The sequence below is a fragment of the Macaca nemestrina genome, chromosome 12 (genome assembly GCF_043159975.1).
Source record: "Macaca nemestrina isolate mMacNem1 chromosome 12, mMacNem.hap1, whole genome shotgun sequence".
Taxonomy (NCBI): domain Eukaryota; kingdom Metazoa; phylum Chordata; class Mammalia; order Primates; family Cercopithecidae; genus Macaca; species Macaca nemestrina.
Window position 1 is genome coordinate 5,684,233 of NC_092136.1, and position 70,531 is coordinate 5,754,763.

Sequence of the window (70,531 nt, forward strand, 5' to 3'; positions counted from 1 at the left end):
TGGTGGGGACGGGAGGAGCCTGTGGCATTGGCATGGCACAGAATTGAGAACCCAGAAATGAACCCCTCCATTTATGCTCAAACAATATTTAACAAGATGCCAAGGCAATTCCATGAAGAAACAGGAGTCTTTCAACAATTGCTGGGACAACTGGAGATCCGCATGCAATAACAAACCAGCTAACCCAACCAACCTTTGGCCCTTGCCTTATACCAACACATACATGAAAATGAACTCAAGACGATCACAGACCTGAACATAAGAACTAAATCTGTACAATGTCTAAAAGAAAACATAGGAAAAACCTCTGTGATCTTAATTTAGGTAAAGAGATGTTAGACATGACACCAAAAGTACAGCCATAAAAGAAAAAAAAATCGATAAACTGGACTTTATAAAATTAAAACTTTTGCACTTCCAAAGATAATATTAAGGAAATGAAAACAGAATCCAAAGACTGGGAGATAATATTTGCATATCATACATCTGATTAAAGACTTCTATCCAGGCTATATAAGTATTTTGTTTTTGTTTTTGTTTTTGAGACAGGGTCTCCCTCTGTTGCCCAGGCTGGAGTGCAGTGGCATGATCTGGGCTCACTACAACCTGTGCCTCCCAGGTTCAAGCGATTCTCCTGCCTCAGCCTCCTGAGTAGCTGGGATTACAGGTGTGCACCACCACACCCAGCTAATTTTTGTATTTTTAGTAGAGACGGGGTTTCACCATGTTGGCCAGGATGGTCTCGATCTCTTGACCTCGTGATCTGCCCGCCTTGGCCTCCCAAAGTGCTGAGATTACAGGCATGAGCCACCATGCCCGGCCTAAAGATATCTTACATCTCAATAATAGGACATTTCAACTTATCTTAAAAATGAGCAAAAGATTTGAATAGAAATTTCACCAAAGGGCCAGGCACGGTAACTCACGCCTATAATCCCAGTATTTTGGGAGGCTGAGGCAGAAGGATGGCTTAAGCCCGGGAGTTCAAGACCAACCTGGGCAAAAAAGCAAGACTCTGTCTCTACGAAAATATATATAATAATAAAAGAGGCCAGGTGTGGTGGCTCACACCTGTAATCCCAGCACTTTGGGAGGCCAAGGTGGGCAAACTGCTTGAGCCCAGGAGTTTGAGATCAGCCTGGGCAACATGGCAAAACCTCATCTTTATTAAAAAAAAAAAAAAAAATTAGCCAGGTGTGGTGGCATGCGCCTGTAAGCTACTCGGGGAGGCTGAGGTTGGAGGATCCCTTGAGCCCGGGAGGTCGAGATTGTAGTGAGCTCTGTTTGCACCACTGCACTCCAGCCTGAGCTACAAAGACAGGCAAGAAAGAAAGAAGAAAAGAAAGAAAAGAAAAGAGAGAGAGAGAAAGAAAGAGAGAGAGAGAAGGAAGGAAGGAAGGAAGGAAGGAAGGAAGGAAGGAAGGAAGGAAGGAAGGAAGGAAGGAAGGAAGGAAGGAAGGAAGGAAGGAAGGAAGGAAGGAGAAAGAGAGAGAGAGAGAAAGAAAAAAGAAAAAAAAATTTACCAAAGGAGATACTGAAATGTCCCATAAGCACATGAGAAAGGTGCTCAGCATCCTTAGTCTTTAAGAAAATACAAATTAAAAATACAGTCAGATCATAGTATATACCCACTAACATGGCGGTAATAGTAATCATAATCAGACAATACCAAATGTCGGCAAGAACAGAGACACTGGAACCCGCATACACAGCTGGTAGGAATGTAAAATGGTATAACCTCTCTGGAAAAGCTTGGTAGTTTCTTAAATAAATAAACTAACTTATTATCATATGACCCAGCAATTCCACTTCTAAGAATCTACCCAAGAAAAATGAAAATGCATGTTTTCACGGAAGGACTTGAACAATGAATATTCATAGCAGCCTCATGGGTCACAACAGCCAAAAAGCAGAGGCACTCTGAATATCCAGTAGATGAATGGATACACTAAATGGGTATATCCATACGGCCGGTCATTGTTTGACGATAAAAAGGGCTGAAACACTGATACATGCCACCACACGGGCGAACCTCAAAAGCATCAGGTGAAGTAAAAGAACTCGGATGCAAGGGGCTGGATACAGATGTTCCTCCACTTATGACGGGAATCCACAAAAATCCATGGGGAACTGAAAATATTGCAAATTGAAAATGCTTTCAAGACACCTGACCTCCTGGGCCTCATAGCTTAGCCTAGCCTACCCTACACATGCTCAGAACACTTACTGAGCACACTCATCTAACACAGAACCTATTTAAGACAGTGTTGAATTTCTCACGTCATTTACTGAATACTATACTGAGCGTGAACACAGCATGGCGGTTTCTACTGAATGCGTATCAGCCTTTGCACCATTGTAAAGTCAAAAAATCATCATGTCAAAACCACTGGGAGTTAGGGACAGTCTATATTTATATGAAGTTTCCAGAAAAGGTGAATTTATAGGGACAGAAAGCTGATTGGTGACTGCTTGGGCCTGAGGGTAGGAGCAGAGATTAACTGCAGACCAGCACCCAGCAGTAGGGACGGGTGGGGTTGGGTGGCCCAGCCCCATGTTTACTAACATCATCGAATCTAAATAGTATGCTTACAACGAGTGCATTCTATGGCATGACAATTACACCTGGATAAAGCTGCACAACAGAATAGCTCATTGGCAGCTGAGGGCCGGGGAGATCGTGAGCTGTGGCTTCAGTGGAGAAGGCCAGAAGTGAGGGAGCGAAGTAATTCATATCCCGGGGTAACAAAGAACTGGCCCCAGTCTGCCCACCCACACGAGAGGCTGCTTCCCCACTCCGCTTTTCCTGCAAGCAAAGAAGTTTCCAGACCAAATAAGGCTGCAGCTTTTGCTATGCTCCCAGCAGTGACCGCAATTCCTTTTAAGTGCCAGGGTTATAACGTGGGCCTAAAACCTCCCAAAGCAGTGCGGTGCCCATCAGCCCACTCCGGGATCCCTCTGGGCAGCTCCAAAGAAACCAAGGTAAACAGAGCAGGCCTGCCCAAGGCCCGCCTTTGGCCCACTCAGCACAGGGCGGGGGCGAGCTGTGTTGGGTGCAAGGAAGCCAGGCAGAGCTGCACCGGGGGACCCGCGACCTCCACCAGCAGCCAACCGGCGGGCTCGTGGGGCCTGGGCGCTCTCACCTCTGTCTCTGGTAGGAAAGGCCATTTGCTGCACCCCTTCTACGGGCGGCACGTGCGTCTCGTTCCTCTCCACTGCTGCTTTGCCAGATGACGAGGACGGCAGCACATTTATTAGGCGCCAGGCGCCGTGCCCAAGGCCTTGTGTGTTTGATCATTTCATCTTCACAGCTGCCCTGAGACAGGTCGTTACTTCCCCATTTTACAGAGGAGGAAACTGAGGCCCCAAGGCATGCAGCACATCCCAAGTAAACTCAGGAGCAAAGCCCAAGGCAGGCAGGGGCTCCCGCCTGTGCCCACTGCCCTGCCTGGCACCCCCAGAAAGGAGCACACGGCAGGGCTGCCTCAGGGGAGCTGCACAGGTGGAGGTGGGCAGTTCCCCTTGGAAGGGAGTCCTCCTCTGGGTGGTTCCGGCCCGGCTGGGCTACAGCCTGCAGCTACCGTCAGCAAGACCGTACTCCGCTGGCCAGGGAGACGTTTGGCTCGGGATATTTTTTTCTTTTTTTGGGTTACCCTGTCCAGGCCAAACTGTAGGGTACTTTTCAAACAACCAGCTACAAATATTTTCCTAACAAGGTCTCTCTGGGATGAAAAATGGAAACTTTTTGTTTTGCAACCTTGGGTTCTGGCATTTGAACAATGCATCACCAAGGGCTGTGGTGGTCAGCGGTGGAGGGGAGAAGGCTCTATGTGGGGGGCTGGGGGGCATAGCCAGGGAGACCACGAACCCGGACCCAGGCCCTGCAAAGGCGTGATGCTGCACACCTCATTCCTTCCACTTCTCAGCACAGCTGGCGCGGCAGCAACTGTTTCCGTCCCACCTCACAGATGACAAACAGGCTCAGTGAGGGGAGGCAACTTGCTGAGGCCACACCTCAGGGGATGGTGGTGCTGGCTGGCGTTCAGACTCAGGTCCCTCCAATTCCAGAGGCTTCCACCCCGCACCCACCCCACCCACCACTGGCGCTGGCTGCCTTCCTCTACTTCAAGCTCCTCCTGGTGGGACGGTCCACAGAACACCTGGATAAAGGTACAGGCCTTCTCTAACGAGTGGGGCAACACTAATTCCGCACTGCCTCCATGCTGGGAGGGTATACCCGATAAGATATACAGATGTGGGCATGACTGGGTCAGCAAAGATTCTTTGGCAGCAAGTGACAAAAACCCAAGGCAGATTTCTTCAGCTAAAAAAGAGAATTTACTAGTTCAGGACACCAGGAAGAATGGGGTGGAGGTCAGGCACGGCTACATCTAGGTGGTCTAACACTGTCACCAGGTCACTCTTCCACCCCCATTTTTGGATCTGTTTCTCTTTGGCCTCCTTCTTACCTGCAGACAGGCAACCTAGGAGGCAGGGAATGCGGCTGTCGGCTGTCTCCCACAGAAAGAGCCAACATCTTTCGGCATCCGTGTCAACCCCGGGGCAGGAGTCTGATCAGCTGTTTGGATTCTGGGAAGTCAGGGAGCTTAAGCAGGCACCCCCACCCCCACCCCCGCCCCCACAGGAAGAACACCTGTCCCGGTGTGCTGTGTCAACCGAGATGCTTCCAATGATGCCCTCATCCCCCATAAGCATCATTACACGCACGCCTCCCACAGCCACGGGTCCTCTAGGAGCGTGAGAACTGCAGCCTCCTGTGCGCGGTGCTCAGCCTGCCTGCAGGAGCGGCACTCTACGCTTCCGGAAGCAACCAGATGAACTCTACCACACTTGATACGAAATGCAGTAGAGTCCTGGTCCCCTTCCCAAACAATTCAGTCCAAAAGCCACTTGACGGGAGCAGGCAAGGCAGGCGTCCAGGACGGGGGGAGGAGGAGGGGCCCTAGTGGCCCAGGGTGGGGCATCAGTCCGGGTAGGAGGGGAGAGTGGCCCAGGACCAGCAAGAACAGGGCAGTCGAAGCATGCAGGCCTGGCTTGAGGACACACTAGCCGAATGCACTGCATAAGTGGCCTCTGGGGGACAGTCACCCTAGGTGCAGGTCGGGGAAGCTCAACCTCACTCAGAACCATCGGGGACATAAAAGGACATGAATGGGATTTACAGAAAGAGGAGCCTGCACTGGAAGAATCTGCCGCAGGGAGGTCAGAGGGAGACGGGGCTTGAGAGACGCGGCAGGGAGGGCACAGCAGCCGAGCAAAACAGGCAAAGGGTGCGCCCCTTAGACCCGCAGCAGACACACTGGGACAACATTTTCATTTAATGTTTGAATAATTTATATCCCTCTGAAACAAAACCCTGAGGCTAAGGTACATCGTCTGAGGTTCTCTTAAATAGAAGAGTTGGTACAGGGCACCGGGGAAGGCCGGGAGGCTCTGGATCCGTAAGTGCTGATGGTGCTGAGGCTGTGGGACAGCCGGCTCACCTGGTCTCCATGGCGAGGCGCAGCAAGGAGGGGCTGGCACAGGCCAGGCGCCCTTATAAGCCAGAGAGGTGCACAGGCCAGAAACAGGTGACCCCCAGACTCACAGGAGCCCTGTGGTGAGGGGGCGGGGACGCTGCAATCACCAGGAACGGCGGACGGAAGGAAAGTGGCCCCAGCCTCTGGCTGCACGGGGACGTGGGGACGTGCAAGCCAAACGCTGCTCCCTGCTCCCCGCCTGAGCGCCATTCGCAGAGTCTTATTTCCTGTTTCCTCTCAGCACCCTCATCCTAATGGGCTGAGCTGGCAAGTACCAGACACTGGAGGAGTGACTTCAATAGTTTGAGGCCCTGGATATTCTCCAAGGGACTGGAACCTTCCCCAGGATCCAGATGCTGGGATGTGGGTTCTGATGGGGAGTGAGGGGAAGGGATGGGGAGTGAGGGGAAGGGATGGGGAGTGAGGGGAAGGGATGGGGAGTGAGGGGAAGGGATGGGGAGTGAGGGGAAGGGACGGGGAGTGAGGGGAAGGGACGTGCATTTCCTGAGCCCCACCTGCACGAGCACTGCTGTCCCCCAGGTGCTTTTCTCCACATTTTGACATTGGAAAAGCTCATCCCAGGGTCCAAAAACCCAAGCTTCCCCCACAGGCCCCTCCGCTCCTCCTCCCTGGTGTAGGTAGAGCATGGTCTGGTGGCGCCCTGGGCTGGCATGGAGAGAGCTCCACAGGGCCTGCGAGGATGTGTCCGGTCACGTCCCCCTCTCCTTCCTCCGGCTGGTCCTCTGGTTGCTGAGCTCGCTCAGCTTCTTATCCAGCCTCCTCTGCAGCTGGGCCCTCTTGGCTGGGTCCAGGGATCTATCCTTGGTCCCGCTGCCGGCATAGAGGATCCCTTCCCGGCTGATTCTCTGCCGGGCATGGGCGCGAGCCCTCTCACCACAGCCATGGATCTGGGGAGGACACAAGCATCAGTGCTGAGCTCACCGGGACAAGGAGACAGACCCTGCAGCTCTGCCCATCAAAGAGGTGGGGGGCCACAGGCTCCCCAACAGAGAAGACCACTCCTCCTGCCATGTCAATCCTTCACCCTGCAGGCTGCTTGGTGGGAGGGCAGCAGGGTGGTCTGTACCCTGGTGTGGCGGGAGCTCCCGAGTGTGCACACAGGAAATGGCACCACCCTGACTGACCACACAGTCCCTGCAGCCACTTCCCGCTGCCTCCCAGCCTCCGCCTACCTAATCCACACTGCAGCCAAGACCAGTGACATCACAGCCCTGCTGACACCCTCCAGGGTACCCCACTGCCTTCAGATCAGGCCTGACGCCTCCAGGCAGCTTGCCAGGCCTTGCCCAGCCGCGACTCCAGCCATCCTGCCTTACACGCTACTCCCAACTCCCTGACTGTGCCTGAGGCCTTATGCATTTATGCATGTTATAAGAGTGGATAGCCTGCTTGCCTACCCGCCATTGGCCCTGTTCTCCCCAGCCCAGATCCTACCTTCTGGACCACAGGTCTCAGCCCCAGTGTCACTTCCTCCAGGAAGCCCACCCTGACTGCTACATCTGGGTGGGTGTCCCTGCTGCCATCTTGGCCCTGGGTTTCCTTCTTTGGAGCACTCAATACCTGGTACTGTATACTGGTCACTTACTGAGATCCCCCACCAGGCCCAGCATCCTCCAGGGTAGACAAGGCTGGTTCAGACCTCAGCTTCCCACAGGAGCCCACACCTGGTCCCGGGGGTTCTCATCGACCCAGGCTCAGAATGAACGACACAGCAGCCAGGCCATGGCCAGCTCAGACCACAGGCTGGAGGCTTTGCCTCCCACCTCCCCTATGCCAAACAGACCAGATTAGACCACTGGCAGAACCCAGGGACACTGGGACAAAATTCCCTCTGCCGAGAATTCCCAATAACGTGGCTGCAGCTCAGCAAATAAGGCATTTTGTTTGCTTATGCCCTGATGTGCTCAAAACAGACCATGAGTCAGTGTCTGATTTCTGTTTCCGAAGGTATCTGGAGCTCGTTAATGAGCTAATTGTTCCAACTGGAACAAGTCTGCCCAGGGTCTGCTTCCTGGAGACGCACCCCACCACCCCTCCCCACTGTCTGAATCCAGGAGCGGAGGCTGACATACCTCGGGCAGGTGGTGGCTGAGGCAGTAGCGGCGGCTGCAGAGCTGGCAGAACTGGCCCAGGGCTGTGACGCTGGCTGTGCACTTGGCAAAGCCACAGGTGTTATCAGCCTTAATGGCAGCAGAAACCAGGGCCTCAAAGTCCTCCTCTGTGGGCAGATCTATGGCCGGATGTCCTGAAGAAGACCCATGTCACTCAGGCAAACGGAAAGACAACAATGCCACACCTGGCCCCTCGTTTAAGGTTTCAAAAGCAATTCACGGCTGCGCACAGTGGCTCACACCTGTAACCCCAGCATTTTGGGAGGCCGAGGTAGGAGGACTGCTTGAGGCCAGGAGTTCAAAACCAGCCTGGGCAACATAGAGACATAGTGAGACCCCGTCTCTATTAATTCCAAAAAAAAATTAAAAAGCAGCTCACGTGTCTTCCCTCTGCCACCCTGTGGGTGCCTGGGGGCAAGGGTGGCACCAGTCCTGTCCTCCGGCACAAAGCGCGGTATACAGTAGCTGCTCAGGAAGGGTTTGGAGTGAATTCCTCTGGAGCCCCAGGCTCTGGGAGGCCCCTTTCAAAGCCATGCATGTGCTAGTGGAGCTTCGCTTCAGGAATTCAATGAATCAATGCGAGCTGGAACTCCTGCATGGTCGTGCTGAGGAAAATGGCGGCAGCAGGAGTTCCCCAAGACCGACCAGGTCTACAAGGTCGGCCAGCGTATGCCTGGTCAACTCCCAGTGCATGCCTGGCCAGTTCCTGTGGGGTGGGCACAATGCAGGATGCGGCAAACGGAGCAGTGCCCACCCAGGGACTCCGCACGGCCAATGGGCAAGAATGGTTTTACGCTCAGCCAGCTCCTGTGGTTCTGAGCATTTTGCCCAGGACGACTTCCAGGCAAAGTGCACCCCGTCACTGTGCAAGACTCCCACCCTCCAGGACCACCGTGGCATGGGAGCCCGTGACTGCTCCGTTCCCAAGGGGCTCCAGGGAGCCGTCCACGTCTGCTCTTCCAGGCCCCGCCCGCTGCCGTAAACATGCTCTGAGCGCTGCCTACTTGCCGAGTCCCACACAGGCTCCGGGACAAGAAGGTGCCTGTGACCTGATCGCCGACCTAGGGGAGCCCAGACGGAGCTGGGAGTGGCATGACTGAAAATAAAGCTAAAATGACACAAGCATGGTGCCACCCGGAGGAAGCCCTTCCTTCTGTTGATGGTGGCAGGCGGGTTCCAAGTGGGGCCAGCACCCCAGTGAGGGGACACTGCCCCATGTTCTTGTTAGTTGACTTACCTTTGGTTTCTTTTTTCTTTTTCTTGTCTGGAAGTTTCTGCTGCCCTGAGGCCTGCTGCTCCTTGCTGGCGGGCTGCCCCTGCGCACTCCTGACCCTCTGCAGTCTCAGATCAGGCTGGTCTGGGCCACACTGCTCTCTGGGAGGCTGCTCCGTCCGCGCAGGGCTGGGGGGCACTGGCTGGAGAGGGGCTGGGCCACCGGTCCCTGCTGGGGGTCCCGGGGCTGCTGGGGGTCGCGGGGCCGGCGGGGCCCTCTTGCTCACGGTGATGAACCTCCCCTTCCCTTCCCCGGAACTGTCGTGCCTCAGCCCGAGCTCCTCGGCTATCTGGTGCACCCGCAGCCTGTCGTGGGAATTGAGGGAAGGCGGAAACTCCAACTGCGTCTTATCACTGGCCATGAACTCTGCGATCATGGCCCGGAAGTGGTCCACGCCGTCTTGGCTCTCCACTCCCTCCAGGCTGCCTCTGTTGAGGCTGGGCTGAGATGGGGCTTCAGCAGCCAGAGACTTTCCAGCCGGCTTCTTCCGGCCTTGTCTGGCAGCTGCTGCAGACTCCCGGCCTCCCTCCTGCCGCTGGCTTCCAGTCCTGGTGGATGTAGCAGGGCCCTGGGGCTTTGTGGCAGCATGGCTGGGACCCTGGGAGCTCTCATGGGAATAGTTTTCTGGGACAATATCATCAAGATACTCAAAAGCTGTGCGTACTTCCCCATGCTGTGTGAAATACTCCACCAGGGTCTTCAAAAATGCATGGTTGTTGACAGTACGGGAGTCACAGATGACCGCCACATGGCGCCGGGCGCGGGTGACAGCCACGTTGATCCTCCGGTCCTCAGCAAGAAAACCAACTTCACCTACAAAAGGCCAGAGGGGAGTGAAAAGCAGGTTTCAGACTAAGAAACAGAGTCAGGCTCCTATGCTCTTATCAGTAACCACCACCAAAAGTGTGGTCCCCTGCACGTGGCCCACCATCTACACAGCTGCCCAGCCACGCATGGCACCGTGATACCACATCTCCCCTGGCATCTGGCTGCCACAGCTGACTGAGTGGGGCTCTGGGGAACCCGACTGGGTTCTGTCGCTCCTTTCCTTCCATCTAAGCCCAGCCTCAGGGACTGTCTGGGGTGTGGCTGCAGGTGGCACCCGGGAGAAAGCACAAGAAACCTTCCAGCACCTTCCCCGCTTTCCCCCATGGCTTCTAGGCAGGCCTCATCTGCTTTCTGCCTTCTGAGAACGTCTCACAAAGCCCATTCACTAAACCTGCTTCTGGGAACAACTCTCGTCCCGAATGGAAAGCCCACAAACCACAGCAGCACAGAACCACAGCCACGACCACTACGCCCCGCGGCTCTGTGCACAGAGGCTAAAGGCCAGCTCTGGGCTGGAGGGGCTCCACCTCCTCAGCAGGGTGAACCGGTCATTCCCAGTCCACCCAGCGCCCCCAGCTGCCACCCCAGCCACCTGCTCCCTGACAGCACACTCACGCCTCTGAGCCTCCGCAGACTCTCTTGCCTATGCTTTGCCTGATGTGAGCTTACTGAGGACAGAAGCTGCACCGTGAGTACACTGGCAGAAACCAGTGTGGCACCCAGCAGACACCTAATACGCCCCTGAATTAATAAATTCACTTCTGTGCTGTCCCCAAAGGACTCTGGCGAGGGCTCCATACCTTTCCTGTTGGACCTGACGAAGGACAGTATCACGGCCTCCTTCTCTCGGCCTTGGAAGCCATCGACGGACTTGATTTCAAGCTCAGGGTGCCTGTGCGCGAGGCTCTGTCTGAGCAGGTCCACCTGAAACAGCAGCCAGGCTGTGGCTTCCTCACCCCCATGCCAGCTCGGCAAGACCCTGCCCTTCAGCTCAGCAGAGGGACTCGTGCCGCCCAACAGCCAGGACCTGGGGAGGGGAGCCTGCAGGAGCCCCACGGGGAAAAGCTGCCCGTCCGCCCTCCTCACGGGCACGCATGACGCCAACACGACACCCTGCCCCTGGCGCTTCATCATTTCTTTCGGCTCATGACAGCCGCCAGCCTCAGACAGCGCTGTGTGTGATGCCCGCACACCAGGAAGGGGTGATGGCCACTTCCACACACCCTCCCCACACTCCCGCAGGTGCGTTTTTCCTGCCGGATGAGACGCGCATGGGAACACGGCCTGAGCCAGACCGACAAGGCTCGAGGCTGAGGCCCCTGAGGGAGACGCCAGGAAAGGACAGGGTGTTCTGCAGGGCTGCCTGTGGAACGGCTGTGTCGGCCCGAGGCTGCTGCGGTCACCCGGCAAGTCTGGCCAGAGCACAAGCCAGTGCAGAAGGCTGGGGCGCTGGGCAGGGTGGGGCGCTGGGCAGGGCAGGGCGGCTGGGGCGCTGGGCAGGGCGGGGCGGCTGGGGCGCTGGGCAGGGCGGGGCGGGGCAGGGTGGGGCGGGGCGGGCAGACGAACACGCAGAACGGCCCCTGACGACATCATGTGGGTCCTGGATCCAGTCACAATAAGGTCGGCCCTACCCCTGAACCTTTCAGCCACCACAGCCAGCCAATCACCCTTTTCCTTTCAGCCTCTAGGTTGTGTGAGCCCCAGCTGCTCTGCAGAGGGACAAAAGGAGCCCCTCGCACCTGGAGGTTGTATGGCGAGACCACAGCAACGTCACGGGCTGGAACACCAGCGTCCATCAGAGCCTGGATGTGCAAACTGACGAGGCGGACTTCGCCTGGAGGGAAAGAAAAAACGGTCGAGGCAGCACAGGGTCGCCCCAAGCAGGCATCCATCACCAACACATGTTTCGGGCACGTTTCTGTCTATCATGGCCAGCTGATTCTCCACTGTGCCTCAGGTGGCTTCCTGGGAGCTAAACATCTGTGTCCCAGGGCCCCAGGACCAGCCATGCCCAGCTAACTTGATTTCACATCAGCAATGAAGGCCTTCTGACTCCTATGGCCATGCATCCTGTTCAACGTGGAACTGGGGAGATGCTGGTGTCAGCTGAGCAATGCCAGTTCCCATGGCCAGACGAGCCAGGCAGAGCTGGGCCACCATTCAGGAGAAGGCCATGAAATGCTGCCAGGCCCATCTCACCCAGTAGCGGGCTGCTCACCCTGGAGAACACAAAGCTGCTCAGCCTCCTGGAGTGTGGGGCTCTAAACCTTCCACCGCCATCAGCAACTGCTCTCAGCTCCTCCCGGAATTAGGCAATTAAAATGCCTTTAATTTTTAAAGAGCTCGAGGAATGTTTAAACAAAAAAGCTGGCCGTCTGCAAGCAAGCTCACCAGGGTTCCCTTTCGACTGTTCGTCCTCTTCCTCCAGCTCAAACAGCCCGCAGCCGGCGGTGTCCACCAGGAGCAGGGGCACACCCGTCTCTTCTGTGGCAGCCACGCCTGGGAGGTCCCTGGCACACAGGTAGAGAGGGAGCACATCAGGGGGGCCACAGCGCAGCACTGAGGCCCCACCCAACAGAACCGACCCCTCCCACAAGGACAAGGCTTAGGCGGGGGAGGACAATGAGCACATCAGGACATCAGATGGGAGCCAGTGGGCCTGACCCAGCTCTCCAGGGCAAGGCCACCTTCTCTTCCAAAAAGCTAGCCTCAGAGTCGACTTTCACGCAGAAAGCTTCACTTTAGCTTGCTGTGTAGAAACAGGTGACGCAGAGGATTAGCCAGGGCAAAAGGATGGGGCGGGGGGTGGGGCCGAGCTACTCACCTCAGCAGGTGCCCCGCCACAGAAGGGTGGGCCGTGAGCTGCCCGTGGTACATGGTGTCAGAGGCCCAGCGCATGATGGCCTGGTGCATGCGGTACTGCACCGTCAGCGTCCGCACCGCCCTCGCGCCATACTCCTCGGCCAGGCGCTCCATCAGGCTGAGCGACAGTCCAGCCAGCGCGGCCCTGCGCCCAGGAGGGAGAAACGGGGAAGGCAGGCCTGAGCCCGAGTCCAGGTCTGAACCACGGCAAGTGAGGAGGACAGGCCCCAAACCTCAGGACCCAACTCTCCCCTGGGTTCCAACCCAGAAGTTACCAAGGGGCGGGGTTGGCTGAATCATGGCCCAAAGGCACCTACATCCAATCGCCAAGGCCTGGGAATGTTCCCTTATAGGACAACAGGGACGCTGCAGCTGAGCTGAAGTTAAGGATCCTGGGATGGGGAGGCAACCCTGGATGACCCCGGTGATAACCCAAGGGTCTTAGAAGAGGGGCATAGGAGGGTCAGAGTCAGAGAAGGCCACTGAGGGGAGAGATTTGAGGACGCAACACTGCTGGCTTCATAGAGGAAAGGGCGACAAGTCAGGCAGTGGCCTCTAGGAGCTGGAAAAGACCAGGAGATGGGTTTTCCCCTGGACCCTCCAGAAGAAGCAACCCCACCCGCACCTCGATTTTAACCCGGGGAGACTGATGGTGGACATCTGACCCCCAGATTGATGTTTCTGGAGGTCAGAAAATCTGTTGTCAGCCACTAAGCTTGTGGTCATTTGTCACAGCCACAGTAGGGAACGAACACACTCCAGCATGCTCCCGCTGTCGGCAGTCCACTCCCAGCAGGGACAGCTGCAGCGGCTGAGCGCTGCCCAGGCGCCAGGCACTGCTGGGTGCGCCAGATGGGGATTCACTCCCTTCCTCCTTGTAACAACCTCATGAGGTGGCTGCTGTTATGACTCCCCCTGTTACACGTAAGAAGGGTGAGACAGAGAGGGAGGCCGCCAACCCACAGCTGCCCCACTAGTGAGCTGCAGAGCCAGGACCTGCCCGGGCCGCCTGGTGCCAGAGCCCACCCTCTGTACCACTACAGCCCACCAACCCCACCAAAACCCTGGGGCAGTGCCACCCCCACTTCAGAGACCTTCCCGCTGGAAACTTACAAGACCTCTGTGATTAACCCATTTTTAATTCCAACAAAGTGAGAACAGCACACGATCATCAGTACCGACCGCAAATCCAAAACCCCCAGTACAACGCCACCCAACGTGCTCCCCCAAACCATCCCACTCTCTCCAGGGAACGCCACCCAACGTCTCCCCCAAACCATCCTACTCTCTCCAGGGAACGCCACCCAACGTCTCCCCAAAACCATCTTACTCTCACCAGGGAACGTCACCCAACGTCTCCCCAAAACCATCTTACTCTCACCAGGGAACGTCACCCAACGTCTCCCCAAAACCATCTTACTCTCACCAGGGAACGTCACCCAACGTCTCCCCCAAAACCATCTTACTCTCACCAGGGAACGCCACCCAACGTCTCCCCAAAACCATCCCACTCTCTCCAGGGAACGCCACCCAACGTCTCCCCAAAACCATCCCACTCTCTCCAGGGAACGCCACCCAACGTATTCCCCAAAACCATCTTAGTCTCTCCAGGGAACGTCACCCAACGTCTCCCCCAAAACCATCTTACTCTCTCCAGGGAACGTCACCCAACGTCTCCCCCAAAACCATCTTACTCTCTCCAGGGAACGTCACCCAACGTCTCCCTAAAGCCATCCCACTCTCTCCAGGGAACGTCACCCAACGTCTCCCCAAAACCATCCCACTCTCACCAGGGAACGCCACCCAACGTCTCCCCCAAAACCATCTTACTCTCTCCAGGGAACGTCACCCAACGTCTCCCCAAAACCATCTTACTCTCTCCAGGGAACGCCACCCAACGTCTCCCCCAAAACCATCTTACTCTCTCCAGGGAACGCCACCCAACGTCTCCCCAAAACCATCTTACTCTCTCCAGGGAACGTCACCCAACGTCTCCCCAAAACCATCCCACTCTCACCAGGGAACGCCACCCAACGTCTTCCCCCAAAACCATCTTACTCTCTCCAGGGAACGCCACCCAACGTCTCCCCCAAAACCATCTTACTCTCTCCAGGGAACGTCACCCAATGTCTCCCCAAAACCATCTTACTCTCTCCAGGGAACGCCACCCAACGTATTCCCCCAAAACCATCTTACTCTCTCCAGGCACACAACGGGGTCCCTGCCCAAGGGCATAGTTCCAAACTTCCTCCACCCAAAGGCTTTCCCCAGGACGAAGACCTCCTTTAAGGACATCTCGAGAACCTCTCCTTGGAAGAAGCCACTGAATAAGCGTCCTCCCACGCCTGTCCTCCCTGCTCCTAGGGAGGTTCTGATGGCAGTGGCTGTTGCCATCATGCCGGCGCAGCAGGGAACCCTGGCTGTGGCTGCACACTCCATGGAGCCAGTGGGAGCCCCGCCCCTTCTGAGTTGGAGAGGTCACTGCAGCCCAGACAGCCCAGACCCAGGCCTCCTGCTCCAGGAGGGCGGGGCTACAGCCGCCCAAACTGCAGCAGCTGTGGATCTGAGCCTTCCCATGCTCTTAGGGGAGCCGGGAACAGGCAGAATCTGCCCTCCCGGGTGCAGCTGCAGCTGCCAGACCTGTGGCTGCAGACCTGGGCTTCCTGCTCCACGAAGCAGGCAGGAGCCGGGAACAAGTGGGAGCCCGGCCTCTTCTGAGGTGGTGGGGCGGGAGCTCCTGGGTGCAGCTGTAGCTGCCCTCCCACTCTGCAGCCCGTACTCTCAGGTGCCCCAGGAAGGACAACCCCCCACCATCCTTGAAGGCTCACGGGTGTCTGCTTCCACTGCCTGGCCTCTCTCGGCTTCCAGCACCCACTCCGACCTCAGAGTGGGATTGTGGCCAAGTCCCGGGGCCATGAGTGGCAGCAGGAGGCAGACAAGAGTCCTGGGTGGAAGAGGACGGTGGAAGGCCAGGGAGGGCCTGGGGGCTGAGCTGCCAGTCCTGTGGACCAGAGTGAGAACTCATGGTGCCTCTTCCAGGCCCGCCCATGGCCACCCGAGGACCAATTGGCATGTACTTCCTTCCCTCTGAGGTCCATAAAAGCCCTAGGCTCAGTCAGAGAAGGCGAGAGGACGGCCAGAGGACAGAGAGGGCAGAGAGACAACAACAGGGCACAGAGGAGCAGAGACCTGCAGAGATGTCGGAATGACGTGCCTGCAGACAAGAGCCGCCCTCTCCAGGGCTTCCTCTCTGCTGACAGCTGAACACTGGACAGGATGACCTGCCTAGAGAGAGGAGCGGGCAGCTCTGAGCTGTTCTAACACTAAATAAAACTCTTCTTCACCCTTCCCTTATCTGCATACCTCATTCTTCCTGGATGCAGGACAGTAACTAGGGCAAAGGTGCTGCGGCCACAGAGGTTTCCAGCCAGAAAAATCGACACCCGGAGATCCTGTAACATTTCCACTCTAGATCCCCACGTGTCTCCCGTCAGGACAATCTTTCAGAGCACCCTTGCCCAGCACTCCCCTTTCTTCCACCGTCTTTATTTCCAACATCTTCCTCCCAAAGCTCACTCTCAAGCAGTATTTTTGACACCTCTCTCTACATATCCACCAACTCCTGCGCCGCCCACTCCCCTTTGATGAGATTCTACTCGACAGGCTTTCTTGCACATCTTTTTCTGGTGCTCAGAAAACAGTGAAAGTTCTGAGTTCATTGCTTCTACACACCCACAGTGAAATAGAGAAGTGCTTCAAAAGGCAACAGAAATCAGAAGAAACCAATCTTCCCCCAGTGGAAGTAAGGGCCAGGATGCAGGAGTCTTGAAGCGTTTCGTTCCTCAGGGACAACTTTCTGAACAGGGACTTGTCCAAAGATAGCCCAGCAGAGGGTTCATGTGGAGGGAGGGCACGCCCACCACACCCAGGCGGGAGTGGCCCAGGCAGAGGGGCCAGCAAGGCCTGTGTGGCTGGAGCAGTGAGCGCAGGGTAGTACAGGGAGGGGTGAGAGGGGGCCAGGGGTGGGCAGCACTTTCTCCACCAGGACAGCCTGGGCCAGGCCACCGCATCAGGGCTCAGGTGTCTCTGCAGGGCAGAATCGTGGTTTGCTGCGTCTCTGCCCTGGATGCCCTCCATCCAGGGATGTGTCTACAGATTGAAGACTAAAGAACCTAAGAACCCACATCCATCCAGAGGCCAGTTAGCCCAGCCCACTGCTCTCACGGCACTCTACCATCAAACTTGCCTGGTTCGTGAGGGGCTATTCAATTCAACAAGCAGGGATGAGGCCGGGCGCGGTGGCTCAAGCCTGTAATCCCAGCACTTTGGGAGGCCGAGACGGGCGGATCACGAGGTCAGGAGATCGAGACCATCCTGGTTAACACGGTGAAACCCCGTCTCTACTAAAAAATACAAAAAACTAGCCATCCGAGGTGGCGGACGCCTGTAGTCCCAGCTACTCGGGAGGTGGAGGCAGGAGAATGGCGTGAACCCGGGAGGCGGAGCTTGCAGTGAGCTGAGATCCGGCCACTGCACTCCAGCCTGGGTGACAGCGCGAGACTCCGTCTCAAAAAAAAAAAAAAAAAAAAAAAAAAAACCAAGCAGGGATGGAGCACCAGAAACGTGCCAGGCCCTGTGTCCAGTTCTGAGGCTACAAAGATGAAGGTGATGCGACCCCACCCTCAGGGAGCACATGACCTCACAGATCTGACGTCCAGATGAATGAATGCTGTAAGACGGGGTAGGAGCGGTGCCGAGAAACACGCCGAGGCGGCACCGCAGGGGCTCCTGGTGAGCCTGGGGCTTCTGGCTGAGCCTGGAAGGACTGCATCAAGGGGTGGCGAGCAGGGGCAGAGAAAGGCACGTGCGGCAAAGGGGTCTTACTTGTGAGAGACTACGGTGGGGGGCAGTTGCTTGTGATCGCCCGCCAGGATGCACTTTCTGGCCTTCAGCAGGGGGATCCAGCAGCTCGCCTCAAGGGCCTGGGCACACTCATCAATGACCACCACGTCGAAGTGGCTCTCGGGCAGCAACTTCAGGGGGCCGTCGGCAGACGCACCTGGTGGAAACAGGGAGCCGGGAGTCTCCAGGGGCACGGCTGCTTCCCAACAGCTGCAGCCACACCAGAGGAGACACCACCAAGCCGGGGTTTCATCGAGGCTTGTATTACAACTGTGTGGGATACATTTGTATCTTGTAATAAAAACTTGGCCAAGACATTTTAGAACTCATGGTTCCAGCTCACCTGTGTTTTAAGCAGTGGGTCCTCTGGCCACAGGCCCTTCTGACCTTCAATCGGCAAAATTAATCACCCTTCGGGGCTGCGACCCCGAGCCCAAGGGACGCTGTCTGAGTTCTAAATATTGTAACTCAATTATTTTCTAAATGTAGAACCTAATTCTCCTCTAAGGTGACTTTCTTGGACATACAGAACAATCAACTGCTGGCCGCTCACCCAGAGAAAAGCCTCCACGCATTTGGCAACACAAATCCACTGTGGCAGCTTTTCCTTCCTGGGACGTGGAGCGGCAGAGTGCAGAGTTCAGTCGGTGAGCAGGACTCGGGCCCACGCCATCTCCAGCAAACAGCGTGGGGCCCTAGGCGAGCCTCCCACCCCCAAGCCTGTTTCCTCATCCACAAACACGGACAACGGCTGCATGTCATGCGACTGCACCACAAAGGACAACATATATAAAGTGCCCGGCACAAGAAGGCAGGTTTCCACAAATGTGATCGATGTTAGTTCCCACCCTTTCTGTCTTCCATCTGAGTGAATTATGCTAATGATATGTACATAATGCCATGATGAAGACAGACACTGAGAAATTTCTCAAGATGGACTCTCCAGAGATGGCTAGCAAAAGCACCCACAGGGGAGACAGAACTTGACTGGGCTTTGGATAATTGAGAGACATGTTTAGGTCACAGACATGACTTCACAGTCCAGAGAGAAACCAGACTTCGTGACGGAGAAGCACTTCCAGGAATTCACTCTAGCTCCCCAACAACCAGGAGGGAACAGAAAGGCCACACAGGCCACAAGCTGACCTTGTGGGGTTCTGGGGGTGCCTCCTGATTTCCAGCAAGTGCTGTCCTTGAAGCCAGAGAAGGATGTCAGCAAAGAGATTCTCACAAGCTCTGAGAATTCTCTCCTCCACGAAAGCAACACGACATCGGCAAATGGTCAGAATCAACTTTCTCAGAACTCTGGAAACTCGCCAAAGGCTTGCAGCAATCAGGGAAACGTTCATTCCAGAAAAGCGTTTGAATCCCCGTCAGCACGGGAGCTCCGTGACACTGAAACCCGCCCTATTCCCAGCCATCCCTCCCCATCCTATGGCAGCCTTGAAACCCTCAGCCTGAAGTCAGGGTGAAAATCAGCACTTGGCAGCCCCGGGGGTGCAGAACAGGGTTGGCATTCTTGCAAATCCCCAGTCCTGAAACTGTGCTTATCTTATCTGTCTGGGAATCTGGTAGACCACACTCAAAAGACTTTATCTGAGCTCATGTGATGCAAACAGCCTTTTCCCTGGTGGTGTCTGTCAAAAACAACCAGAGGTAGCTGTTGAACATCATAGTTTTCTAAGAAAGGAAATAATGGTTGGAGCAAATGATAGGATAACCAAACAAAGTTTTAAGCTGGGGAATGAGATATCCTCAGGGGGCTTTGAAAAGCTCCAACATATTCCTGGGAATCTAGAAGACCACACACATGCACAGGGCTCACGAAAGACCTCAGGAGGCCCTCAGCTCTCACCTGTGGCTCAGCTCAAGGCACTGCACAAACAGGAAGTGAAAGCTGAGAGTCACGAACAGCCTGGCTCTGTGGTGGGGGTATGCTCAAGCACACACACAGAGCCACTCAGCAAAGACTGGGGCATTTATGGCTCCAGGAGTTCAGGGGGATTTCTGTCTAATCACTAGCTGGCCACTAAGCTATATTAGATTTTAGTGGCCACAAAAGACAAAAAATACAAATTTTACAGAATTAGTCCAGAAAAGCCGCTAAACAAACAACAAGTGGCAATAACAATAAACCCTGCAGTGGGAAGAGAACCTGACTTCCAGAGTTGCCACACTCTATTAGTTAAATGATTCATTTTCAACAAGAAACTACAAGGCACGTTGAGAGTCATCAAAATATGGCCAATATACAGGGGAAAAAAGGCAATCAACAGATACTTGAGGCCAGGAGTGGTGGCTTATGCCTGTAATCCCAGCACTTTGGGAGGCAGAGGTTGGTGGATCACCTGAGTCAGGAGTCTGAGACCTGCCTGGCCAACATGGTGACCCCATCTCTACTAAAAATACAAAACTTAGCCAGGCGTGGTAGCAGACGCCTGTAATCCCAGCTACTCGGGAGGCTAAGACAGGAGAATCACTTGAACTCCGGAGATGGAGGTTGCAGCAGGCTGAGATCACACTATGGCACTCCAGCCTGAGCAACAGAGTGAGACTCCATCTCCAAAAAATTAAATAAATAAATACACCGGATACTTGAGAAAGCCCAGATGCTGATCTTACTAGACAAAGACTTGAAATATCAGCGATTCTAAGTATGTTCAAACAGCAAAAGGGAACCAAGTCTAAAGAAATAAAGTATGAGAATACTGTCTCACCAAATAAGAGAACATCAATAAAGAGACAGGAATAATTTTTTAAGAAGTACCACACAGAGGCTGGCATGGTGGCTCATGCCTGTAATCCCAGCACTTTGGGAGGCTGAGGTGGGCAGATCATGAGGTCAAGAGATAGAGACCATCGTGGCCAACATGGTGAAACCCCGTCTCACTAAAAATACAACAATTAGCTGGGCGTGGTGGCACACGCCTGTAGACCCAGCTACTCAGGAGGCTGAGGCAAGAGAATTGTTTGAACCTGGGAGGCAGAGGTTGCAGTGGGCTGAGATCACGCCACTGCACTCCAGTCTGGTGACAGAGCAAGTCTCCATCCTAAAAAAAAAAAAAAAAAAAAAAGTACCACACAGAAATTCTGGAGTTGAAAAGTATAACTGAAATTCACTAGAAGGATTCAACAGGACAGAACGATCAGCAAACATGAAGAGAGATCCATTGAGAAGATCCAGCCTGAAGATCAGAAAAAAAAAAAAAAAATGGAGGAAAATGAATAGAGCTTCAGACACCTGTGGGGCACTATCAAGTGAATCAACGGATTCATAATGGGAGTTCTAGACGGAGTGGACAGTAGAATAAGGGCAGAAAGAATACCTGAAAAAATAATGGCTGAAAACTCCCCAAATTTGATGAAAAACATGAATCTAAACATCCAAGAAGCTCCACAAACTCCACGTAATTTACTCACAGAGATCCACACCTAACACATCATAATCACACCCTCAAAAGACAAAAGACAACACTTGAAAGCAGCAATAGAGTAGCAACCCGTCACATATAAGGAGCCCTCAATGAGAGCAATAGCTGCTTTCCCATCAGAGACTGTGCAGGCAGTGGAATGACACGTTCAAAGGGCTGAAAAAAAACTGTCAACCAAGAATTCTATACCCAGCAAGACTATCCTTCAAAAATGAAGGAGAAACTAAGACATGTCCAGATAAAGATGAGCTTAGAGAATCTGCCACAGCAAACCTGCCCTTCAAGAAACACCAAAGCGAGTCCCTTGGAGATAGTAACTCAAATCTACATGAAGAAATAAAGGCAACTATACATGGGTAAATATAAAAGACCCCATAAATGTATTTTCTGCTTGTGACTCTTTTTCTCCTGTCTGATTTAAAATACAACTGGATAAAGCAATAACTATAAAGCCAATTAGAACCTAGCCAGGTGTGGTGGCTCACTCCTGTAATCCCAGCACTTTGGGAGGCCAAGGCGGGCAGATCATTTGAGGTCAGAAGTTCGAGACCAGCCTGGCCAACATGGTGAAATCCTGTCTCTACAAAAAAATACAAAAAAAAAAATTAGCTGGGCATGATGGCATGTGCCTGCAATTCCAGCTTCTCAGGAGGCTGAGGCACAAGAATCACCTGAAACCGGGAGGCAGAGGCTGCAGTGAACCAAGATTGTACCACTGCTCTCCAGCCTGGGTAACAGAGTGAGACGCTGTCTCAAAAAAAAAAAAAGAACCTGGACTCTGTTCTTTAGAGCAGTCCACCAGTTGAGAGGTTGTTGCAAACAGACTCTAAGGCAGGGATATGCAATCTTTTGGCTTCCCAGGGCCATATTAAAAGAATTGTCTTGGGCTACACATAAAATATGCTAACATTAACAATAGCTGATGAGCTTTAAAAAAAAAAAATCACACACACACAAATCTCATAATGTTTTAAGAAAGTTTACAAATTTGTGTTGGGCCACATTCAAAGTATCCTGGGCTGCATGCGGCCTGCAGGCCTTCGGTTGGACAAGCTTGCTTTAAGGTATGCCCCAGGATCCTGGCCACTGGTATTCACATCTTGCATATAATCCCTTCCCCTCGAGTATGGGTGGGGCCTGAGACTTGCTTCTAATCCACAGAATAGGGCAAAAGTGATGAGATGTGGCATCCTCAATAACATTACATTAAGACGATAACCCACTGTGCTAGGAGACTGTGTCTCTTGCTGGCTTTTAGGAAGCAAGCAGCCACATTGGCAAGGCCTACGGGGCAGGCAGCTAGGAGCGGCCTCCAGCCAACACCCAGCAAGAACCCACAGGGAACTGAATGCTGCCAACAACCACATGAGCCTGAAGGCAGATCCTTTCCAGGCAAGTTTCAGATGAGACTGCAGCCCCCACTGACACCTGGATCGCAGCCTCATGAGAGTCTGAGCAGAGCACCACGTTCAGCCGGGCCTGGGCTCTTCGCCCAGAAAAACTGTAGAATAATAAACGTGGGATGTTTTCAGCTGCTACCTTTGTGGTACTATTATCACACAGGAACAACCCAGAGGCCTCACAAACACATTCCTAAACCCCAAAAGGGCAGCTGACAAGATTCCCACAACAGTTACAAGGCGCGCGGCTCTGTAACAGGAGTGCTGTCTCCCAGCTACGAGACAGTGTGTGTCCTCCACCTCCGCCCTGGATGGAGCAGCAGGGACTGCATTTACTCTCCCATCTCAAATGACACCCCCTGCCCCCGCCAGCTATTTAACATTTTTTTAAATAACCGAAACCACACCCTTCAGGACACTAGACAACAGGTAACAAAGACAAGTAACCCCTGACTAACGACAGACAAAGGAGGTGAGCCCTGGAGTTGCCCCCGTTTTCTGCCTTGAGTTTCCAGGAGAGAGTGCAGAGAAGGGGCAGCCAGGTGGAGCCTAGAAGGCTCCCTGAGTTGAGGAGACAAGGCTGAGAATCTGTGGAGACCAGCGCAGACAGAGTTTCCAGGACGAAATGCCAAAGAGACTTCTACACAGAGAGAAAAAACCCTAGCGATCTGCAGACAGGCTCCCTCGGGTATTGTGATTAGCACATGCTTACAAGAAAACTACTCCAAGCCTGGGAAAAATACCATCCCAAACAATGAGAGAAAAGTGCCCAGTGTTCACACGAGGCTGGGAATAGCACCTAATCCCATGAGTCAGACTCGAAAATCTCATGACGCAGGGTGTACTGGGGAGAAAACTCAAAGGGTCTCACCTAGGTACAGGGGAATATTAACCCTGGACTAAGCACTGATCCAGACCCTAACACATCTCAAAAGTTAAAACTCAAAAGGTTAAACTGTTTACAAGCAAATTTACTGCTTCCTAAAACCAAACGCAAGAATATTATAGGAGACTAGGCGTGGTGGCTCACACCAATGCCAGCACTTTGGGAGGCCGAGGCAGGCAGATCACTTGAGGTCAGGAGTTTGAGACCAGCCTGGCTAACATGGTGAAACCTCACCTCTACTAAAAATACAAAAATTAGCCAAGCATGGTAGTGCGCGCCTGTAGTCAGAGCTACTCTAGAGACTGAGTTAAGAGAATAACTTGAATCCAGGAGGCGGAGGTGGCAGTGAGCCAAGATTGCACCACTGCACTCCAGCCTGGGTGACAGAGCAAGACACTCTTTCTCAAAAAAAAAAAAAAAAATCTTAGCAATACAAAAATATTCAATACTCACCATGCAACAACATAAAATCCCCAATGTCCGGTATCCAAACAAACATTAGCAGGCCGGCAAAAAGGTAGGAAAACACAACCACTCGAGGGGAACAGTTCATTGAAAGAGACCAAAAATGACACAGGCGATAGAAATAATAGTCTAGAACATTCAAAAGAGTTGTTATAGTTGTATTCCAAATGTTAAAAAATTAAGTAAAAACGTCAAAGATATAAAAAGACTCAAATCTTATTTCTGGATGTCAGATGAAAGTTACACTGGATGGGACAGATGTTAGATTAGGCATGTAAGAAGGAAACGAGTGAACTCAGAAACACAGCAATAAGCAGGTATAAAGGTTCAGCTGTGCAAGATAAATTCTACAGATCCGCTGCACAACACGATGCCTGTAGTTAACAATATCATATTGTATACTTAAACATTTAAGAGGGTAGATCTCATGTTGTGTTCTCACCACAATTTTAAAAAACATGAGGCCGGGCCAGTGGCTCACGCCTGTAATCCCACTACTCTAGGAGGCCGAGGCAGGCGGATCATGAGGTCAGGAGTTTGAGACCAGCCTGGCCAACATGGTGAAACCCCGTCTCTACTAAAAATACAAAAATTAGCCAGGTGAGGTGGTGGGCGCCTGTAATCCCAGCTACTCGGGAGGCTGAGGCAGGAGAATGGCTTGAACCTGGGAGGCGGAGGTTGCAGTGGGCGGAGATAGCACCACTGCACTCCAGCCTGGGTAACAGAGTGAGACTCTGCCTCAAAAAAAAAAAAAAAAACAAAAAACCAACCAGCCATGGAGCAAACAGCACCAGGGCAAATTGTAGTCAAATTGCTTAAAACCAGTGATAAAGAAAGCATCATTTTCTTTTTTTTTTTTGAGACGGAGTCTGGCTCTGTCATCCAGGCTGGAGTGCAGTGGTGCAATCTGAGCTCACTGCAATCTCCGCCTCCAGGTTCAAGCGATTCTCCTGCCTCAGCATCTGGGATTACAGGCACCCGCCACCACACCTGGTTAATTTTTTTTAAACTTTTAGTAGAGACAGGGTTTCACCATGTGGGCCAGGCTGGTCTTGGACTCCTGACCTCAGGTGATCCACCCACCTTAGCCTCCCAAAGTGCTGAGATTACAGGCGTGAGCCACCGCACCCAGCCGAAAAAATCTTAAATGCCGACAGAAGAAAAAAGACACATTATATACAAAGGCACAAAGATAAGGATGACAGATTTCTCTTCAGAAATACTCAGGCAGATGACAGCGGACGACATTTTAAAATATTGCAAGGAAAAGTGTTAATCTAGAATTCTCACCCAGCAAAAATATCTTTCAAAACTGCAGGTGAAATCAAGCTATTTTCAGACATATAAAAGCTGTTAGACTTCATCACTGGCTGACCCACACTACAAGAAATGATCACGGACGCCTTTCAGGTGGAAGGAAAATGATACCATATGGAAATACACCACCTACACCAAAAGAAAACAAAGTACCAAAAGTGGTAACTACATGGACAAATACACAAGATACTTTTCTTATTATTTAAATCTCTTTAAAGATAACTCACCATTAAAACAAGTATTGTAAGGTTTAGAATATACGTATAAGAAAAATAAATGACAAAAGCATAAATGCTAAGAGGAGAGAAATGTTAGCTTGCAATCATAAAGCTCTATACTCTATGTGAAGCGGCGTATGAATAGACTATGATGATTTAAAGACACATACTGTAAGGCCTAAAGTAACCACTGAAAGAATCGAATAAAGATATATAGCTAACAAGCCAACAAAAACAAAAATAGGCCAGGCATGACGGTTCATGCCTATAATCCTAGCACCAAGGTGGCCAAGGTGGGAGGAGCCCCTGAGTCCAGGAGTCCGAGACTAGCCTAGGCAACATAGCAAGAACTTGTTGCTACAAATCATCTTTTAAAAATAAATAAATAAATAAAAATAAAATCCTAAGAAATCTTTAATCATGGGGCATAGTGAGAACTTATGTGGAAAAAAAAAAAAAAGAAATGTTCAATTAATTAATGAAAAGAAAGCGGAAGAGGAGGAAAATGTAACAAAGAACAAACAGCAGACACTGTCAACTGGGTAACAGAGCAAGGCCCAGTCATATATTACCTACAGAGAAAGCAGATCAACAACTGAAAGATGTCTAGAAATTTCCCAACTATTTGGAAACTATACAACATTTCTAAAAAACCAAAAGGCAAATGAAATAGCATTTTGAAATGAATGCAATATAACATATCAGAATTTGTGGGATGCCACAAAAGCAGTACTTGGGGAGACATTTATGGAGCTAAATGCTTGTATCAGAAAAAAAGAAAGGTCTCAAATCAATGATCTCAGCTTCCACATTAGGAAGCAAGAAAAAGAACAAGGCCAAGAAAACAGAAAACAATAAAGATTAATGTGGGAATAAATGAAACAGAAAAACAACAGAGAAAAAGCAAAAGCTGGTTCTTTGGGAAGATCAATTGAAACCTCCAGCCAGGCCGGACGGGGTGGGTCACGCCTAAAATCCCAGCACTTTAGGAGGCTGAGGCAGGGGAATCCCTTGAGCCCAGGAGTCTGAGACCAGCCTGGGCAACATAGTGAGACCCTGTCTCTTTTTCAGTTTTGCTTTGTTTTTTTGGTTTTGGGGTTTTTATTTTTTTGAGGTGGAGTCTCACTCTCCGCCCAGGCTGGAGTGCAGTGGCACGATCTTGGTTCACGGCAACCTCCACCTCTAGGATTCAAGCGATTCTCCTACCTCAGCCTCCAGAGTAGCTGGAATTACAGGTGCATACCACAACTCCTGGCTAATTTTTGTATTTTTAGTAGAGACGGGGTTTTGCCACGTTGGCCAGGCAGGTCTCAAACTCCTGACCTCAGGTGATCCGCCCACGTTGGCATCCCGAAGTGCTGGGATTACAGGTGTGAGCCACTGCACCTGGCACAGACCTTCTCTCTTAAAATACATATATATGTATATAAAATATAAATTAAAAAAAAAAAAAAAGTCCTCCAGCCGGAAGAGCAGGAAAAAAAAGAACACACAAACCAGTATCAGGAATAATACAGGTTATATCACGACAGATTCTGCAGATAGTAAAAGAATAAGGGCATATTAGGAACCACTTCATGCCTCTAAATTCAACAATTTAGATGAAATGGACAAACTTCTTGAAAGCTACCAGCTCATGGAAGAAGAGAACCTGAACAGCCCTTTATCTGTTGAAGAAGTTGAATTTGTAGTTCAAAACCTCTCTATGAAGAAAATTCCAGATACGAAGGGCTTCACTAGTGAACTCTACCCAACTTTTAAAGAAATACCAATTCTAAACAAACTCTTCCGGAAAACGGAAGAGGGAACACACCCCAACTCCTTTTCCGAGGCCACACGGGCAGGATGGAGACGCCCCCTCACCTGTGTTTGTTGCAAGGACCACGTTTGCCGAAGTGAGGCTCTCGAGTATAGCTGCTTCTTCCCTCCCCTTCAGTTCTTTTCTTAACAGCTTAACTTCATTTCGAAAATTACTTTTTTCTCTCTTATCCTGGGTCTTTTTGTTTTTCACCTATAAAGAAAAACAAAGAAGATACACGTATTTCAATCCAACTTTGTACTTCTTCAACTCTATTTATGAAGTGCTTCTATTTACATCATTTGGTCTAGTTCAATAAGCTCCTTAAAAAACACTCAGAAACCTTCCTTGAAAAAGACGCAGATACACACACACAACTAAGCACCTTACATCCTTACTTGCCTTGAAGTCACAGGAAGGGAAATTTTAAGTCCTGGAAAGAGACCACGTTTTTAACTCCGAGGAGACCAGAAATTGGAGCAGCCCTGCCCTGCACAAAGGCATTTGATCCTGGGGAAGAAACAGTGCCTGCCCACCTCAGGATTTGGGTTGTAGGAGCTTACGAATGGAAGAGCTTCACATATTATTCCTTTTTTTTTTTTTTTTGAGACGGAGTCTCGCTCTGTCACCCAAGCTGGAGTGCAGTGGCCGGATCTCAGCTCACTGCAAGCTCCGCCTCCCGGGTTCACGCCATTCTCCTGCTTCAGCCTCCTGAGTAGCTGGGACTACAGGTGCCCGCCACCTCGCCCGGGTAGTTTTTTGTATTTTTTAGTAGAGATGGGGTTTCACCGTGTTAGCCAGGATGGTCTTGATCTCCTGACCTCGTGATCCGCCCATCTCGGCCTCCCAAAGTGCTGGGATTACAGGCTTAAGCCACTGCGCCCAGCCCTTCACATATTATTCTACATTTTTCAAGAGATTAAAAAAATTTTTCAACCCATAATCAAAACCTCACTTTAATATCTCGAAAAGATGGAACTGGCTGGACGTGGTGGCTCATGCCTGTAATCCCAGCATTTTGGGAGGCTGAGGCAGGCAGATCACGAGGTCAGGAGATCGAGACCATCCTGGTTAACATAGTGACACCCCGTACTAAAAATACAAAAAATTAGCCAGGCGTGGTGGCGTGTGCCTGTAGTCCCAGCTACTCGGGAGGCTGAGGCAGGAGAATTGCTTGAACTCAGGAGGCAGAAGTTGCAGTGAGCCAAGATCATGCCACTGCACTCCAGCCTGGGTGACAGAGCAAGATTCTGTCTTTAAAAAAAAAAATGTAACCTTTCGTTATTTGTGATTTCTACTTTGGGGGACGGAGTTTTAGCAGGGGTGATAGAAGGTGTTTTACTGTGCATAATTTACAGAGAAAGAAAATCCCCAAAAGCACCAATTTCATCAGGAAATGAAATCACCTACATTCGTGATGAGCAAACAACATCACACATATTCCTCCGCCACCTCAAACCTGCGTGACATGCATCTATCCTTCCTCCACCTCCCAGTAGGTGGCCCATCCCCACCCAGGCCCACAGGCCCATAGCAAACACTGGCTCCCAGGACCCTCCCTGCTGCCGCCACTCCTCTGAGGGTAGGACACTGAGGGGTGCTGGTGCCGACCGTGAGCACACAGGACAGGATATGAGCACAGACGTTACAGCAAAGACTGGCTCCCAGCACCCTCCCTGCTGCCGTCACTCCTCCAGGGCTAGGATACCGAGGGGTGCAGGTGCTGACAGTGAGCACACAGGACAGGACGTGAGCACAGACACTACAGCAAAGTGTACACAGGAGAAGCAAAGAGCTTAAAAGTGTTGGGCTGGGAGGAAAAGGCCTTCTCAAACGGAATGAACCCACCACCGCCCTACTTCTCCAGTCGACCGGCGTCCTCTTTCACAAGGAGAAGGTGAAAGGTGAAATGGACGGAAAGCACTAGGAGGATGCCAGTTTTTTCAATGTTTATTTTCAAGCTACTTTTCTCCCATTGCCACTACTAGGAAGACAACAGGACCAGACAGAAACACACCCAGGAAAATGTTTGTTTGTGTTTTTGAGATGGAGTCTTGCTCTGTCACCGAGGCTGCAGTGCAGTGGAGTGACCACGGCTCACTGCAACCTCCACCTCCCAGGTTCAAGAGATTGTCCTGCCTCAGCCTCCCAAGTAGCTGGGATTACAGGTGCACGCCACCAGGCCCAGCTAATTTTTGTATTTTTAGTAGAGACAAGGTTTCACCATGTGGGCCAGGCTGGTCTCGAACTCCTGCCCTCAACTGGTCTACCCATCTTGGCCTCCCAAAGTGCTGGGATTGCAGGCATAAGCCACTGCGTCCGGCTGGAAAATGTTTTCTTTACAATTCCTTACACATACTAACCAAGTGCTCTGAAGACAGCTGAGTCTCTGTTAAATGCTAAGTATAATTCTCTATCAAACATGGGCAGCCCTGGCCAGGTGAAGTGGTTCACACCTGTAATCCAGCACTTTGTGAGGCTGAGGCGGGTGGATCACTTAAGGTCAGGAGTTCCAGACCAGCCTGGCCCACATGGCGCAACCCCATCTCTACTAAAAATTAAAAAATTAGCTGGGTGTGGTGGCACATGCCTGTAGTCCCAGCTACTTGGGAGGGTGAGGTGAACCCAGGAGGCAGAGGCTGCAGTGAGCCAAGATAGCACCACTGCACTCTAGCCTGGGTGACAGAGCGAGACTCCATTTCAAAAAAAAAAAAAAAAAAAAAAAAAGGTCAGGTGTGGTGGCTCACACCTGTAATCCCAGCGCTTTGAGAAGCCAAGGTGGGCAGATCACCTGAGGTCAGGAGTTCAAGACCAGCATGACCAATATGATGAAACCCCATCTCAACTAAAAATAGAAAAATTAGCCAGGCATGGTGACATGCACCTGTAGTCCCAGCTACTCAGGAGGCTGAGGCAGGAGAATCGCTTGAACCTGGGAGGCGGAGGTTGTGGTGAGCCAAGATTGCACCACTGCACTGCAGCCTGAGCAATGAGAGCAAAACTCCGTCTCAAAAAAAAAAAACAAAAAAGGCAGCCCCATTTTTTATATTATTAAAGGAATCGACGGAAGCAAGAGAAGAGTAAGAGGAATGTAGATAAATCTGCTCCTTCAAAAGACTGCAGATCAAAAGCCCACACCTCACGCGGACACTGGCCATGACACCTACAAAGACCTGGTCGATGTCCTTCCTGATGTCGGCAACAATCTGGGCACTGTCGCTCCGCGCTACAACCGCATCCAGGGAGTGCTGCTGAATGGACTCCAGGAGGCGGGCGGGGTGCCCCAGGCGCAGGATCCGCTGCTTACACAGAGCCAGGCGCTCCACCAGATTGTCCACGGCGATGTTGGAGGGGGCGCAGCACAGAACCTGGGAACCGGAAGTTAGGATTTGGTCATTTACTTTGTAATTAAACCACTGACATTGACACTAAAACAACAAAAAGCCTTAAAGGCAGAGAGAAGGGCAGGCACACACGTGCACTCAATCAAACCTTGCATTCATTTTCCAAACCCACGTGTGATCCGATTCTTCCGGGACGCCAAGGCAAGAACCCGGGATACAGAAAGCCCTCTGTCCTTGTGATAAGGAAGGGGATCTAATTGAACCGGTTAACATAAGTCGCCTACAGACGGCAAACTGAGAGAGCACCCTGTAACACACAGAGCTGTAGACATCCACCCGGAGACACTGCCATGAGGTTGGAGCCCCACAGCCTGCCAGTCTGTATGCTTCCCCAGAGGTTTGCGCAGCGGGGCACTGAAGAAGCGAGCCACAGCCCATCACACGCCCTGAGATGGGGACAAGGGAACTTCCCGTTTCAAATGGACTCAGAGTTGTCTCCCGAACCTCCACTATATTTTTCTTTCTTTCTTTCTTTTTTCTTCTCTTTTTATTTTATTTTATTTTTTTTTTTGAGACAAGGTCTTGTTGTATGGCCCAGGCTGGAGTGCAGTGGCAGGATCATGGAGAAACCGGCTCAAGAGTCCCAGACAGTTGTTTTTGGATAAAGTGAAATTGACCATCTGCTGTTAAAGCTTCGAACTTATTTATGTGAGTTCCTTCCTCAGAAAAGAACATTTAGGCCTCTCAAAAAAGTATCAACGATCTGAAAATCACTAGACCACTACAGGTGCCTCCTTGCCCTCCCTAGTTCCTATTTTTTACACATTGCTACATTTCTTCTTTGCTATATAAACCCCTAGTTTTAGTCAGTCAGGGAGATGGGTTTGAGGATAAGTTCCCATCTCCTCGGCTGCACCATCTGATTAAAGCCTCTTCCTTGGCAATACTCGTCCTCAGTAACTGGCTTTCTGTGTGGCGAGCAGCAAGACCTATAGACCATGCTGCTGGTGTTTCGTGACTTCCTGGGCTCAAGCTATCTTCCTGGCTCAGCCTCCCAAGTAGCTGAGACTGCAGGCATGCATCACCATGCCCAGCTAATTTTTTCTATTTTTTGTAGAGAATGGGTCTTGCTATGTTGCCCAGGCTGACCTCAAACTCCTGGCTTCAAGTGATCCACTTTGGCCTCCCAAAGTGCTAGGATAACAGACATGAGCCACCGCGCCTGGCCACAGCTCCACTATTAAAAGTGAGATGTTGGCCAGGTGCGGTGGCTCATGCCTGTAATCCCAGCACTTTGGGAGGCCAAGGCGTGAGGTCAAGAGTTCAAGACCACCCTCGACAACATAGTGAGACCCCACCTCTGGGGGGAAAAAAAAAAACAGTAGGTGGCAACCAGCAGAGGAGGCAGAGAGTCCCTACAGACCCTTAAGCTCAAGACAAACAGCAGCTCAGGAAGGAGGCTCAGACACCCACTCCCCACGCCTGGCATCACCTCCCAAGGCACATCTCCATAGAAGCAAGGACATAGGTGTGCCTTGGCTCACTTTTAATGAATAGTCGGCACCCAATTAAAACCACCAATCTGCTCCCTTTCAATAAGTCATCTTTTCTTACCAGTTTTGGAACATGTGCAAAGACACTCATTCACAGGAAAACCATTGGACATAATCTTTTTTTTTTTTTTTTTTTTTTTTTTTTTGAGGCGGAGTCTCGCTTTGTCGCCCAGGCTGGAGTGCAGTGGCGCGATCTCGGCTCACTGCAAGCTCCGCTTCCCGGGTTCCCGCCATTCTCCTGCCTCAGCCTCCCGAGTAGCTGGGACTACAGGCGCCACCACCACGCCCGGCTAATTTTTTTGTATTTTTAGTGGAGACGGGGTTTCATTGTGTTAGCCAGGATGGTCTCGATCTCCTGACCTCGTGATCCGCCCGTCTCGGCCTCCCAAAGTGCTGGGATTACAGGCTTGAGCCACCGCGCCCGGCCTGGACATAATCTTTTAAGCAAGTGGCAGGCTTCCCTGCAGCTCTGCCCAAGTTCCACTGCTGGCTCTGCCACTTTGAGTGCTGGGCACTTGACCTTGTTTCTCAGTTTCCTCGTCTTTTTTTTTTTTTTGGAGATCGAGTTTTGCTCTTGTTGCCCAGGCTGGAGTGCGATGGTGTGATCTCGGCTCACTGCAACCTCCGCCTCCCTGGGTTCAAGAGATTCTCCGGCCTCAGCCTCCTGAGTAGCTGGGATTACAGGTGGCCGCCACCACGCCCAGCTAATTATTTTGTATTTTTAGTAGAGACGGGGTTTCACCATGTTAGCGAGGCTGGCCTCGAACTCCTGACCTCAGGTGCCCCACCCGCCTCAGCCTCCCAAAGTGCTGAGAATACAGGCTCATTGAGCCACCGTGCCTGGCCTCCTCGTCTACAAATTGGGGTCACTAACCACCTGCCTTGGCACAAGGTTTCAGTGAGGATTAAAAGGGTGCTCAGTAGGATGCCTGGTGATAGGTGGCACCCAGTAAACGTCCACCTACAAAACTGGCCATTATTCCAATTCTCATCATTATCCAACATTTTTATAAACCAGAAAGGTTTTTCAAAAAGCTCTCCATGTGCCAAGATCCATAATGACTCAAGCTGAGGCAGATGATGATAATAGGTCCTTTCTCAGTCCTTAAAAATGTAACTGGGCCAGGCATGGCGGCTCATGCCTGTAATTGCAGCACTTTGGGAGGCCGAGGCAGGCGGATCACCTGAAGTCAGGAGTTTGAGACTAGACTGGCCAAGGTGGTGAAACTCCATCTCTACTAAAAATACAAAAATTAGCCAGGCATGGTGGCGCGCACCTATAATCCCAGCTACTCGGGAGGCTGAGGTAGGAGAATCACTTGAACCCAGAAGGTGGAGGCTGCAGGGAGCCAAGATCCCGCCACTGCACTCCACACTCCAGCCTGGGTGACAGAGTGAGACTCCGTCTCAAAAAAATAAAAATAAAAATAAATTAAAAATGTAAGTGAATAATAATGTACAGTATTATATTCCACATCTCAGAAAATCAGTCATCTGCGCACTAGACATGTGCATCATATCCATTAACCAGACTATCTGATTAGCCGTTAACGCCTCAACCAGAAGCTGAGTTCCTGACGGGCACAGACCAGGCCCGGACCAACTCCAGGCCCCTGCATGGGCCTGCACACGGAGGAGCGCAAGCACAGCAAGAATGGTGAGCAAATAAACCCCGGGCCAAGGCCTGGCCGACACTAAGGCTGCCACGCCTCAGAGGGCTCCAGGAGCCTTTCTCAACAACCCAGGCTGTGGTGCCTGTGCGTGCTCCCCAAGACTCACGGGGCTGCTGGAAACCAAACAGGGCCAGTCCAACGCTCCACCAATAAATGCTCAGCAATGTTCTCAACCCATCCCGCCAGAACTGAGGCTGGAAGGCCAGTGAGCACCCACTGAACACAACAGACCAGGAGCTGACGGGCTCTGACAGGGAAGTGGTGTGCACTGCCCACCTTTAAGCCTTGTTTCACAGCTTGAAGAATTATCTCAACCACAGTTGTGGTTTTCCCAGTGCCAGGAGGTCCGTGGATGATGGCAAGTTCTTTCTGCGACAGCGCAAATGAAACCGCTTCTTTCTGGGAGGCATCCAAGGAGGTGTTGAAGAATGTCAGCGGGTCTGTGGAAGGAGAGCAGTGTGAGACTCAGGAGCTCTGGGGAGCTGTGACTGTTCCTCCTCACAGAGTGTGCGCCCCCGGGGATGAGTGATGCCTGTCAGGAACGTACTGGACCTCCCCAGGGGCAATCCAATCAACACAAAATTAAGTCCGCTTTATTTTCACAAGGTTTCTCCTTGAACAGGGATCGGCAAACTATGGGCCACATCCAGTCGGCTGCCTGTTTTGGTCAGTTTCACTGGAGCACAGCCACGCCCATTCATTTACATACCATCTACAGCTGGCTGCTGCTATGACATGGCCCACAAAGTCTAAACATTCACAATCCATCCCTTTATGGGAAAAGTTTGCCAACCCCTGCTCTAGAGTAACAGGAATGAAGGAAATGTTTTTTTAGTGCATATTCGTGTCTAACATATTGTCCCTCTTTTAAGTGCCCATAAAATGATAAAGAGACAAATGATAAAAAAAAAGATTAACAAATTCTAGGATCATGTTTCTATTCTGAATCTCCCACAACCAAGACTAAAAACCTGCTTTTTTTTTTTGAGATGGAGTCTCGCTCTGTCACCCAGGCTGGAGTGCTATGGTAAGATCTCAGCTCACTGTAACCTCCGCCTGCCGGGTTCAAGCAATTCTCCTGCCTCAGCCTCCCGAGTAGGTAAGACTACAGGTGAGCACCACCATGCCTAGCTAATTTTTTGTATTGTCAGTAGTGACAGGGTTTCACCGTGTCAGCCAGGATGGTCTCAATCTCCTGACCTCATGATCCACCCGCCTCAGCCTCCCAGAGTGCTGGGATTACAGGCGTGAGCCACCACGCCCGGCCAAGACCTGCTTCTTATGCTGTGCTCTTGAGAGCAGGTGCTGTTGTGCTCAGCCCTGCAGCCACGGCATTCGCTACATGGTGCCCACCACACAGAGACACCTATTGGATGCTCATAAGCAAAGGGTGTTTGCTGACCCTGACTTGTGAGACTGAAGCCAACATGGAAGACAGCAGGGTGTGGAGCTAGTAACAGGCCATCAAAACCCATGTTCCCATGCTATAGCCAGACTATTCCAGAGTCCCTAAGATACAGTACATACATTTCTAATTCAGTTTCTGACGCAAAGGAGCCCTTCAGTAAATACTCCATAGAAATAAAGCATTATTGAAATGGGAGTGCATTTAGAATTTCCAAAGAAAATGCAGAAAGAAAATGAGTATTTACAAAATAAGACATCTTGAGGGACTGCACACTGAAAGAGCGCTAGAAGTAGTCCTGCGTGTTTGAAGCTAACACAACGCTGGCTTGCCTAGCACAGTATGATAGAAAATAGCTGTGGGGAAACCCTTGCCTGAGGCTTGGCCAAAGCCACTGCTTTACAAACGGGCCAAGTCCAATACTCCCATTAAATCTGCCAAATCATGGGCAGTAACTGGATGGGACAATAAACTCCTCTCAAAAATGACGTTCTCCAAGAACAGCGAACGACATAAAAAGTGCACAGACCGGGCGCGGTGGCTCACACCTGTAATCCCAGCACTTTGGGAGGCCGAGGCGGGTAGATCACCTGAGGTCAGGAGTTCAAGACCAGCCTGACCAACATGGTGAAACCTCACCCCTACTAAAAAATACAAAAATTAGCCGGGGATGGTGGTGGGTGCCTGTAGTCCCAACTACTTGGGAGGCTGAGGCAGGAGAGTCACTTGAACCTGGGAGGCAGAGGTTGCAGTGAGCCAAGATCGCACCACTGCCCTCCGCTCTGGGTGACAGAGCAAGCGTCCATCTCAAAAAAATAAAAAAATAAAAATAAAAAACCTCAATGGAATGAGCTACTTCATTAGGACTGAGTACAAGGAGGACAGCCCAGTTCATATAAGGCCTTCCAAGACATTTCTACAAAGATGTTCAGGGAGATTTCTTCTAGTCATACTTTCTCAAACTCTTATTAAAACGGCCCAAGGTTACACTGTTCTCTATACTTTCGGTAGCGATTTCAACCAAAAAAGAAAACTCAAAAGTTCTTACATATTTCACTGGCAGGACTGGGAGCAGATCTGCCAAAGAGCACTTCTATGAGTGAGGAGGCTGGGCCAGAATGATACTTCTTTAGAGCAATCAGAGCTCTGCCGAGGGAGAAAACGAAAATTAGAACGCCAGCAATTCAGTGGCTGAGCCTCTGCCCCAAAGGTGCCGCCAACTCACAAGAGGGCCACACCCACACCAGGACCTGTCGCTCTCTTTTGTGCGACAGGCATGGTAGGAATGAGTTAGCTATGTTGAAGGAAGATGGTACTTAGGATTTCCAGTCACATCCACTTACTTTTTCAGTCGCCTGTAAGTGACATCATTGGCAAGTTTTAACAGTCTGTAGGAATTCTCTCGGTCCAAACTCAACTGGAAATCGTGGGACTCATCAAAGGCCACCGTGACCGACTTCTGGGTGACCCGGGTCAGGATCCCGGTGGCCAGCTGACTGCCCTCATTAGCAGCATCATACAGGCCCACTATATCACCTGTGAAACACAAAGACTCAGTTAGGCAAGACACTGGGGAAAGGTTCAATACCATTTTATGTAATAAAATCCAGCATACTTCAAATATTTTATCTTTGTTACTTTCTTTAGTAAATGCAATCACTAACAGTTAAAAAAAAAAAGTTTAACACCTAAATCATATAAGAAACTCGACTTGAGATCAATGAACTATTCAAACCAAGCAAGACACTCAGGAAAATATTTAAAGTGCCTACTGTGTACCAAGCACTGTTTTGGCTCTGGTCAGTGCTACGAGTAAGGACAGTCCCCGCCCTCATGTCAGGGAGGAGAGAAAGAACAAACATAGCTATCTATATCAGCGCTAAGTGCTCTAAGGAAAAATAAAGCACAGGAAGGGGTGGAGAGGGATGAGGACACTACTCCAGAAAGAGTGTGCAGGAAGGGCCTCTGTGGGGAGCCGGGTGGACGTGGAAAGCAGCAAGGGCCACAAGCACATCTGGAAAAGAACATTCCATGCAAAAATGGCCACGCAGCACAGCCCTTCCTACTGTCTATGACAAGTGTCTTGTGTCTCCCATCTGTCAGGTGAGTCACGGGGTTTCCCCTGATCCACGCTTCAGCCATTCAGTGCTTCACATGCCCCCTGGCCACAGTGACTGCTTCAGGGATGGGCATGTGGCCAAGTCAGAGGCCTGAGATGTATTGAGACTTGTGCTTGGTCATCTGGATAGAGATACTCAGTCTCTCCAGCGAGACCGGAGACCTGAGAGGATTAGGGGCTAGAACTGCTACCACGAGGCACCTGAGACAAAAATCAACACAAGCCAGGCACAGAGGCTCCCACCTGTAATCCCAGCTACTCAGGACACTGAGGCAGAAGGATCACTTGAGCCCAGGAGTTCAAGGCTGCAGTCAAGATTGTGCCACTGCACTCAGCCTGAGCAGCAAAGCAAGACTTGGAGTCTAAGAAGGAAAAAAACAAAAAAACCCAAAAACTCAAAAGACGGCAGAGTCAAGAAATGGAGAGAAACTGAGTCCTGGCACACTCTTCTGGGTCCCGAAGTCAGCCTTCAAGTTACAACAACTGATGCATTCCCTTCTTGCTTAAGCCAGCTTGACTCAGATTTTCATCACTCAGAACATAGGCAGTTATAACTGAAACAGAATCCACTCTGAGATAAAAGCACGGGTCACCCACACCTGTTCACACTCCATGTATTCCCCATGTCTGAAATCTAGACACTGAGCTTCATCTGTACTTCGAATCACGTTTCCTTTCCTAACTTTACAAAGAGTAGGTGGCAACAAGCTCGCGGGACAGAGGCTCTGTGCACAGGGGCCGCTACGGGCCTAGACAGAGGATCCCAGCCCTACTACAACTTTTCCACAAGCCGCCTTATATAGAGCCCCACATTTCTGGATGTCTATGTCTGAGCTACTGAGACTTAAGACTGCTCCTCAGAAAAGGAACAGATAACCACTCTACCTGAATCTGATCAACAGCTTTATCAACAACCAAAATTTCAGCGTGCTACTTTTCTATATAAACGCTGCTTCTTCTGACTTACTGTTTATGAACTATTATTAACCTCTTAGGTCATGCACTCCACACTTATTGAATAAATGCACGTTTTTACCTTTGCAGTGAGCCAAGATTTCACGACCGCACTCCGGCCTGGGCGACAGAGTGAGACTCTCTCAAAAAAAAAAAAAAAATCTCCAACTCTGCTCGGGTCTGACTCCAACCTGCAGGTTCCCCTCCTGGCCCTCTCCTCTCTCAATACCCTCATCTCATCTCCAAACCCAGTCGGTATTCCAGTAATTGTTGGGCAAAAGTCTACGGGAATCAAAATACGAAATTTAAAACTCTGTCACCACCAAAACAAGGCAGAGACACTTTCCTAGTAAAAAGTACAGCCCTGGCACCGCGGCTTCCTCCAGGCTTCCGGGGTTGTGGTTGTCTAACACAAGCGTCCCAGGGGTGTGGTTAAGAAGTTTCTTCGAACTGCCCCTCCTTTCCAACCAGGCTGGCACAAGTTTAGGCAAAGCATGCTTGGCACAAGAAAGGGCTGGGAATACAGAAGTACACACTGCATGTTTACCAGCTGGACCAAGGCTGCCCATTACATAGAAATACAACGAGAGTCACATGTAGTTTTTTCTTGTTTTTGTTTTTTGTTTTGTTCTGTTTTGAGACAGGGTCTCACTTTGCCTCCAAGCTAGAGTGCAGTGGCGTAATCTCAGCTCACTGCAGCCTCAACCTCCCAGGTTCAAGCGATCCTCCTGCCTCAGCCCGTCAAGTAGCAGGGACTATAGGCGCACACCACCACGTCTGGCTAATTTTTCTATTTTTTGCAGAGATGGGGTTTTGTCATGTTTCCCAGACTGGTCTTGAACTCCTGAGATCAAGCGATCCACCCACCTCGGCCTCCCAAAGTGCTAGGCTTACAGGCACCCAGTCACGTGTAGTTTTAACTTTTCTAGTAGCCATATTAAAAAATTTTAAAGAGGCTGGGTACAGTGGCTCACGCCTGTAATCCCAGCACTTTGGGAGGCCAAGGCAAGCGGATCACCTGAGGTTGGGAGTTCGAGAGTAGCCTGACCCAACATGGAGAAACCCCGTCTCTACTAAAAATACAAAATTAGCCAGGCGAGGTGGTGCATGCCTCTAATCCCAGCTGCTCGGGAGGCTGAGGCAGGAGAATCACTTGAACCTGGGAGGTGGCGGTTGCAGTGAGCTGAGATCACGCCACTGCACTCCAGACTGGGCAACAAGAGCGAAACTCTGTCTCAAAAGAAAAAAAAAAAGACAGAAATGGGTAAATTATTTTAATAACAATATATTTTATTTAACCCAATATACAAAAACTATTATTTCAGAATGTAATCAGTATTCAGAAAAATTACTCAGGATAATCCCAATTGTTTTTTAACATACTCTTCCAAATCTGGTGTGTATTCTGTATCTACAGCAATCACGAGCCACACTTCAAACATTCGGTGACCACATATGGCTAATGGCTACCGTTTTGGACAATGCTGATCTAGACAACTAAAACCCACATCAATTGTTGGACTTCTGATTAAGAGCTCTTCATTGCAATGCTTTATTCTCCAACTGGTCACTGTAATCCAGTCTTTATGAGGGTACAATTCGTGGTCTGAATGCCAGTAAATTTCAATGTCTGTCTAGGTCAATACGCACACACCAGAAGTAAAGCTGTTACTGGGAAGAGCTGCCACAGACCCGCATCGCCTGGGCTCAAAGGTGACCAGCAGCCGTCCATACAGCCCAGTGCGCTGACTGGATACCTGGAGCTTCAGCAAACACACGCCTCGGCTCTGGAGCTCTTTCAGAGAGATGTTCTCCTGCCAGGACCTGGAAGATACCCGGTATTGATGCTTCAGGATTTTCACCAATTTCTACTGCCACCCACCCGAAAAAGTAAAAGGGAAAGAAACACAGAAAAAGATCTACTCACGGGCACTAAGTATGTCCCAATGGAACTCTGAATCTGCCCCACTCCCAATCCTGGTCCTCCTACATCCCCCTAGGGTAGTTAATGCCGCAACCCTTCTCCCAGGTACCTGAGACAGATCCTTCAATCGGCATTCCCCTCTCTACTCCCATCCGTCACTAAGTCCTATCAGGCCCCTCCCATTTCCACCTGGACTTCTCTGCCTCTCATCCTGGCTGTCACAGCCCCGGTTCAAATTCACATCACTGCTCACCTGGACTAAACGGAACCTCTCAACTACCTTACCTCTGGCCTCTCCAGGTCCAATCAAAAGCAGGAGACCCAAGAGATCCTCCTAAAATGCAAATCTATTCGCCTCCCTCGCCTGCTTAACCCCACTGATGGCCCATCCTCCACACACAGAACAGAAGACTAGCTCCTCAGCCAGGCCCTTCCCAGGCTCGCCCTGCCAGTCTGCTCAGCATGCTCAGAAAGAGCCACTGCCATGGGGGCTGACTCTGTCCTTGACACCGTGCTGAGCACCTGACTGACAGGGGATCGTTTCATTCTCAGAGCAAGGCTGTGAGGTGGGAATCATCCCAGTTTTACAGTTGAAGTAAGGCTCAGAGAAAGAACCCGCAAAGTCACACAGCCATAAATGAAGCAGCTGGGATTCTAATAAAGTCAACATAACTGCAAAAGTTCTCTATTGCCATGATCAAAAGCATCTCAGACAAATCCTACCGACGGATGGCTGACTGCAAACTCTGGAAGCAGACTGCCTGACAGCAAATCAGGCTATAGTGTGTCACCCTGGGGCAAGTTACTTAACCCCTCTCTGTCTCCATCTCCTTAGATGGAAAACGATAGTAATAGAAACCTACACTGTGGCCGGGCGCGGTGGCTAGCGTCCGTAATCCCGACACTTTGGGAGGCCAAGGCGGGCAGACCGCGAGGTCAGGAGATCAAGACCATCCTGGCCAACATGGTGAAACCTGTCTCTACTAAAAATACAAAAAAATTAGCCCGGTGTGGTGGTGCGTGCCTGTAGTCCCAGCTACTCAGGAGGCTGGGGCAGGAGAATCGCTTGAACCCGGGAGGTGGAGGCTGCAGTGAGCTGAGATTGTGCCACTGCACTCCAGCCTGGGCGACAGAGCGAGACTGTCTAAAACATAAAAAACCTACATTGTAGGGTTGGCATGGGATGAGGTGTAAAGGAATTAACGCATGGAGAGTATATTAATGTTAGCTCTGATTGTTTTGGACAAATAAATAGTCCCATTCGGAAACAAGCCCGGCTCTCACTTGGCTCCCCACCCCACCCCGCATCCACCGGCTGAACTCCAATCTTCCTTCAGGCACCACTTCCTTCTGAATCCACCTTGACACTCCCCAGGGAAGAGCGTTCCTCCTCCAGGCTCTTTCCCCGCCACACGCACGCAGCCGGCCCTGGACGCGCTGGAGGGGAAGGGACTCTGCTCATGCCCAGCCCGCCGTTGGCCGGATCGGGGGCAGCCAGTGCCCCTGACTCACGCTGCCGGGCCCTGGCCCAGAAGGGGCGCAAACCATGTTTACTGAATGAATAAGGGAAAGGGCTGCTAACCCGCTGCGGGTGGAACTGGGGTCGGGGCCAGGGCCCAGGAGTGTTAGCTTAGGGGGGCCTCGGGTCGAGAAATGAAAGTGCTTCTCCTTAGGCCCAAAACGGAACGCGCTGCCCGGGAGGTGATGAGACTGACAACTCGGGAGGTGGCCAAGCAGGGGACGGACGGTCCCTGACCCGGACTCCAGGGGTCGGAGACGAAATTCCCGCCCTAGACTGTGAGGCCGAGCCCCTCGGAGACCCTGCCCGGGGCACGGCGGGACCAACCGCGAGGGAGCGGCGCCGGCGGCCGCCCGTACCTGCGCTCCTCCACCTCCGCGTCTCTCTCGAGCTCCAGCAGGTCCAGCTGCTTGGTCACGAAGCTCTCCACAGCCGCCGAGGCCATCGCCGCCGCCAGTCTGGGCCCCGAGTCGCCGACGTCCAGCTTCCGCGCCGGGCCGGTGTTACAGCGCGGCAGGTGTTACAGCACGACCTGTGTTCCCCGACGGGCCCGTGAGTTACGCACGCGCTTTGCGTCATTTCCGTTTCCGGCCGAGGCTGCGGGAAAATGGCGGCCGCCATGGCAGCATCCCCCTTGACGGTCACCTTAGGGCGGCTGGTGTCCGCGTGCAGCCGCAGCATCCTGAGACCTTCGGGGCCCGGAGCAGGTGAGACCCGGGATATGGGGGGAAGGGAGGACGCAGAGCGAGCGCTGCTCCCTGCGGTCTCGCCACGTATGTGCCTGGGTCCGACCTGGTGCCTTGTGTGTTGATCGCATTTGTGGTGAATATAGCACGGGTTTTGGAGTCGGGGTGTAGCAGGAGGAGCCGCAGACAAAAGTCCTCAGACACCGAGTTAAAGAAGGAAGGGGTTTATTCGGCCGGGGGCATCGGCAAGACTTCTGTCTCAAGAGCCGAGCTCTCCGAGTGAGCAATTCCTGTCCCTTTTAAGGGCTCACAACTCTAAGGGGGTGCGTGTGAGAGGGTCGTGATCGATTGAGCCAGCAGTGGGTACGTGACTGGAGGCTGCATGCACCGGTAATTAGATCGGAACAAAATAAAATAGGGATTTTCACAGTACATTTCTGTACAATGTCTGTAATCTATAGATAACAGAACCAATTAGGTCAGGGGTGGATCTTTAACTACCAGGCCCGGGGTGCAGCGCCGGGCTGTCTGCCTGTGGATTTCATTTCTGCCTTTTAGTTTTTACTTCTTCTTTCTTTGGAGGCAGAAATTGGGCATAAGACAATATGAGGCGTGGTCTCCTCCCTTAGGGGAAACCCAGATTCGGATTCTGATTCCTTCAGTTAGTAGCCTGAATACTGGCAATAGCCTTTGAACTTAGCTCCTATGTTATGGGGGAGCAGAGTGAGGCTCAGAGGAGCTAGGTAATGTGCCCAGGATCACACAGCGGAGAAGTGGAGGAAGAGTGCTTCAGGCTCAGTCATTTCGGCTCCAAAGCCTGTGCTTGAACCACTGCCCCCAGGCTGCAAGCCGGTCTGAAAAATGATGATGGATATCCTCGCCTAATCTGAACTCATTCAGCAAAAGAAACAGCCGTATTTAAGGCACTGGGCTGATACGAGGCTCCAAAAGGGTTATATTCGTTAAAAACTCTGTAAATCTCTGCCTGAAAATGGTTGGAGTGTGTGTTTGTGTGCACAAGTGTTTACGTATGTTTTAAATCTGGGTCTCATGTCTCACCATGATCCCAAAAATGAAAAACTGGATCTAACTCTATATTGGACGATATTAAAAGAATTGTTCCATAGTTCCCAAAACTTGGCAACCCAGATGTCCTTCAGGAGATGAATGGTTACATAAACTGTAGCACATGCATACAGTGGAATATTATTCAGCAATAAAAAGAAATGAGTCATGAAGAGAGATGGAGGAAACTTACATACCTGTTACCAAGTAAAAGAAGCCAACGTGAAAAGGCTACATCTTGTAGCCTTTGACATTCTGGAAAAGGCAAATCTAAGGAGACAGTAAAAAGATAGATGGGGCGTAAGGGGATTGGGGGAGAAAAGGATGAATAGGTGGAGCTCAGAGGATTTTTAGGGCGGTGAAACTATTCTGTATGATATAATGGTAGATACATGTCATTATAAGTTTGTCCAAATCCATAGAATGTACACCACCAAGGGTGAACCCTAATGTAAACTATGGACTTTGGATAACAATGATGTGTCAATGTAGGTTCATCAGTGGTAAGGATTGTACCACTCTGGTGAGGGATGTCGATAGGAAGCTATGGGCACATGGACAGGGGACATATGGGAACTCTCTGTACCTTCCACTCAATTTTGGTGTGAAACTAAAACTGACTAAAAAATAAAGTCTATTAAGAAAGTAATAATAATCAGAGTTGGGCCAGAGGCAATGTAGATGCCAACATTGGCCGTGAGTTGGTAACTGTTGAACCTGGAAAGGGATAATTGAGAGAGAGTTCACTATTCTGTTCTCTTTACTTTTGTATGCTTGACATTTTCCATAATAAAACTTAGGTTTAAGTAGGCAGGAAAGTTTTTACAAAAGCAGTGGGGCTTACTCCATTCTACCTACCTACATGAAACCACCCTTCCAAAGCTACGTTCAAGTATAGACTTACGCGTTAAGAGAGAAAGACACACAGTGAAGTGAGTAGAGACAAGATGACCAAAACAGTGAGCAGCTGAGGCCTTGAAGAGTGAGCAAAGGAGACAGGATGGAAGTACACAGTCACAGTCTCCAGGACGATCTAAAGGAAATCCTGTGGGAGAGTGTTTGTTCCCTGTGGACCCAAAGACAAAGCTAGAAGCAAATTAGTTACAGAAGCCTACTGAGTCTTTAATAGTGAGATGGATTTGCTGAATGGGTTGGCTGAGTAGTGTGCGAGAGAAGGGTCAAAACTGATGGAGGTTTGGGGCCTGAACAACTGGGAGGATGAAGTTGCCCTCATGAGAGAGGGAGGAGTGTGGGAGAAGCAGGCATGGGAAGAAATGAGGAACCTCTGGAGGTGTGAGGTGCACGTCAGACATGAGTGGCTAAGGCAGATAGACAGGTGGGCATGCAAATCCAGGAGAGACACCCTGGCTGGAGGTGTAAACTTGGGAGTCGCCAGCACATTGGGGGCATTTAAATCCATCGGACTGGATGCAGTCACCAGAGGAATGGCCATGGGCGGAAAAGAAGTCAAGGCCAAGGGTTGAGCCCCAGGAGCCCAAATGGGAGAGGAGAGGAGAAAGCAGCCGAGGAAACGCAAATGGGGAGCCAGTGCTAATGGGTGAACTGTAAAAGGGTGGTTTTTATGGTGTGTAAATTACAGCTGAGTTAAAAGTGATTATTGAGAAACTGTTCTCTGCTTTTTACACCTAAGCACTTACTTTGAGCCCCTGTCTTCTCAGTAGACTGAATGTCTTTGTTTCCTGGTGTATTCCTGGTATTCGTTATCTACGGTTACATCAGAAATGACCCCACAACTTAGCAGCTTAAAACATTTATTAACTCACACCAGTTCTGACAGTCAAGAACACAGGAGCAGCTTAGGTGGCTGGTTCTGGCTCAGGGTCTTAGCTTGCAGCAAGCAAGTCTGCAGGGGCTGTAGTTATCTCAAGACTCTGCTGCGCCAGCAGCTGAAGAATCCACCTGCAAGGTCATTCCTGTGGGTGTTGGCGACAGGCCCAGTTCCCCACCACGTGGACCTCTAGGTAGGGCTGCTTACAGCAGGGCAGCCCTAGGGCCAGTGATCAGAGAGGGTGAGCGCGGGCATCCAAGATGGAAGTCCCAGTTGGTTATCACCTAATCCCAGAACCCACGTGCTAGCACGTCTGTCACAAGCTGTTGGACACACAGACCACTCCCAGTGGGCGATGGGGTAAGAATAGCAGGAGGTGGGGCTCAGCAGCGCCATCTTGGAGGCTGCTCCCACACTTGGACACAGAACAGGGTCTGAACCTACTGGGCAGTTAGTCAAGGCATGAGTTAGTGGGCGGGAGGTTCTGGTCTGAGGCGCTTGCAGATGGTGTGGCAAACTGATCTCAACACATGTAACCAGTGGCTGTAAGCGATGTTCTTGTGCTTTTGCTCGCCTAGGTGTTTCTGTGGGCAGCCTGTCATGCAGTGCTTTATACCACATACCAGGAGCAGCAGTCGTGCATTTAGCATCGTAAAGGGCAATTTGCATTTGTAGTATTAATAGTAATGATCTGTGTTTCTCTTCTTCCCTCAGCCTCCCTTTGGTCTGCTTCTCGAAGATTCAATTCACAGAGCACTTCATTTCCACCAGGGTAATATCAAAATGTGGGTTTTGATGCCGCTTTTCCTTTCATTTGTAGAACCGTCTTTCTGAAGTCAAAACTTCCTACCTTTTGGTTCTCAATAATATTTACATTTCCTCTTTTGTTTTTAAGAGACAGAATTTCACTGTGTTTCCCAGACTGGTTTTGAACTCCTGGCCTAAAGCGATCCTCCCGCCTCGGCCTCCTGAGTAGCTGGCATTACAGGCATGCACCACCACTTTCAGCTTTAACTTTTTTGACGGTATTTTTCTCAGATCCTTAAAGTAAATAAAGACGTAACTGCAAGAGACCAAAGAGAAATTCCATATGTGTTTGCTTTCTTTTATTACGGAGGAGCTTGAAGTCCTAACTCAATGAGTTATGATGAGGAAGGTTGTATCAGAGTCTCTAAGAGAAACTCATTATTTGAAAAAGCACATTCAGTGTTAACATTTTATACTTGAGAAAACATTTTTAAGGTATTATAAACTGCAGGAAACATTTGACAAAGTCCCCCTCACTGGTGGGAGACAGTGGAGCAGTGCAGGGATAGCAGTCACTGTAGGGACCCCCCGGCGTGCAGTTCCGGCTGCCCCTCACAGCCTGGGGCACCAGCTTCTGCAAGATGGAAGTAGTGTTCGTTTCGATCTGCATGGGTGTTGGAGAGGATTAAGTAAATGCATACATTTAAAGCGCTTAGAACAGTGCCTGGCATACAGTCAGCACTCACAAAATGTTGGCTGCTGTTACTGCTGCTGGGACTCCAGGGATCCTCTGCAGTGGGGAGATGCGGGAGCCTTTTTTGCTTCTCAAAGGAAGTAGAGAAACATTCTGAGCGTGGGAAGAAGTTGTAAGTGAGCATGTGGGTAGTAGGTTGTGCTTACTCCCCTGTGTCCTGTGTGAGAGGTTAGCACCTTCCTGCTAGCATGTTCTTCTCACACTGGGCACTGCTGGACCCATGTGGGGAGACCAGACACCAAACAGGTCAAAGACATTTTGTAGAGAGCAGCACCTTCCATGTCCTCCTTGACTCTCAAGGTCATTGACCAATCACAGACCACGGAGTTCACGTTTCTAGGAGCTCCGAGCCCTACCCCACTGGGAAAATACTCATTCCTCTCCCAGATTCGTGTGGAGCCCGTCCTGCGCGCCGGCCAACAGGACGGGTGGACCTGGTCCTCGATGTGGAGGCCAGTGCGTTTTGCGTATGGAGCAAGTCGTTTTCTTCCTCCTGATGCAACCCTGGAGTAGAAAGACTGAACTTTTACTTTGCAATGGCAGCAGCAATAAAAGCTTAAAAACAGTTCTGAATAATTTGGCTTGGGATCTACCTACCCTCCCTCTTTGTAGACTGCAGAAAGAAAGACCCCCACCTCCTTTTGAATCTAGGTCCCCCCTTTCTTTCCTCCCTTCTTCTCCCCCTCACCTACCTGAGGCTGAGCAGGCAGGGGAGAGTTAGGAAATAAGATGTTGGGCTGGGCACGATGGCTCATGCCTGTAATCCCAGAACTTTGGGAGGCCGAGGTGGGCAGATCACTTGAGGCCAGGAGTTCGAGACCAGCCTGGCCAATGTGGCAAAACCCCATCTCTACTAAAAATACAAAAATTAGCCAGGCGTGGTGGCATGTGCCTATAATCCCAGCTACTCAGGAGACTGAGGCAGGAGAATTGCTGGAACCCTGGAGGCGGAGGTTGCAGTGAGCTGAGATCAAGCCACTCACTGCATTCTAGCCTGGGTGACAGAGTGAGACTACATCTCAAAAAAAAAAGGCATTGCCTGCAGCAAGCTTGGCATCCTGAGGGTTGGGAGGGGAGGTGGTTGGGGACCGCAGTGCTATAGCTGCTGGGACTGAGCACTCCTAACACCCGACCCTCACTGGCCGTGCTGGGGCCGGCTGTGAACAGTAGCCCTCCAATCCTAACAGCCCTTTCAGGCGGGTGATTGTTTTCCCATTTGCTCAGTTGCAGACAGTAGGACACAGAATTGTCGGGTTCCGAGCCAGTGCTGCCTGGCACTCACCTGGGCGTGAAGGAAGAGCGAGCACCTACCTGGGAGGAGGAGGAGGTGGAGGTGGAGCAGGGAACATTGTGGTCCTGTTTGAGCAGGATGTGGTGAAGGGTCATTGGAGCTGCCATTCCAGGGCCACTAGATGCCAAGGGAGGCGGGAGGGCTGCTGGCCCTGTGTCCCGGGTTGTGGGGAAAGTGGAGGGCTGGGCATTTCAGCCTGTGCCTCCAAGATAAATGTGCCCCGAGACACCACAAGCCCAGCCTTCTTGGATGGGCACCCTTCCAGCACTGAGAAGCACCCAAGCAGGGGCTCTTTTGCAGAACGCTGAGAGTTCCTGCTTTGATTATTGAATGATGAGCCATTGTTCCCTGTGGCTCTAAGAAGATACAGGGAGCCTGTCCTCGGGGTTACCCCAGAGGGGCGAGGCCCGTCCTAAAGAGGGAGCCTTTTTGTTGCCTGGGGTCCCTTCCTAACATTTGTGCATGGCCATTTCTTAGAGGATTTGAGCTGCCTTTTCAAGTGCATGTGACATTTGTCTGCGACATGTGTTTTACAGATATGTTCCTAGAACATCCCTGAGTTCACCACCTTGGCCGGAAGTTGTTCTGCCAGACCCAGTTGAGGAGACCAGACACCACGCAGGTAAGACTTCCCTAGGAGACAGAGCTAGAGGGCACCACCCAGACCCTGCTGCAGTCGCCCACAGAGGCGGTCACCGGGCCGCAGAGCGAGCAAGGGCTTCATCTTTTGGGGTTCTCCCACACACTGCACAGTGCCTGCACTCATGCCCATTTTCTCCCGTTAACACCCGAATTTCAGATGTTTTTCATTAACTGCTCCCCGAACACCTGCCACACGGCAGGCAGGTGGCATAAGTGAGGGCAGGGCCCCGGCTCCATCTCGTCTCCCGCCGTTGGTGGGCGCAGAGACAGCTCTCCCCAGTTAGCACGGTTAAGCACGATTACTGGAAGCCAGTGCCCCCCGGGCTGTTGGAGAAACATGCAGGGGTGTCAGGACTCATGTCAGCCTGGAGCCCGTGTCAGAAGGGACAGGATCATTAGCCACTATTGCCATGATCTTCACTTGCCAAAATGCTGGAAATCAAGATCCTCAAGTGGAATCTTCTTGTATGTTAAACACTGTTTCAGATACCGCAGGTGAAACAAGTCCGCTGAGAGTTTCGCCCTCGGTGCTGGTGCTTCTGGTGTTGACAGTGTTTCCGGGGCAGGCACTCTGTCATCCCTTCTGTGTGTCTCGCCCTCGCTCAGGCCGGGGGGGTCGGTGCCCATTAAATGCTTGTTCAGAGTAAACAGTGCAGGAGAGAGGGGACTGTGACCTGAGTCCGAGCAGCAATAACAGGAACTGAGTACAGAGCCCCTGTGGGCGCAGGCGTGCAGAGGGAACACGTCCTGCCCTGGGGGTGGGATATGGGGATGGGATGCGCGGGGGGTTCCTCATTGCAAAGGCCTCTCCTTTGGCTTCTCAGGGTTTGCACACTCCTGGTCTGCTGGCTCCTCATTCTCATGAGAATGAACCAAGTGGAGGGTTTCGCCCACCCTAGGGTTGTAGAAACCTAGCCAGGCATGCCGAGTGCTTAGGCGAGGGAGTCACAGGAGGTGGTCTGGGTGTTCTCCGCAGTCTTGGGGAGCTTCCATCTGTGAAAGCCCCCATATGCCACGGTGCCCGTGCTCCTGAAGCAACAGATTGGCCCTGTGCCTGCACTTGTGCCTGCAGGGGGTGGGGCAGGGGCTGGGCCGCCAGCAGTGAGGTGCTCATGAGGGGTGCTGGCTGTCACGTCCACCCTAGGGCCCTGCCGCCAGGAGCTGCACATCACACTGCAGTGCGTGGGGGAGCAGGTGAGGGTGACTGGCCGCCCCTGCCTTCCCCTACAGAGGTCGTGAGGAGAGTGAATGAGCTGATTGCCACGGGGCAGTATGGCCGGCTCTTCGCCGTGGTGCACTTTGCCAGCCGCCAATGGAAGGTGACCTCTGAAGACCTGATCTTAATTGGAAATGAACTAGACCTTGCGTGTGGAGAGAGAATTCGACTGGAGAAGGTGAGGCCGCCGAGCTTCTCTGGATATTCAGGGGCTCAGCCACCAAGCGTGCAATCCCCACACCCCAGCTCACACTGAGGAGGAACCCCCCACCCCAACCCCGTCTCAGGCAGAGGACAACAAAGCTGAGGCCCAGAAGGGACTGTGGGGGGCGCCCACGGCAGGGCTGGGGTCCAAGGGCAGGGCAGGCCTCTGCTGCTCTGAGGGCGGCACCTGGCCAGGCAGGTCTGCTCCCTGGAGGAAGGGAGATGGCACATTAAACAGTGCTGAGGACAGATACATGTCTTTATTGTGTTCCAGTCTTACTAATGTATTCCCAGAGAAAAATGCTTGATTGCAGAGATAATAAAAATGCCGGCTAAGGATGTAGTGCACTTTCTAGCCCCTGTCAATGAGGAAAAACTGTTAAGTTTCTGCTAAGACACTACTCTGCCATTAGCTTTGACAGCTGCTGCTGTTTTTAAATAGTAAAGACTGGTTGACAGGCATTTCCCTGGGTACTAATTTACCTCACTGACCATTCATAGTGCATGGTCTAGGCCAGGCATGGTGGCTCACACTGGTGACCCACCGCATTGGGCGGCCGAGGTGCAGGATTGCTTGAACTCAGGAGTTCAAGACCAGCCTGGGCAACATAGCGAGACCTCAGAGACCTCGTCTCTACTAAAATTCCAAACAATTAGCTGGGCACGGTGGCACACACATGTAGTCCCACCTATTTGTGGGGCTGAAGTAGGAGGATCACTTGAGCCTGGGAAGTTGAGGCTGCAGTGAACCGTGACTAGCCACTGCACTCCAGCCTGGGCAACACAGTGAGACCCTGTCTCAAAAAACTGCATGGTCTGTCTGTTTATTACTATTTTTCAGACTGAATCTCACTCTGTCACCCAGGCTGGAGTGCTGTGGCACAGTCTTGGCTCACTGCAACCTCTGCCTTCTGGGTTCAAGCAATTCTGCCTTGGCCTCCCGAATACCCAGTATTACAGGCGTGCGCCACCACACCTTGCTAATTTTTATATTTTTAGTAGAGATGAGGTTTCACCATATTGATCAGGCTGGTCTCGAACTCCTGACCTCAAGTGATCCACCCGCCTCAGCCTCCCAAAGTGCTGGGATTATAGGCATGAGCCATCATGCCTGGCTGGTCTGTTTATTTAGCTAGACATTTCCAGCCTTCAGCTATAATTCTGTTTTCTGGGACCGTCTATTTAGTTTTTGCCTACTCTTTTCTTTTTTTTTTTTTTTTTTCTTTTCTTCTTTTTGAGAAAGTTTCTCTCTTGTTGTCCAGGCTGGAGTGCAATGGCGTGGTCTCAGCTCAGCGCAACCTCTGCCTCCCGAGTTCAAGCAATTCTCCTGCCTCGGCCTCCCTAGTAGCTGGGATGACAGGCATGCGCCACCACGCCCAGCTAATTTTGTATTTTTAGTAGAGATGGGGTTTCTCCATGTTGGTCAGGCTGGTCTTGAACTCCTGAGCTTGGGTGATCCGCCTGCCTCGGCCTCCCAAAATGCTGAGATTACAGGCATGAGCCACCATGCCCAGCCTGCCCACTCTTTTTATAAAATTATAATTACCTCTGCAACAGGTAATTTTTCTGGGATGCTTAATTATTAATATAAGATACATGATTTTCTTTATGAATTTAAACTCCTCTGGAGGCAGACCTTTGCTTTTTATTTATTTATTTATTTATTTTGAGACAGAGTTTCGCTCTGTCTCCCAGGCTGGAGTGCAGTGATGCAGTCTCGGCTCACTGCAAGCTCTGCCTCCTGGGTTCACACCGTTCTCCTGCCTCAGCCTGCTGAGTAGCTGGGACTACAGGCGCCCGCCACCATGCCAGGCTAATTTTTTTTTGTATTTTTTTTAGTAGAGACGGGTTTCACCATGTTAGCCAGGATGGTCTCGATCTCCTGACCTTGTGATCCACCTGCCTCGGCCTCCCAAAGCGCTGGGATTACAGGTGTGAGCCACTGCGCCCGGCCTGACCTTTGCATATTTGAAACATTTCACATTAACAAAAAATTCTGGAAAGCCCCTCCTAAGCAGATTGCTTTTTGTAACAGGAAACCCAGTGGGAGTGAGCATGCCATGCTGAAACAAACTCTAAAAATACTTATTTTATTATTTGTCTCTATCTAATATGCATATCCGCCGAGTTTGCTATATGATATACTTTGTCTCTAGACATTTAAGTTTAGTATGATTGGATTTTTTCTTATCAGTAAAGTTTAAGATGATCTCCAACATCTAATAAAAACACTGTAGGCCGGGCGTGGTGGCTCACGCCTGTAAATCCAGCACTTTGGGGAGCGGAGGTGGGTGGATCACCTGAGGTCAGTTTGAGACCACCCTGGCCAACATGGTGAAACCCTGTCTCTAATAAAAATACCAAAAAAATTAGCCAGGCTTGGTGGCAGGCACCTGTAGTCCCAGCTACTCAGCGGGCTGAGGCAGGAGAATCGCTTGAACCTGGGAGGCGGAGGTTGCAGTGAGCCAAGATCACGCTGGTGCCCTCCAGCCTGGGCAGCAGAGCGAGACTCTGTCTCAAAACAAAAAACAAAGCCCACTGTTGCATTTGGAAGGCAAAAATGTCTTCATCTGCAGCCACACTTGGTGTCGTGATTTCCCTGCATTGAGAATGGTTGCCTGACTCTTGAGAATTTTGCAGTCGTTAAAAGAATACAGTTGAGCCTAAATCATTGCAAGATTAGCAGAACTGTGAACTGTGCCAAGAGACACGATGGTATGATGTGTGCTTTTTCTCTCTGTGTTATGCTTCGATAGAAAGGGTTTCTGGGCCGGGCGCGGTGGCTCAAGCCTGTAATCCCAGCACTTTGGGAGGCCGAGGCGGGTGGATCACGAGGTCAGGAGATCGAGACTATCCTGGCTAACACGGTGAAACCCCGTCTCTACTAAAAATACAAAAAACTAGCCGGGCGTGGTGGCGGGCGCCTGTAGTCTCAGCTACTTGGGAGGCTGAGGCGGGAGAATGGCATGAACCCGGGAGGCGGAGCTTGCAGTGAGCCGAGATCACGCCACTGCACTCCAGCCTGGGAGACACAGCGAGACTCCGTCTCAAAAAAAAAAAAAAAAAAAAAAAAGAAAGGGTTTCTGAAGTCACCGTTAATATGAGGGTTACAGCAGCTATCTGGATGCATATCCATGGTATGTAATCATGAAATTGTACGTCTCCCGCCTCTGAGGGTTGGAGCGTGTCCCTCAGGCAGTCCCATGGCTGTGCAGTGCTGCCACTTGTCGGCTCAGAAGCCGGTTGTGGAATATTAAAGAGATCATCAGACAGCAGATGAAATTCATATCACAACGTTTTCAGTCTTTCTCATTTTGTGTGGCGTTCACGTCACTACCTGTTATTAGCGACTGTTCTCTTACTCATTGTAATGAGCCACTGATTAAACACAGCTGTTGAATTTTTTCAGGTCCTGCTGGTTGGGGCAGATAACTTCACGCTGATTGGCAAGCCACTCCTCGGGTAATGGCTGTGAGGTGCTGGGCTTTGTCTGGGGCTCCAGGGCTGGACGTGCTGACAGTGGTCACAGTGCAATTAGGTCACGTGGGGGGTTGCGTTCATCTTCTCTGTTGACACCAAACACAGCATTTACAGTTAATAATAGTGGACATTTAAGGCCCATGAGAACATCCAGGCCAAATGATTGGTCTCTGGCTATTTCATGATAGTGTGGTCCTCTTAAGATTTGTTCAGATTACCCAGAACTGTTCTTTGTGGTCCTTTTTCATGGTTTTCGAAATGTTTCCATTGAGGGCATATTACTTTTATAATCAACAAAAGAGAAAGTATAACTTCATTTTAGAAATTCTCACCTAAGGCATTTGAAAAATAATCCAAAAGATGCATTATTATTGATTTTTCTTCCTTCTAGAAAGGATCTTGTTCGAGTAGAAGCCACAGTCATTGAAAAGACAGAATCATGGCCAAGAATCATTATGAGATTTAGGAAAAGGAAAAACTTCAAGAAGAAAAGAAGTAAGTTAGAGAAAGTATCGCTGGGCCCTGCTGCACGGTGCTGGTTGCTCAGGCTCATGCAGACGGAGGGTGTAGGGCACCTGGGTCTCAGGAGAGGAAGCCCAGGCAGGTCTCAATCCAGCTGCCACTGCCCACTTGTCACCCTCATCCTAAAGGGAGCACCCAAAGGACCCAGCCTCACTTCCCTGCTCCTCCACCCTCCACGCGTGAACCCATGACGCCTAGCCCTGCCCCCAAGGCAGCAGCGAATCCAAGAGCAGACCTAGGGCTGTCCCAGCAGCCTGCACTGAGGACAACCCCCACAATGGGCATCCTGAGGGATGGCGCCCACAGGGCATGGGCCACACAGATGAGCGGCTGCAGAAGTCTGTCCCTCACAGCTCTTGTTACTACTGCAGTTGCCGGCCTAAACCACCAACAGTGGGCATAGTTAAATATACCCAGAATGCTGGTATTGGCTGTCACCTTAGAGTCAGCTGGGTGGGGGAGCCTCTCGTGTACCTTCTGACACTTCAGGTAGCCTCAGGGTCACTCAGGTGGGGCCATCCTTCCACGCACTCCACAGGTCACAGCATAGACAGTGTGGGAGGAGAGGTGAGGTGTCCAGCCTCTGCACCTGCCGACAGAGTGAACGAACAAGCTAGCGAGGCAGTCAGTGCACACCTGGCGATAAACGTGGCCCTGTGCAGCAGGGGACGTTGCCAGGGCCACGCTGGCTGGGGAGGGCTGTGTGCAGAGCCCCTGCAGTGACTGATGACAACAGTCAGAGTCTGTGGTCAAGCCTGTGACATCTTTCCTTTCAGTCGTGGTGACCCCGCAGACTGTCCTCCGGATCAACAGCATTGAGATCGCTCCGTGTTTGTCGTGATTACCCAGTTAATACTTACAAAAGGGTAAAAATAAACTCCTGCTTTCCAAGGAGACCAAGTTTCTGTGTTCTGGTTTGGAGCCATGCGTGCCTGCTGTAGACAGTTTAACTGGAGCAGCGTGTCTGTAAGCACCGGCCCCCCGAGCCAGAGAAAACAGGAACTCAGAGAACAACAAGCATGGCCCTCCCAGGGCTGGACAGATAGTGTTCTCGGCAGCGCTCCACCCCAGGGCCCAAGGGAGCGGGGGGGGAACGCAGCTGGGACTTGGAACTGACTTCAAGAGAGGCGCAACCTAGATTCCACGAGATGGACGAGAACAGCAAATTCCATCTGAGTAATCGAAATGGACCTGTCTCCAGCAGGGCTTTTGTAAGACTGGGGTTCAGAGCAGGTGGCCTCGGGTCCCTGATCCTGGCCCTTCTGCCTCATGCAGTCGACCACGGGCAGGGATCACAGTGCAGTGGGGGGCTGGGGGGGGTGGCACAGCGCAGCAGGGACCCAGGAGGGCTGGGCGGGACAGGAGGAGGGACAGCTGGGGAGTGGGCACAGCACGTTCTGGGAACTGACAACAGCAGGAATAGAGCAGAGGCCCAGGCTCTGCTGAACTCAGTCTTGGAAGTAGTGGGCAGTCCCAGAGGGCTTGGGCTGCCGGGATCGATAGGGATGGCTGAGGCAGGCAGCAGGGCCTGCTGGGAGCTACCCAGGTGAGAAGGGACAGGGTCCTGGAGCCAGAGTGGTGAAGGAACCAGCAAAGGGAAGGGCCTGGGTGTGGGGATGAGGGGCTCTCAGATGACGCCAGGCCCGTGGTTTGGTTCATTCACAGAGACAGGGCCATCCCCCCAAAAAAGAGTTAGGGCTCCAAGTGACAGATATAAACCTGTCATCCAAACGTGCTAAGTATTTTCCCCAGGAGTCCCACGGGGCGTCACTGAGATCTGGAGATAAGAACCCTCAGGTGCCCAGCGCCCTGGTGGGTGCTGGCCCAGCTCCCCCGTCGTGTCCTCCACGTGCAGCAGGGGGCGCCAGGCCTGCCAGCCCAGCAGGCTGAGAGCTCCCGGCCCCGCCCATCCCTGGCAGCCTGAATTTGGAGGCGTGAGAACCCAGAGAGTCAGGTCTCCAGGGCTCTACATTGGTTGCAGCGAAGCTGGGGGTGGTGGGAGGGACCTGGGGCTGTGGTGTGCTTGTATCTGTAATGCAGCCACATCTGGAAGTAATAACTTTCTAAATGCGGTAGCTTGTGCTAGCTCCATCTGAAAGTGATGTCTCTGGAATCATGGGGCCTCGCATCCTTTCCCCTTACCCGCCCCCTCTCTGGGTTCTCTCCCCGCCAGTCCAGCAGCGTCTCCTGTGGTCGCTGTTCTATGTGCAGGATACAGGATGTTTAAGACAGGAATCACTGGCCCATTCCATATTCTTTGACATAAACACATCTCCGTTTCTTACTATGCTTGAAATAAAGAACAGGTTCTGGAGACACCTGCTGCAGTCAGGCAGTTCAGCTGGGTGGTGGGGTGGGGTGTATATATGGGTTCTGCAGCTAGAGAGCTGAGTGTGAATCCCAGACCCACCCCCGTGAGCTGGGTGTAATCTTGAGCAAATTACCAGCCCCTGTCTCATCTGTCAAATGGGAGTCACACTAGCACCAACCCTGCTGCGTTGCTGTGAGGAAGCCAGCAGTTAGCAAGCCACCCACAGCAAGGGCTCAGTCAGTGTTCACTATTTGTATTACCTACAGCCACTGCCGTCTGGGGAACTGTTTGGTGACATGCCTATAAAATATTACCAATATTGGCCGGGCGTGGTGGCTCATGCCTGTAATCCCAACACTTTGGGATGCTGAGGCGGGCAGATTACTTGAAGTCAGGAGTTGGAGACCAGCCTGGCCAACATGGTGAGACCCTGTCTCTACTAAAAATACAAAAATTAGCCAGGTATGGTGGCACGCACCTGAAATCCCAGCTACTGGGGAGGCTGAGGCAGGAGAATCACTTCAACCCCAGAGGTAGAGGCTGCAGTGAGCAGAGATTGCACCACTGTACTCCAGCCTGGGCGACAGAGTGAGACTGTGTCTCAAAAATAAATACATACATGCATACATGCATACATACATAAAATATTATCAATATCAAACTGGTGAAAGTTAACTCGTTTTAAAGACTGGACAAGTTTCCTCAAATTGTCATGTGATCCAGCAGGTCCACTTCTGGGGCTATATCCAAAGGAACTGATAGCAGGATCTTTTTTTTTTTTTTTTTTTTTGAGATGGAATTTCGCTCTTGTTGCCCAGGCTGGAGTGCAGTGGTGTGATCTCTACCCACCGAAACCTCCGCCTCCTGGGTTCAAGTGATTCTCGTGCCTCAGCCTCCTAAGTAGCTGGGATTGCAGGCACGCATCACCATGCCGAGCTAATTTTTTGTGTTTTTAGTAGAGACGGGTTTTCACCATGTTGCCCAGACTGGTCTTGAACTCCTGACCTCAGGTGATCCACCGCCTCAGCCTCCCAAAATGCTGGGATTACAGGCATGAACCACCACACTCAGCCAACAGCAAGGTCTTGAAGAGACATTTGTACACCCATGTTCACAGCAGCACTGTTCACAATGGCCAAACGGTGGAAACAATGCGAGGGTCCGTCCATGGATGGAAGGATCAACAAAATGTGGTCATCATTCCACAAATGGAATATCATTCAGCCATGAAAAGGAAGCAAATTCTGACACATGTCACAACACGGATGAACCTTGAAGACAGTGTGCTCAGTGAGAGAAGCCAGACACAAAAAGACAAGCATTTGTATGTTTCCACTTATATGAGGTCCCTAGGGTAGTCAAATTCCTAGCAACAGAAAGTGGTAGGATGGTGGGTGCCAGGGGCTGGAGGAGGGAGGAGTAGGAAGTGAGTGTTTAATGGAGACAGAGCAGGTCAGGCGCTGTGACTCACGGCTGTAATCCCAGCATTTTGGGAGGCCAAAGTGGGCGGATTACCTGAGGTCAGTTCGAGACCAGCCTGACCAACATGGAGAAACCCCATCTCTATTAAAAACACAAAATTAGCCAGACGTGGTAGCGCACACCTGTAATCCCAGCTACTCAGGAGGCTGAAGCAGGAGAATCACTTGAACCCAGGAGGCAGAGGTGGTGAGCCGAGATCACGCCATTGCACTCCAGCCTGGGCAACAAGAGCAAACCTCCATCTAAAAAAACAAAAGTTCTAAGGGGAAAGCCCTGAACTACAACCATTTGCTTCCTTTTTTTTCGTTTTTTGTTGTTGTAGTTGTTGTTGTTTTTGTTTGAAATGGAGTCTTGCTCTGTCTTTCAGGCTGGAGTGTAATGGCGCAATCTTAGCTCACTGCAACCTCCACCTCCCGGGTTCAAGCGATTCTCCTGCCTCAGCCTCCCAAGTAGCTGGGACTGTAGGTGCGTGCCACCATGCCAGACTAATTTTTTTGTATTTTTAGTAGAGACGGGATTTCACCATGTTGGCCAGGATGTTCTTGAACTCCTGACCTCATGTGATCCACCCTCCTCAGCCTCCCAAAGTGCTGGGATTACAGGCTTGAGCCCCTGCATTTTGACATGATTTTTGCTAAGAAAAATGTAAAATTTCATTTACCTTTTAGAAAACTTAAAATTTCCCCAAATTTGCTCTTCTAAGACTCCTTCCTTTTGCCATCTTTGATACCACATGAAGAAATCTAGAGGAGACTTCTAGCAGCCCTGAGACCCCTTGAAGAACATAGAAAAAGGTGCCATGTACGTCCCCTATTTGGGGTCTTCTGTTTTCCTTGTGGAGCCCCAAGAGTCATGAGCTCCCAAGACCCTCGGGTCTAAAGCACTGTTGTCTTCTGCGTTGAGCTACCAGATCTCTGGCTTTTGAGATACCCAGGATTATTTTGTACTGTGAGAGAGTGCTTGACCTCAGGGTCACTGGCAAGGGCTACAGGCTACAGTTTTGAGGTGGCTGAGCGTGGTTGCAGTGAATAGTTAATTACTGCAGGGGCTTCTTGTTTCTTTGTGACTTTCTATAAGAAAGGCACGGTTTGAGGCTAGGCACGGTGGCTCATGTCTGTAATCTCAGCACTTTGGGAGGCTGAGGCAGGCAGATCACCTGAGGTTAGGAGTTCGAGACTAGCTTGGCCAGCATGGTGAAACCCTGTCTGTACTAAAAAGACAAAAATCAGCCAGGCGTAGTAGCACGCGTCTGTGGTCCCAGCTACTTGGGAGGCTGACGCAGGAGAATCTCATGAACCTGGGAGGCAGAGGTTGCAGTGAGCCGAGATCACGCCACTGCACTCCAGCCTGGGTGACAGAGCGAGACTCTGTCTCAAAAAGAAGAAAGGAAAGAAAAGGAAAGGAGAGGGGAGGGGAGGGGAGGGGAGGGGGAAAGAGAGAGAAGGAAGGGAGGGAGGGAGGGAGGAAAGGAAAGGAAAGGAAAGGAAAGGAAAGGAAAGGAAAGGAAAGGAAAGGAAAGGAAAGGAAAGGAAAGGAAGGGAAAAAAGGGAAAGAGAAAGAAAGGAAGGAAGGAGGAGGAGGAAAGGGAGGGAGGGAGGGAAAGAAAGGAGGGAGGGAGGGAAAGAAGAAAAGAGAAGAAGGAAGGAAGGAGACGAGAAGAGAAGAGAAGAGAAAAAAGGAAAGGGAAGGGAGGGGAGGGCAGGGGAGGGCAGGGCGGCTTGAACACTGTTTTTAACTGGCCAGGTGTGGTGGTGCACACCTGTAGTTCTAGCTACTTGGGAGGCTGAGGAGGGAGGATCCTTTGAGCCTGAGGGATGGAGGTTGCAGTGAACCAAGACTGCACCACTGCACTCCAGCCTGGGTGACAGAGCGAGACTCTATCTCAAAAAAAAAAAAAAAAAAAGGAAGAAAAGAAAAAGAAAAAAGAAAGGAAAACTAAAACTAAAAAAGGAACAGAGAGTGTGGTGCCCAGTGCTTCTGGGTCCAGTGGAGAAGGAAGGTCCCTGACCACCGAAGGAGCTCACGGTGATGTTTGTTGAGCATTTCTTTGTGCAGAGCGCTGGACCAGGCACAGCCTGGGCAATTCCCCTAACTCCCTTCCTAGGAAGGGCCTTGTGACAGAGGCTCTGGGACTTTTCACATCTTACACGTGAAGAAACTGAACGGCACAGAGGTTCTGGTGAGTCTCACCCCTGGCTGCACTTTATTTTTATTTATTTTATTTTAGAGATGGTGTCTTGCTCTGTCACCCAGGCTGGAGTGCAGTGGCACAATCATAGCTCACCATTAACCTCCAACTCCCGGGCTCAAGCGATCCTCTTGCTTCAGCCTCCCGAGTAGCTGGGACCACAGGTGTGTACCACCAGGCCCAGCTAATTTTTGTATTTTTTTTTTTTTAGAGATGGGGCCTTACTGTGTTGTCCAGGCTTGTCTCAAACTCCTAGCCACAAGCAGTCCTCCCTCCTGGACCACCTAAAGTGCTGGGATCACAGGCATGGGCCACCGCACCAGGCTCCTGACGACGCTTTAGAATCCCTTGGTGTGTTTGTTCAGGACAGGGTACATTCTGCAACCATAACGAATAAGCCCTAGCCCTTGGGGGCTTTACTCTGTAAGATTTTATCATTTGCTCACAAAAATAAAACTGGCTCACATTAGACAACCGTGGAATAATGTGAAATGTACTGAGTCTCTGTCCCCTGTTCCTGGCATGGAGCACCTAAAACTCTTGGAATTTCCAGAGTCATAGGATTGTCTTTTGTGATTCATACTGTGACCTTTTGATCACAGCTGAGTTTATGCTAATGAGATAAATTAGGGTAGGGCCCCCCAATAGCCTCAGATTGGGGAGGGTCTGCAGTCACCAGAAAGACCAAAGGACTCCAGGGCTGGAACTTTCAGCGCCTCCTGCTAGCCTCCAGGAAGGAGGGAGGTGGTGACTAGAGATTAAGCTCTATAAAAACTTTTTTTTGACTGAGGACGTGGCTCAAGCCTGTAACCCCAGCACTTTGGGAGACCGAGGTAGGTGGGTCACCTGAGGTCAGCCTGGACAACATGGTGAAACCCCATCTCTACTAATAATACAAAAAAAATTAGCTGGGCGTGGTGGCGGGTGCCTATAATCCCAGCTACTCGGGAGGCTGAGGCAGGAGAATCGCTTAAACCCGGGTGGCAGAGGTTGCAATGAGCAAAGACCACGTCATTGCACTCCAGCCTGGGCAACAGAGCGAGACCTTGTCTCATTTTTTTATTTTTTTAAAATTTTTGTCATCCAGGCCCACCACCTCACCTGGCTAATTTTAAAATTTTTTTGTAGAGAAGAAATCTCCCTATGTTGCCCAGGCTGGTTTGGAACTCCTGAACTCAAGGGATCTTCCCGCCTTGGCCTTCCAAAGTGCTGGGATTGCAGGCGTGAGCCCCTGCCCTCAGCACTACAAAAAATCTTGAACAACTAGATCTTTATGAGCTTCCAGGATGCTGAACAGGTGGAGATGCTGGGCAGGTGGCAAGCCCAGAGAGGGGATGGAAGCTCCGTCCCAGCCCCGCCCCAGTACACCCTGCCCTGTGCATCTCTTCCATGTGCCTGTTACTGAGTTTGTGTCCTTTATAGTAAATCGGTGAAGTGTTGCCAAGTTCTGTGAGCTGCTCTAGCAAATAACGGACCATTAGGAGAGTATCATGAGAACCCCCAATTGACAGGCAATGGGTTTGAAGTGCCGGAGGCCTGAGCTTGGACCTGGGATTGGCATCCGAACTGGGGGCAGTCTGTGGGACCGGATGCTTAACCTGTGGGGTCTGTACCAATGCCAGGTCGACAGGGGCAGCATTGGATTAAACTGTAGGACTGCCCAGCTGGTATTTGGAGAACTGCTTGGTGCGGAAAAAAACACCCACATCTGGTGTCAGAAGTAGAAAAACACAGTGTGTTTTCCCCGAATTGGTGTCAGAATTGTGACAGGAAAATAAAACCTGGAGACCCCAAACCTGCTATGCCAAAGGGAAGGGCTAAGCTGGGAAGGCAAGTGACACAAAACCTGACTTTCCTTTTGTTCCTAAACACAGAGCAACACAGTGCTCCACAGTAACACTCGTGGAGAGATGCCATCCTGACGATGTCAGTTAACAGCTTATCTTCACAGGCGTGGAGCAAGAGGAGACTAGAAATGGGTCCCCCTGGCCGGTTGCAGTGGCTCATGCCTATAATCCCAGCACTTTGGGAGGCTGAGGCAGGCGGATCACCTGAGGTTGGGAGTTCGAAACCAGCCTGACTAACATGGAGAAACCCTATCTCTACCAAAAATACAAAATTAGCCAGGCATGGTGGCGCCGGCCTGTAGTCCCAGCTACTCGGGAGACTGAGGCAGGAGAATCGCTTGAACCCGGGAGGTGGAGGTTGCGGTGAGCCGAGATTGTGCCATTGTACTCCAGCCTGGGCAATAAGAGTGAAACTCTGTCTGAAAGAAAGAAAGGAGGGAGGGAGAGAGGAAGGGAGGAAGGGAACAAGGAAAGAAGGAAAGAAGGAAATGGTACCTGCCATCACCACCCACCTCAATGCATATTTGACTTATTTCTCCTCTTCATATTTATCTTATGTAAAGTGTAGTTTTATTGAGCTCTAGAAGAATACATAATGGACCGTTCCTCTACCTCCTTTTCACATACAACCTGTGGATTCCGTAAGTGCTAACCAAAACCTCAAAAGAATGTGACTATGCCCTCCCTCTTTTTTTGTTTTGTTTTGTTTTGTTTTGTTTTGTTTTGTTTTTGAGACGGTGGCTCTGTGGGCCAGGCTGGAGTGCAGTGGCGTGATCTCGGCTCATTGCAAGCTCCGCCTCCCGGGTTCAAGTGATTCTCCTGCCTCAGCCTCTGGAGTAGCTGGGACTACAGGTGCCCACCACCACACCCGGCTAATTTTTGTATTTTTAGTAGAAATGGGGCTTCACCATGTTGGCCAGGCTGGTCTCAAACTCCCAACCTCAAATGATCTGCCCACCTTGGCCTCCCAAAGTGTTGGGATTACAGACGTGAGCCACCGTGCCCAGCCATGCCCTTTTTCTTTTTAATTTTTTAATTTTTTTTGTAGAGATGGGGGTTTGTTTTGTTGCCCAGGTCGGTCTTGAACTCCTGGCCTCAAGCAATCCTCCCACCTCAGCCTCCCAACGTGTCGGAATTACAGGTGTGAGCCACCACACCCAGCCTTATAGCTCACATTTTGATGAAAAGAGCCACATTTCACCTCATTTTAAGGCCAGAGCCCCATCCCAAAGCGGGTTTACCCATCGCACGTGCACTCAACCCCCATTAGGAACAGATGTATCTTTTCCTCCAAACCTGCTGAAGACGTGTGACTCTGCTGTGTGATACGGGCCCTGTGAGGCATGAATGCCACCTGCCCTTTTTCCTCTTGGAAGACAGCAAACCTTCAGTCCATGCCAGAGACGGCCTCTCCCTGATCTGCAAGCTGAAATCACCAGTCCTGCTCTCCTTTCTACGATCTGGCCATCCTGGTGGCCTTTTGGACGACAGGCCGCTAGCCTCAAAGCTGACTCCCAAGGGCAAAATGTCACAGGAAAAAAGGAAAGTGCCTCTGAGAACTCTGGTCACCAACAAGGTGGTCCGCAGCGGGAGGACAAAACCAAGCAACTGCTGGAACCAGGCTGTGGCGTGCGAAGGAAGGCTTTCATTGTGGAGCTCCGTGTTTTCTGGTTCCTGGGGAGCCTCTAGGAAAATGGATTCTGGCAGGAACTGATTTAGGAGCAGTGTCTTCGGTTTTAAATGCTGCAGGGTGGAAGAGTGTGTTTGGGTTGACACAGCACCTGCGGCTCACCACGGGACGATCACGGGGAGCTGTCCCTGATTCAGACACGCAGGAGGTGACTCCCGAGGGGACAGCTGGACTGCTGTACTGGGTAAAAGTCACTGTGGGGTCTGTGCACCCTGAGAAGCGTCCCTGTTCCTTTCCCCCTCTAAGTGCCAAGTAGAATGTCTCAGACAGAGCAACTGATCAGATTTGAACACAAGCCATTTGATGCTGGCTTTGTGACGAACAGAATGTGTTTCTACCATACAAGCCCATTACCCAGGTCATGGAAAATGCTGTGTGTAAGGGGGTTTTTTGCTTGTTTGCGTTGTTTTTTGGTTTTGTTTTTTTTTGTTTTTGTTTTTGTTTTTTTTTTTTGAGACAGAGTCTCTCTCTGTCACCCAGCCTAGAGTGGAGTGACTGATCTTGGCTCACTGCAACCTCTGCCTCCTGGGTTCTAGCGATTCTCCTGCCTCAGCCTCCCAAGTAGCTGGGACTACAGGCGTGTGCCACCACACCAAGCTAATTTTTGTATTTGTAGTAGAGACAAGGTTTCACCATGTTGGCCAGGATGGTCTCAATCTCTTGACCTCGTGATCCACCCGCCTCGGCCTCCCAAAGAGCTGGGATTACAGGCGTGAGCCACCGCGCCTGGCCATAAGGGGACCGTTTCTGCATGGGCACCTCATGTGATCTCAGTGCTGTAAATCCAGCAACAGTCCAAGAAACCTTATTGAATTTGCTCTCAGCTTCACCTCATGGGTGTTACAGATACTAATAAAAACAATTAATAAGAAAATGGGGAAAGGCAGAGGGGAGGAGAGTCAAAAGACTCAAAGGACAAAGTTTATTAAGAAATAAAGTAGCCAGGTGCCATGGCTCAAGCCTCTAATTCCAGCACTTTGGAAGGCTGAGGCAGGAGGATGGCTTGAGCCCAGGAGTTCAAGACCAGCCTGGGCAACATAGGAAGACCCCATCTCTATAAAAAAATATATAAATTTAAAAAAAATTAGCCAGGCGTGGTGGCAGGAGTGCACCTGTGGTCTCAGCTACTCAGGAGGCTGAGGCAACATAATTGCTTAAGCCCAGGAGGCCAAGGCTGTGCCGTGAGCCATGATTGCACCACCACTGCACTCCAGCTTGGGTAAAAAATTAGCTGGACGTGGCAGGTGCCTGTAATCCCAGCTACTCAGGAGGCTGAAGCAGGAGAATTGCTTGAACTGGAGGTGGAGATTGCAGTGAGCCGAGATTTCACCACTGCACTCCCTCCTGGGCAACAGAGTGAGACTCCATCTAAAAAATAATAATAAATAAATAAATAAATAAATAAATAAATAAATAATCAAATGAATAAAGGAAACATATATAAGGGTATATAAACTAGAGGAAAAGAAAGAGGAGACAGGGTGGACATCTTTAGATGTTTATTAGGAAATTAGATGAATGATGTGAACATTGGTGGGTTACAACAAAGGTCTTAATAGAACACTACGGAAGGTTGGGTGGGCTAAAGACAGCCTTCGCTGCTGCCTCAACATGAAAGGCCTCCAAACTTGTTTGCAGTATTTATCTCAGTTTGGAGAAATTTTAAGTCAGAGGGCAAAGATTACAATGAGAAATATGATCTGAAATTGCCCGGTATGATAGGCAGATTAATAAAGATAAAAATTGATGAAAGAACCAGGGTCCCTTGGGTCAACCCCCTACTGGGAACCCAAAGCCTTTTGTACAAGAGAAGGTAAAATAGTCAGGGGGTGAAGAGAAGTTTGCAAGACACCTTGATAGAGGAACCCCATGCACCATGGTACCAAAGCCATTGGTGAGTCCCTGACTCGAGCTGCAATTAGGCTGAGACAATACAAAAATGTAAGTGCTGCTGCTGCTGCTGAAAGTCAGAATGCTTACACAACCTTTATGTAAAGAAGTTGTGTCTCCTTTATCTAAATTTTTTTGTTGTTGTTGAGATGGAGTTTTGCTCTTGTTGCCCAGGCTGAAGTACAGCAGTGCAATCTCGGCTCACTGCAATCTCCGCCTCCTGGGTTCAAGCAATTCTCCTGCCTTGGCCTCCCAGGTAGCTGAGATGATAGGCATGTGCCACCATGCCTGGCTAATTTTGTGTTTTCAGTAGAGGCAGGGTTTCACCATGTTGGTCAGGCTGGTCTTGAACTCCTGACCTCAGGTGTTCCACTTGCCTCGGGCTCCCAAAGTGCTGGGATTTATAGGAGTGAGCCACCGCACCCAGCCTTATCTGAATGTTTCATGGGAATGGATATTATGTCTGGCTGGGAACACTTCGCCTACCTAGTATTGTAAAATCAAAACCTGTTATTAAAGTCCTAAAGGAGACTACAGTTAGGAAAGTAAGGGTTGATGGAATTCAGGTAAAAGTTTGTAGGAAGAACAGTGTGTTTAAGCAGGATTTATGTGAAGTGGCTGCTTCTGTTTTACCTGATTATATTACAGGGATGGACACTGGCTCTGACTGGGGAATGTTTCCCTTACTTTCTTAGTCCATTTTATGCTGCTGTAAGAGAACACCACAGATGGGTAACATTTAATAAATAGAAATTTATTTGGCTCACGGTTCTGGAGGCTGAGAAGTCCAAGATCAAGGTGCTGGCATCTGGTAAGGGCCTTCTTGCTGAGTCATCCCATGGTGGATAGCAAACAGGAGAAAGGCAGACAGAGACAGAGAGGACTTGTTTTGATAACAAACCACTCCCAGGATAATGATATTAATCCATGCCTGGGAGCAGAACTCTCATGATGTAATAACATCTTATTACGCCTCACCTGCCAACACTGTTGCATTGGGGATTGTGTTTACAACCCATAAGCTTTGGAGGACACATGTAAACCATAGCACCTACCTAGCATTGTAAAACAGAAGACACATAAATCCGCCCTTCAAGCAATTTTACTTGGACGTGCTAAACAGGCACAAGTGAGATTGCTCAAGCCACACAGTGTGGAAGAGAAGCTGGAGTGCTGCTGGTGACAAATTCTCTGTGTAATATCTCCAGGTGGGGCATAGCCTGGGGATTGGGGCCACATCCTGAGAGCACTTCCCACCAATGACACCTGGGACTTTTTTTTTTTTCCAGTCAGGGTCTCACTCTGTCATCCAAGCTGGAGTGCAGTGGTGTGATCTCAGCTCACTGCAGCCTCGACCTCCTGGGCTCAAGTGATCCTCCCACCTCAGCCTCCTGAGTAGCTGCGACTACAGGCGCACACTATCACGCCCAGCTAATTTTTGTATTTTTAGTAGAAACAGGGTTTCATCATATTGCCCAGGCTGGTCTCAAACTTCTAGACTCAAGTGATCCTCTCACTATGGCCTCCCAAAGTGCTGGGATTACAGGCATGAGCCATCATACCCAGTCCACCTGGGACTTTGGACTAGAGGACTTCCATTGGAGGGGCATTTACTAACTTGCTGTTATACATTAATTGAAGCTACCTCATGACTGAAGGACATAAAATAATCTTGAAACCTGAAATACCCACAACACCTTGGGTGACATTGCAGAAACTCTCTAATGAAGATGACAGCACCAAGAAAAGTTCCATAACAACATGAAAATGGTTTACATAGGATGGTGCCACCTGGGGAAGGCAAGGAGGAGACTCCCAAGCAGGGAGAATCCCCTAGGACTGACTCTGGAACTGTGTGAGGAGCTGCTGGATTTTTTTTTTTAAACTTTTATTTTAGGTTCAGGGATACATGTGAAGGTTTGTTACATAGAGAAACTCATGTTTCAGGGGTTTGTTGTACAGATTGTTTTTATTTTTTTGAGACAAAGTTCTATCCCCCAGGCTAGAGTTCAGTGGCATGATCTTGGTTTGCTGCAATCTCTGCCTCTTGGATTCAAGTGATTCTCCTGCCTCAGCCTCCCAAGTAGCTGGAATTACAGGCGCCTGTCACAACGCCCAGCTAATTTTTGTATTTTTAGTAGAGATAGGGTTTTGCCATGTTGGCCAGACTGGTCTCGAACTCCTGACCTCAGGTGATCGTCCCACCTCAGCCTCTCAAAGTGCTGGGATTACGGGCTTGAGCCACCACATCTGGCCTTTTGTACAGATTATTTTATCGCCCAAGTATTAAGCCCAGTACCCATGTATCTCATGCTGTTAATAAAGACATACCCGAGACTGGGTTATTTATTTATTTATTTATTTATTTATTTATTTATTTACTTTGAGACAAAGTCTCCCTCTGTCACCCAGGCTGGAGTGCAGTGACATGATCTCAGCTCACTGCAACTTCTGCCTCCTGGTTTCAAGTAAGTCTCATGCCTCAACCTCCCGAGTAGCTGGGATTATGGGCATGTGCCACCACACCTGGCTACTTTTTGTATTTTTAGTAGAGATGAGATTTCACCATGTTGGTCAGGTTGGTCTTGAACTCCTGACCTCAAGTAATCCCCCTGCCTTAGCCTCCCAAAGTGCTGTGATTACAGGCTTGAGCCACAGCACCCCAGGAGACTGGGTAGTTTATTTTAAAAAGAGGTTTAATTGACTCACAGTTCAGCATGGCTGGGGAAGCCTCAGGGAACTCACAATCATGGTGGAAGGGGAAGCAAGCATGTCCTTCTTCACATGGCAGCAGATAGGAGAAGTGCCAAGCAAAAGGGGGAAAAGCCTTTTATAAAACCATCAGGTCTTGTGAGAACTCACTCACTCTGATGAGAACAGCTGCATGGGGGTAGCCTGCCCCATGATTCAATTACCTCTCACTGGGTCCCTCCCACAACATGTGGCGATTATGGGAACTACAATTCACGATGAGATTTGGGTGGGGACACAGCCAAACTGCATCAACCCGATAGTTATCTTTTCTGCTCCTCTCCCTCCTCCCACCCTCCACCCTCAAGTGTCCATTGTTTGCTTCTTTGTGTTCATAAATTCTCATTTGAGCTGCTGGATTTTATCATCGCCTGAGGAGTGCCCCCCGCCCCCAACAGCTGTCAGCGGGCCAAGAAGGAGCTGCCTGGTTAGTGGTGAATAGGAAACATGCGGTCTGGAGGGACGCCACCATGATCAAAGAAGGTGGAAACAAATCAGCCTGGTGGGCTGAACTGCACTGTGTTTTCCTGGCAGTGGTGGAAGAATTGAAAGGTGGGCCGGGCACAGTGGCTCACACCTGTAATTCCAGCACTTTGGGAGGCCAAAGTGGGTAGATCACTGAAGGTCAGGAGTTTGGCAGCAGCCTGGGCAATGCTGTAAAACCCCATCTCTACTAAAATATACAAAAATTAGGCAGGCTTGGTGGCAGGCGCCTGAAATCCCAGCTACTCAGGAGGCTGAGGCAGGAGAATGGCTTGAACCCAGGAGGCAGAGGTTGCAGTGAACCGAGATTTCATCACTGCACCCCAGCCTGGGTGACAGAGCAAGACTGCATCTCAAAAATAAAATGAAATACAATGAAATAATAATTGAACAGTGGTGGGAGCCGCCGTGTCTGGGTTTTTACTGGCTCCTGGGCAGCGGCCACATGGTCAGGCAGGAGGGTGGTGGAAACCTGGCTTATTGAAGGGGTGGTCACGTGGGGTGCAGCCCTGTGGAAATGTGTGGGTTCCTTCAAGTAGGACACATTGATGCCCATCAGAAGAACTCGTGTGTACTGGCTTAACATGGCCACCACTTGGGACCACGAAATGAGTGGGTGTGGGGGGAACTGCCGCCACGCAGGGACGGGCTGAACTGAACCCTGCTGATGAGTACGTTGTCTTCCCCGGGGGACACCATCCTGTATAAACTATTTCCATGTTGTTAAGAAACTCTTCTTGGCACTGCCATCCCCACTAGAGGGTTTCTCTGATGGCACCCAAGATATTTGTAGGTATTTCAGGTTTCAAGATGATTTCACATCCTTCAGTCATGGGGTAGCTTCAATGAATGTATAATTGTTGTGGTCAACTGAGGAACGGAGAGACCAATACGGAGGACAGGAGGATTTGTTTATTTTGGGTACGTACCGGCTCAGAGGATTCACATCCGAAAGCTGAGCCCTGAACAAAGACAGAGCAGGGTTTCTAGAAGCAGCCTTACAGAAGCAAAATAAAAGCAGTTCATCATACAGTAACAGGTCACGTAATCTATAGCATCACATAGTTTGTGACCTCTCCGGTGGCCTTGTACCTGCATTAGAAGAAAAACAAGAACTGGCTAAATACAGACATTTGTAAAACATAATCATGCTAATCATGCTTAAGAAGCCTGGGAAAAGAGTAACAGTAAAAGAACTTGTCTTTCTCTTTTATCTTTCAACTTTGCTCCGGAAGGGAGGTGAGTGTCTGGAGCCCATTCCTTTGGCCTTGGCTATTCGAACAGCATTATCTTCTGTCATTGAAGCGAGCTGCTAGGCAAGAGGAAAACTTGTTCTTTTCTTTTTAGCCTTTGCCTTGCCATATTCTGGGCCTTAGCTTTTACTTTTCTTGGAGTGAATAAATGCAGTATTTATTATTATTATTATTTAAATTTCTGCCTCAGTGTCTCCCCTTTGATGCCTTTTAAGAAAGAAGTTTAATACAAGGCATCACTACTACTCAGTTCTGCCTGAAGACAGGCGTTTTCTTCTTTAGGCAAACATTGATATTTATACGGAGCTATTAGCTGAGTGGTAGTTTGCCTGGCTACTATTGCCTCTACAGTTGATTGAATACTTCTAACAAGGAAAGGTAAGAGACAACGGAGTATTATGCAACTTCCTAGTATGGCCAGCACTACTCCTATTAAAGTCTTGAACTCTCCGAAAAATGAAAACCAGTCTCCAAAAAGAGAATCTGGGGATCACCTTTTTTAAGTTTGAACTGGACCGCGGGCTAATTTTCTCATTCTTGCAGTTATTTCTATAATTGCTTTGCCATTGTCATCAATTTCCAGTCAACAATTAGATTGAATTTTCCACATCCTCCTCCTCCCTGGGCTAGGAGGTAGTCGAAAGCTAATCTGTTCTGATAGGTAGCGTTTCTCATTTGTGTGGTTTGCTGGGCCAGG

The 70,531-nt window shown here is 50.6% G+C and overlaps 2 protein-coding genes across 2 annotated transcripts; one reads left to right on the forward strand and one right to left on the reverse strand.

Annotated features, from left to right (window-relative positions):
* Positions 1 to 5,314: 5,314 nt before the first annotated feature.
* On the reverse strand, positions 5,315 to 42,085 carry LOC105469824 (immunoglobulin mu DNA binding protein 2). Its single transcript, XM_071074131.1, has 15 exons — positions 41,903 to 42,085; positions 39,755 to 39,924; positions 36,371 to 36,563; positions 36,076 to 36,173; positions 33,899 to 34,062; positions 30,220 to 30,420; positions 27,118 to 27,265; positions 17,520 to 17,694; positions 12,598 to 12,780; positions 12,165 to 12,283; positions 11,513 to 11,607; positions 10,574 to 10,697; positions 8,910 to 9,758; positions 7,634 to 7,806; positions 5,315 to 6,448 (listed from the first exon to the last, which is right to left on the reverse strand). Exons 1-15 carry the CDS (start codon positions 41,986 to 41,988, stop codon positions 6,251 to 6,253), a joined length of 2,976 nt encoding a protein of 991 aa, XP_070930232.1. The 5' UTR covers positions 41,989 to 42,085; the 3' UTR covers positions 5,315 to 6,250.
* A 7-nt stretch (positions 42,086 to 42,092) lies between these two features.
* Positions 42,093 to 54,833, forward strand: LOC105469714 (mitochondrial ribosomal protein L21). Its single transcript, XM_011721145.3, has 7 exons — positions 42,093 to 42,250; positions 45,798 to 45,855; positions 48,412 to 48,497; positions 49,748 to 49,911; positions 53,347 to 53,399; positions 53,809 to 53,912; positions 54,716 to 54,833. The coding sequence occupies exons 1-7, from the start codon at positions 42,151 to 42,153 to the stop codon at positions 54,778 to 54,780; spliced, it is 630 nt and encodes a 209-aa protein (XP_011719447.1). The 5' UTR covers positions 42,093 to 42,150; the 3' UTR covers positions 54,781 to 54,833.
* Positions 54,834 to 70,531: the final 15,698 nt, after the last annotated feature.

Coding starts and splice junctions, on each gene's coding strand:
- LOC105469824 (XM_071074131.1), bottom strand. CDS start 41,988: ATGGCCTCGGCGGCTGTGGAGAGCTTCGTGACCAAGCAGCTGGACCTG. Junction 30,421..33,898: donor CTGTGAAACAAGGCTTAAAG/GTGGGCAGTGCA, acceptor TCCGGTTCCCAG/GTTCTGTGCTGCGCCCCCTC. Junction 10,698..11,512: donor TCTCGCCATACAACCTCCAG/GTGCGAGGGGCT, acceptor CTGCTGTTTCAG/GTGGACCTGCTCAGACAGAG.
- LOC105469714 (XM_011721145.3), top strand. CDS start 42,151: ATGGCGGCCGCCATGGCAGCATCCCCCTTGACGGTCACCTTAGGGCGG. Junction 45,856..48,411: donor AGCACTTCATTTCCACCAGG/GTAATATCAAAA, acceptor TGTGTTTTACAG/ATATGTTCCTAGAACATCCC. Junction 48,498..49,747: donor GGAGACCAGACACCACGCAG/GTAAGACTTCCC, acceptor CTTCCCCTACAG/AGGTCGTGAGGAGAGTGAAT.